At 38.9% G+C, this 72,089-nt stretch overlaps 1 protein-coding gene across 1 annotated transcript; it reads right to left on the reverse strand.

Annotated features, from left to right (window-relative positions):
* Window positions 1–618: 618 nt before the first annotated feature.
* UFL1 (UFM1 specific ligase 1) lies at window positions 619–25,071 on the reverse strand. Its single transcript, XM_064447604.1, has 19 exons — window positions 24,934–25,071; window positions 24,007–24,152; window positions 23,132–23,160; window positions 22,273–22,370; window positions 21,297–21,411; window positions 19,957–20,087; window positions 18,998–19,056; window positions 14,766–14,912; window positions 13,467–13,642; window positions 12,580–12,759; window positions 12,089–12,209; window positions 9,199–9,321; window positions 7,327–7,447; window positions 6,219–6,382; window positions 4,954–5,084; window positions 4,731–4,811; window positions 3,885–3,970; window positions 3,275–3,455; window positions 619–2,570 (listed from the first exon to the last, which is right to left on the reverse strand). Exons 1-19 carry the CDS (start codon window positions 25,008–25,010, stop codon window positions 2,358–2,360), a joined length of 2,379 nt encoding a protein of 792 aa, XP_064303674.1. The 5' UTR covers window positions 25,011–25,071; the 3' UTR covers window positions 619–2,357.
* Between the last annotated feature and the right edge of the window lie 47,018 nt (window positions 25,072–72,089).

Genomic DNA, 72,089 nt, shown 5'->3' on the forward strand with positions numbered 1-72,089 from the left:
GCAATGAGAGGCTAACACTAAATAATTAAAACCAAAGTAAAAGCATTAATTTGTATACTTTGCACTGCCTGTCATTTTCCTAGATGTTTCGAAGGGCAGTTTTGTTCTGTGAACTGAGCCTCTGATTTCCAAGACAAGATTACTCTTCCTCCTGCATACATTCCTCCTAGGGAAAGGAAAAAAACCCACCAACTAGGAAAATAGGAAACTGTGAATATTCCTTTTCTTTCTCTTTCAAAATACTTTTATATCATAAAATAAAGACTGACTTTCCATGTCTAAGATACAACAAAAATATCTGGGAAGGTTTTCCAACCTATGTCTCCTTGAATTCTGTTAGTAGCCAGAAGGTATCTCTGAATTTTAGTCCTTCCCTCTACTTCAAAGAATATATATTTTTTATCATTCTTATAACATTGGCTACAATATATCAAGTCTAACACATGATGTAGTAAATTTTATAAGTAGTTCATTCACTATTATTCCAGCATAAAATAGTATCAAACAAAAACACAGGGACACTCAGAACGGCACGTTAAATCAAATGGTGCGCATTACCAACTGCTGTTTGAAAGCTGCAGTTGCAAGATGATCAACCACTGGTTAAGTCAACAGAAGGCATTTTAAATTCATCATTTAATGTTATTAAAATAATTTCATATTTGGATACAGAATGTCATACGGCATATTATTTACAAACCAGGTCAATGTCATATAAAATTGTTTACATTCAGTACAGGAACCTAATTATTCTTCTGGCTAAATAACAAGAAATCAAACCTATTCCCTGTATGCAAACTCCATTTCTTAAAGTTAAACAGCCTGAGTATTTTTCATCTCTTACTCCTCATTGTCCTTTACTGTTAGCTACAGTAGCTTCTGGCCAAGGAAAGAGAAACAACTACCTTTTCTTCTGCCGTACAACTGGGAAGTTGTGTTGCCTTACAGTTGGTAAAAGACCAGCATCCATGTGAGCTTTCTTAAACTACATATACATAAAATTCAATTTTTACCTCACCAAAATGAACCTAACCTTGGTTAATCTGTTACCAAGCTTCCATACTTGCCCTCTTCAACTTTCATTTGTTGCAAATTTGGGCTGAATGGCATTTTTCATGAAAAGAACTCTATTTCTTGTCTTACCACTCAAACTTGATTTCATGCAAAAACCTGAAATTAGATGCATGAAATCAACGGGCATTACTGAAGCATTGCAACTAGAATATTTCTGGTTTGAAAATTATCTTCTCTTAAAAATAAGTTAGAAGCACATTTCTTTTGACATAAAAGAATTATGTCATTAATAGTGGTAGAAATCTATTTTGCACATTTTCCACTTTCCTGAAGACATAAAGTACCACTCATGTAAAAATAAGGCTGGTAAAAAACTTGAGGGAAAGACTTTAGCCAGTATTTCGGTCTATAAAGTTTATCATAAACTAAATTCTTTTCAAGAAACTCAGGATAAACAGAATACCACAAGTTCTCTCAAGGAGCCAACAGAACACAAGCAAGCTCTTCTAACTGCTATGGGTACTGGACTAAGAACCTCAACAAGTCCACTGAGTGAACATGTAGCATGTAAAATATGGCAGGCGTAACAGTATTTATCCACTCCCAAAACACCAGTGCAAAAGGGTACCACCTCCTCCGTCCAAATTACAAGTTTCAAATTAACTGCTATTGTGGACATTAACAGAATACATAAATAGCACGAGTGCACTGATTTGCATAAGCTTTCAGAATATTTAGAAACTCACATTGGTACTGGGCCACTTCTCTTAGGTTTAGCAATATACGCTTGTACTCAGTGGTTTTACTTTTGTGGCCCAGTGAACAGAGGCTGAAAACATCCCCTAAGGATATCAAAAAGTAAAGATGGCCTTTTGTTGGTATTAGGTATCAGGATATGTTTCAAAATTAGTATTTGAAATTAAGATATACAGGCTTATATACACTTACATGCAATAGTTAGATCACTATAAATCCAAATCAGAGAAATAAAACTGTAAGCCTGTGTGTGTATGGAACAGAATACACTGTTATTTGTAGAATAACCATTTCTTGAGGCCTCACATGAAGATGCCAATTAAAAACCACTAGTTTCATACCCAAGGTGTCCACAACTGTGCTCCGTCACATCTACATTTAATGTGTGTTACACATACACTGTAGTAGTACATAACAAAACTCCATTTGCCACCATCACCCAGTAACTGTTCCCTGGCTGTGATCTGCAATTGTTAGAAGTCAAATTTTAAAGTTTGTCAAGCATTTTCTGCTATCCCCCTCTTCAGGATTAAAAAAAAAAATAAAATTTGACTGTATCATGGATGTGGATGCACTGAATAATAATTTTATTCCTCTGTTACAGAAGATTTCCTAGGTCTGAGAACAAGATCTTTGATAGAGGCAGTGATTTCCTGGAGCTCTTTTCGAATGGTATCTGCTCCTTCCTCCTCTTCCAGGTTATCTTTTGTGTCACCGTCTCCATGTTCAGTTTTCTTAGTCTGGCTGATCAACTGTTTCACTACTAATCCCTGGTATTTGACTAACAGAGAATGCTGATCCTGAGGGGAAAAAGCAGGACAAAACAAAGGAACGTCAATGTTACGGAGAAGGTACACAGACCTTTAATGAAAGATTAAATTTTGGAAAAGTGTTCTCCCATTCTTGCCTAAAGAGGGTTAGTGATACATAAATATATTTCCATCATGGTATTTTGCAACCTAATTTCTGTGAAACATTCAGAGAGGCAGAAAAATGAAAGTGCATCCATGCTGCAAGAACAGGACAATTAACCACTGAAGCAGGAAAGCAAAGCAGTTAGTAAACATCACTAGTTTTGACAGTTTAGAATACAAATTTCAGTATTTTTACTTTTGAAGAGGTAAATCTTTCTTTAAAATGGAATTAGAAAAGTTTAAAAAGCAACCATGCTCTAGCTGGGAGGAAGCAGTGTGAAAATTTTCAGTTGTAAGAATTACAACATCCCCCAATACATAGCTGTCTCTGTGGATAAAGGCAAAAGCTACAGTACTAATAAGAGATTGATATATAATTTTATTAAAAAATATTGAAGATGGTTCCTTGAAATGGTAGATTTGAAATACAATACAGATCAGAGAAGTTGTATATCCTGCACATAAGGTAATGATTAGACATGAAACACAAAGGTGCCTCTCTTATGAAGCAGAAATAGTATAAGGCACAACTGTTATGTTCTGTCATAGAAAAAAAGGTACTTTTCCCTTAAAAAGCTAGAAAGGAATACCTCTGGGATCTTGCCACTCAGGAAATTAATGATCTGTGGTACTGATCTTCCTGGTGCATGAAGCATACAGTGGGTTGAAAACTGAAATAACAGTACTGATGTCAGGTGCAGAACAAGAGCTGGGTCTTCAGTGACTTTTAGCTGTTCAATCAGAGCTTGTCTATGCTGAAACAGGACTTGCCTAAGGAACAGGAATACATTATATAAAAATATGTTTTTCATTCTGTCTTACAGTAGCTGATAATAGACTCTAAAACGTATCTAACTTCAATTAATTTTAATTTTAATTTTCTCCTCTATTTCTTTATGTGAAATTCCACATTAGGAAAAAAAAGCTAGCACTGGTGTAGCTCAGATTTTGAAAGCCCCCTAAAGAATTTATAAACTATGTTGTAGTAAGCAGCGAGTCAAGCAAATTAGCTACATATGAATTCTCCCCTCCTCCTCGTCCAACGGAATTAGGACTACTTGTTTTTGTACTTTTCAGTTAAACAGTTTGGAAAGAAAGACTGCCTCTTACACATTCTGTGTGACTGCTGCCAAACTAACCATCTAACATTTTGTGCAGCAACAGAGCTACATTTCACATTCTGTGCACAGAACAGGGTACCTTTCCTTCTTTTTGTCTCCTTTTTTCACCATAATACCACAAATATCCACCGCAGAATCAAGGCATGAAAGAAAATCTTCTATACTCTATTAAAAAATGATAGAAATATTTAGTCCGTGTTAGCAGATTATTAGAAAGTTAACTACTGTTCACAATTGATCACACAAAGAGATGACTGTGAATACATTTGGAATAAACTATGGAAAAGAGGAGAAAGTAAAAAGTATTTAATAGGAATTATCTTTATTCATCTTCCAATAGTTCATACAGTTAAATACTTAAACTAACTATAACCCATTAGTCTTAAAAATTGAATTAAAAAAGGAATACATGTTCTACAATTACTTAGATATATATTTTTTTCTTAGGAAACATCAGTATGGCCTTTTGCTTAAATGAATTAATAAATTACCTTCCTTTGCATGTACTTACACTGTCATAATCTGAGGGTGTTTGTTTTTTTTTTTTTTTAAATATCCAGAATTTTATTAGTTAAGAAATACAAGGCAGAACAATCAGGAACAAAATACAAGAAACATCAACCACTGTAAACTGCAGATTCTCTCTCAGCTTTTCTCACCTGCACATAAAAGATACACCGGATTCCATCCGGAAGCAAAGATCTAGGTGACTATCAGTATCAAAATGTAAGATCACCTTTTCTCTTAAAATTCACAGCTATGAAAATGTACGTACTCTCACTGACTTACACAAATTCAGAAGATGCCTTTGCCTTCATCCTTCACAGCAGGAGCAGTTATGTACTACACTGTGTATGTCAGCTGTTTATTAGCATTGTATCATCAGAATGGAAAATCTGAAATCAAAGACTCTGGTTCACTTTACCTTGCCATTCAGAGACGTATGCAGTTTAGTTAAAGGACCTTTGGTGTCTTCTGGCAATTTACCTAAAATCTTGGTCCGGACCTATATGAGACAAGAATGGAAATAATCTGTAATATTAATTACCACTTTAGCTGTAGGCATATTTAAACAAAAGATAATTAAAAATTAAATAAACATCACTGATCTACTTGAGACTGTTAAAAAGAAACTGTTATCTGTGTACCTCACTTGTGATTGTAAAATAATTTTCTGTTGTCATCATTGAATCAGATGCTAGGAAGTTGAAAATAAGATTTGTAATGTCTGTACAGACAGTCTTCAGCAGGTGTTTGGCAAGGTTAGTCTGAGTCTCATCTGTTAAAAGAAATAAGCGATTAAAAGTAACTTTTTATAGTTATCTGATTCATACGACAGTTATCACAGCACTTGCTACAACACAGACTCCATCAACCCTGAGTGGGACGAGAAAGTTATCTGGATGCATAAAGCCAACATCCCTCATTTGTTGTTGCTTACGGAACATTCGTCAGTGAAAAATGCGAGATTTCAGGTCTGTAAGTGCATTTTAATGCATTTTTAATATTTCAAAGGTGTACCTGTATAAGCAGTAACTGGTGCCTGTACAATCCTCCTGAACCACTAATGAACAACCACTGCTATTCATCAACAGGTAAAAAGTATGTAAAGGAGAAGTCGACAGGACAAGCAGTTAAACAGAAGAGCAGGCACATGACTTAAGACTGAAACAGTAGAATTTTAGAAAAAGAGGCTACAGAACACATGTACAAGAACAGAGGCTAATGGGAAATAATTCCATTTATTCTTAAACATAGCAATATCGGGGGGTGGGGGGGGTTGCTAGTGTTTCCTTTTGTTTTAAGTTTTCCACAGAGAAAATTCTAGAAGAAAGCTGAATACAGCAGAGAATCTTGGAAATATCTACAATAATTTTCCTAATGCTACTTTTCTGTCACAAAATACAGATAGCTAGAGACGACACCTTACAAAGTAACCTACTGCAAAATGAATCTACACCTTTTTGAAAAACAGCCCTCAGGGAGCAGCTACTTTCAGTATCAAACCTAAAAGAGGTTTTAACGGGGGCTTCTTAGAATCAGGCAGTATTAAATCATTTCATTAGTGGCACAGGTGACAGAATGAAGTAAGCTTACTATTTCCCCCTCCCCCTCCTCCCCCGACAATAAAAACTGGGTAGGGATGCAAACACTTTGGAAGGAAGGACAGGAACTCACAATTATCTTGACAGAAGACACAACAGACTATGGATATGAAATAAAGATAATATGTTTCAGTAAGCATGCAAAGCAATGCATTCTAGCGTAAGGTCAGTGTTGGGCAGTGTAAACACATCTCTAAGTTTCTCCTTTTTAAACTGTTGCTCTTCTTTGTCCTTGAATGTAGATTCTGGAATAAATTCAACATCCTTGAAGGAGCATATTAATTTTTTAAAGAATGTATTTATTGTACCTGTGAAATGCTTTGTTCCCTTTTCAAATAACCGAATGTTGTTGTACAAGTTTGAGAATTCCTCCTGCAAGTCCTTCATAGTCTGTCTTCTGCTAGCTCCAGAGGAAGACGTTGAAGACGTAAAAACAGAACGTACAACTTCCTGGTAAGTTTTTGTTAAAGGTCTTAGAAGAGGGAAGAGGAAAGCAGAAAAAGGGAACATTAAGCGAAGTGTAAAACTGTAGAAGGTTTTTCCAAATATATCAGCAATAGAGAAAGCTACCTCGTTACACAGTAAATGAATGGGATGTGAATGCCACAGAATGGTAAGATAAATAGTAAGCAAATAATTGAAATCAGAAAAAAAGCAGTAGGAAATTAAAATGTACTTTTGTAATTGCAGAAGTACTATGAGTTACAGTATGCATGGTATGTAAATGCTTGCAAAGGTTTTAACTCATAACAACTCCTAAATGGGAACAAGATGAAAGACAGAAAAGATTTCCAGAAGCAACGCTATTCACAAACTCTTTCAAGGGTTTGTGGAAAAATTTCAGATCAATAAGAGCTGTAAGAGGGGAAGACTTAAGCTGCATTAAAATAACACAGGCCCTTCTAAAGATGCAGTTACCATTGCACTCCAAGCTTTTACTCCAGGGCTGTTACAGTCCCATCATGTCCTTTTTGCCCTGAACACACATATTCACATCCTGTCTCCTGTACAGAACATCTTTTAGAAGTTCTTTCTCTCTGCTTAGATCAGTTTGCTGACCTAGCGGAGCCACAAAAGACAGGGAACATGAACATATACCAAGGGCTGTACAGAAGATGGGACTGGTGAAACCCCAACATGGATCAGTGTAAGGGGGTGGATATACACCCATGAACCTGAAAATATGCTTGCTGACAAAGGGTGCAGAACCACCTACTGCTAAGCAGAAGCATTATTTCTTATCACCGTGTCAGCATGACATAAGCAAGTATGTAACATGAAGCTGTATAGAAAAAGAATATTGTGGTTCACTTCCCTCAGCAAAATATTTTTTCTAAGCAAGAAAACAGATTGAAGAGAAGATTCATCTGAAGTGAATCACAGACTTTGTAACTCCAGTTGAATTACTGAAATTACCTTATTAGATGTTCAGCAAGTTCTGTAATAAGCTCTTCAGGGCAATCCTGCATGTGGGTCTTCAAAACATCCTGAATTTCCTCTTGTGACATGAAAGGGAACTCCGGCTGCTTGTTCCTACCTGTAGTGGCCATGAGCAACATTAATTGAGAAAATGTTATACTTAGTTTTGCTGCAGTTACTCTGTGGCATGAGACACTGAAATGCCTCAAAGTCCAAACCTCCACAGAAGTAGCGCATTACCAAAAGTGCAAAAAAAGGGATGACTCCACATGATAGTTAACTTCTACACATATGAAAAACTGACAAAATTTCTCTTTTGATCACTTCAAAGTTGTTTTCTGTAATAAGCAACTGAAGTAGTATATGACGACATGCATTTTTGGTGAGGAATTTCAAACTGCCTGGCACATCCATTCGTTTAGAAATGATGATGTCACCAAAACCAAATAGTTCTTTTAAACTGCCCAAACTGAACAGCACATCCCTATTTGAAGGATTTCACGAGGCTGTTGTTTTTGATAACCCCATTTAGTAAGGTACAAAGTCATGTAACGGAGGGTATCCTAAACTTGAGGTTACAGTGTAAAATTTGAGACAGGAAAAAGCAAGAATATTAAACCAGACAAGAACTTCCAATAATAAAATCAACTTACATGCTGCTTGTAAATGCGTATGAATTACTGCATCTGTATTTTGGCTCTGGACAAAATATGAAGTTTGTCTGCATGCTGCAGAATTTAGTTTTTACATATACAGTTGAGATTTAGGATGATGACAGGGAACCAGAAAAGGCCAGGCATTCCATGTTCCAGACGTAACATAAAACAGATTTATTCTGCACATAAGGTAACTGAATGAATGGGAATCAGTGATGTGCCTAGTTGTGCCACAGCAGCAATGAACAACGTACAAGGCTATACAAAAAGGTGAAAAGGGAGCTTAAATCAGGTTTTGGAAGGGTCTTATTTATAGTTGAATGGTTACATCTGAATTTATCTTGGGATTTTGGTTCAATCTATTTATCACTGCAGCAATACAAGCAGGAACAATGTAAAAAATGAAAGGCTACACCGAAAAAAAAAAGGTGATTTAACACTGTTTTACTCAGTAACTGAGGAGTCTGGAAGAATTACTTCCTTTATATGTGAACTACAGTAATCTATGAGAGTAGTATCATACAAAATTAAGATGCTGTACTTCACAACTTCAAACATGACGTTTAAAAGTATTTTTCAGTCATCACTGAAAATCTAGATACTATATATAAAATGGAAGTACACATAATTAGGACTGTTTCATTTGCAACCACTGTTTGCTAGAAGTCTAACAATGCAGGCGTTTACTTCGGAGGAAGCCATCCACGCTCCTTCTCCAAACAGTAAAGGTAGAGAAATGGGCACCAATAGGGAGCGATTCAAACTCATCATGTAATACACATCTAAAACAAGCGAAACAGACAAGGCCTTCCAGGTACCTACTTTGTTAATTTAAGCTAATTAAGCTTTGGAACTGGATGAGAAGCTCTCCATTTATCATACACTATGCAGCAGGCGTTAAGAAACCAAGTATAACATTCATCTTGAAATCTAAGGCATTTCCTACATAAAATCAAATTAAAAAATCTAATGCTCTCATGCCCTTTACTTAAATTTCTAAGACTAAGTTTTAGTTTTCAGTGAATAAGATATGTCCATTTCATTTAAATAGCAACATCATATCCACTGACACAATTCTAAATAAACAGTATTCTCATCATCTTTGATATTTTCCTGACCATATCAATACAGTGGGGAAAAAGAGGGATGTGGAAAAGAAAGTGACACAAACATGTCACTATGAATAGGTAGTGCCCAAAATAAAACGACAAACCTGTGCTAGTTGCTTGCAACTCTTCATCGCTGTCAGCATCCTTTCTTCCCTTCTTCTTGGTTTTCTTAATCTTGATCTCTCTAGCATTACCGCCTCCTCCTCCTCTCACGCTTCCACTGCCCTCTGGTGGAGTACACAGCACTCTCTCTTAGTACACAGTGAAGTTGCAGCACTTTAAAAAGTTTACAACATTGTAGTAATTTATCTGCGTTACTTGTTAATGCTAAATTTTAAAAAACACCACCTTATTCTAAATATAACCCACAATACATGTTCCAGAATCTTAGGGACGTAAGTTTCATTCTTAAGAAAAAAAACCAGCTGAATCAAACCTTTGTTTAAGCTGACGTCATTAATAAACACAAATACTAATCGTATCAAATGTACATATTATTTAAAAAAAAAAGAGCAATGTATTTTTCCAGCTGAATACAGATGAGATATGAGAGTTCATAACGTAATGGGAGATTTTCTGTTGGCTGAAAAGAGCATTTAGCATTTTTATTCAGCGATGCTGAATAACTGAGCTACTCAAAAATATTTCAGATAATGTAATTTGTTAACTTTCAGAGAAAGAATCCTATGTAATACACATTCATCCAAAATATCCTTGGAAGCGTGCATTCAATTAACTAAAACACTAATTCTTTTTCGACTATTCCTAGATGACTATAAAGCAATGAGATGTTCCAGTTCTGACAAACATAACGATTTACTTAGTTCATTGGTCCCATAATCCATGTATTCACACTGCAGAGAGGATCTCAATTTGTAATGCAGTCCTTCTCCACTAGGTAGATGTTGTGCTGTTTGTTTCCCTATTTTCAGAGCTTGTCCCCTTCTTTTTTTCACTTGCAAGAAATTATCTATACGTGCATTAAGTCTTGAGAAACTAGTTATTTTCCATTTAAATATAAGGTCCAGGATTTCAAGTAACTACATTATGTAACAGTACAATCATTTAGGAGAAGTTAACACAAAGACAAGATGGTACTACTCTCAAAGCTAACTGCATCTGTTACGTGCTATAGATGGATTTTTAAGCATTACTTTGCAGGAACAGCAAACCAGTTGCAGCTAGCAGCGGAGCGTGTACTTGTGAGACTCTCTGAGTTGGTGATTTTCACAAGCTTATCTGAAATGTGACTGCATTCAGCTGAGCAGATACAAACTGTTCGTCAACTGTGCAATATACTAGTTATTTTGGAAAGAAGCTCCCTTCATTCTGTATTCCACTTTAATAGCCATACAGAAAAAGCCGCAATCTGCAGTCAAGATCTTTTCCAGAGAGAGAAGAAGCAAAAGAGACTACTGCCAGAAAAGCCATATTTTATGTCAACAGGCTACATGGCTGTAACCTACAGAAAGAATGTCAAGAGTATATGCCTCTACAGGTACTTGCCTGTAACACTGTTGCAAATGGTGTTATAAATAGACAGCACAGAATTTATCTTGAAAATTTCCATGAATCCAATACATGGCAGAATCCATATCTGCATGAACTGCATTAACACTACACCACATCAGGTTACACTTAAACAACGGATATTGATTTAGTCGTGCACAGACCTTAAGACAGGCAATGTGATAGTGGGCACATTCTGCCGATATGCAGTTAGCAACATCTAATCCTTGAACGGTGATGTTGATTGTTTTGAGGTAATACACCTAACAGTCCATTAAAAAAACACTTCAGGGTAGTGCTTGCTGACGGTGCAGCATGTTACCTGCAGGTATGAATGTGTCTAGACATGTAGTACCTGCTCAGTAGAGACTCACTCCTCAGGGGGCTGCAAACTGATGGCATTCTATTTATGACAGTTCCATTAAAGTTCAAGCTTCTCTGCCTCAACTATGGTCTAGAAAAATCTGCTGTCTCTGGTGGCAAGAGTAAGTTTAGTTTCCATGTCAGCTCAATCATGGCTTTTTTAAGAGTAAAATGTAATGTTTTATTTACAGATATGTATATTCAATTAAGCTAGATGCATCAGTGCTCTAATCCCAGTACTTTCAGTAGTGCATGAAACTCTGCATGTGAGTTCAACAGATTGCTCAGCTGTGCTGTAGCAACACAAGAACCACATAGTTTTTGAGACTGAAAATCCAGTCTTTAGTCTGAATAATGTTTTAAAAACCAGAAAGATTTGAAAGGGTTAAACCCACACATTTTGATTCTATAATTAAAAATCTGTAATTAAAATCTGTACTAAACAGCCACCACACAAACGGGGTGAGGCTTGGGATTAATTTAACTCAGAATATACCTTAAAGTAAGCTGTGTGAATCTCCAAATAACTGCTACGTGTGCAAACAACAGAAAATTGTCTGGCATGGGATTTGCAGAAAAGATGTACAATATTCTCCAAAAAACCCCATTTTAATACCTCACTTCTCAATTTAGACAGAGTGATTTTGGAACTAACTTCTCGAGACTATTATTTTAATTTTCCTGGATCCCTGAAAAGTGGAGAATGAGAGTGTATCTACACTGTGTAATAAAAAAATGGTACAGAGGTCCCTGAGCCAATACTGGTTTGGTCAGTCCTCGTTGCACAACTCAATCTTATGTGACCACACCATACACACTAATAAATGAACATGGATTCCTTGCTTCTAAAGCCATCTGCCTCGTGTTGGGCTAACTCAGGATATCTTTATGGTACTCCCTCCGCAATTCTAAATCTGAAATTAGCTCTCATGGACACAGCTCAGCTATATCTACACCTACAGTATAATGACGAGAATTGGTTGGACTACTTCTTAAATATCTTCAGCAAGAGACTGGAGGCAACTAATGGAATACAAAATACAGTAACTTTATAGTTGAATATCTGCAAGGATAAAGAAGCCTTTTTTTTTTTTTGGCTTAAGCTAAATATTGACGCCTCACCTGTTGCTTTCTTTCTTCTTTCATCCTTTTTGTCCTTTTTATTAGCATATGAATTCTCTAAACCAGAAGCCTGTTTTAAATCTTCTTCAGTGATTAAATTGACAGGGTTATTTTTCATTTCCTAGAACAAAGAACAGGCACTTAATAGGAAAAAGATATACACAGCAGCAAAACATACATACGGAAACATTTAAGCCACTGGCCGTTTTTAAGTATATTAATCTAATACCATGTTTTCCAACTGCAACACATGCAAAGATATTTATTCTTCTCTTCAAAATTCAGCATCTGATCATACTGTTAGCGTGATGGTGTTCCCCGAGTGCAACTGCATATATATTAAATTACACTGATTACATATAAAAACCTTCTCTTCATTTTTGCCCTTCTTCTCAAGCTGTGTTTCAGATGAGAAGCAAATAGAAGGTCACATAAACTATTCTCTAACACTCAATGTATAATGCATCTTGACCAATAAAAAAAACCTGTACCTTTTCAGCTTTCTGTTGCATCATATCAGAAAACAGATCAGCACAGCTGCTTAGAAATTTCTCACTGACCACAATGGTGTCACTGAAGACTAAACCTGAAGAATTTTTGTTTAAAGATCTCATCACTTGCTGAAGCAAAATCCCAACATCTTCAACTGACAATGAGCTGGGCAGAAGAGTCTAGGGCAAAGAAAATCAAAATCATTTACATACAATAATCTGTTCTAGAATGGACAGACATATTTGTACGTGGATAAACAGAATCCGCAAACACCATCTGATGTCCGCTAACTATTTAGAACATATTGCGCTTTTAAAATTAAACTAGTAATTTAAGAGTAAACAGTAGTTTAAATCTTCTGATCTCCCAAATCAATATTGCTCTAGAATATGTGTTAGCTCTGGGAAAACGCCTGGCAATTTCTTAAAAATGCAGCTCAACAGACACAGAGTAACACCAAACACAAAACAACAGCAGGCCTCCTTACAAGTGACAAAGCAGTGCTGTAAAGGCCTGAAATCAGGATTTAGCTAGGACAAAATGGCTAATATCCCTCTGCTTACCAAAACTGTCCTAAGAGTTAAGTTTATACTTTTTTCAAAAACACCCCTCACAGAAATATATTGCTCTTTAGCAGAATATATTAGCACTAATTTTGAAATGAAAGTTAGTTCTAGGTATCTATCAACCGAACACTAATCTATCCCGTTTTTGCTCAGACCAACTTAAAGGCAAATAATGCCTTTTTACTTATTTTACTTAAACTGAATATTCTTTGACAACATGGAATTTTCATTATGTGTACATGTAGTTTCAATAAAGTATCACCTGACACAAAAATAAGACTAAATAAATAAATCCAAGAACAACCGAAAGGATTGCTTACTGCTACATCTATCCAGTTTCCAGAGCTGATGGCTTCTTCTACAGAGGCTTCAACTTGATCCACAATTTCTTGACCAACACAAGCTGCTCTCAGAAATAAGAGTTGTGTGGACTTGTATCTTTTTTTAACGTAGCCTGCTGGGTCAGGGATGCCAAGTCTGTACAACGCATCGAATTCTAGAAAATAGTTAGATGTCTGTTACATTTAAGTGCCTTCATGTACATACAGGATCTTATGTGGTAATTTTTTTTTGAAAGCAGGAAAAAAATAATTACATATAGTTTTTATACAAGTAAATAAAGTCTCAAGCTGATGCTGACCTAAAACTTAGTTCAGTACAAGCTACACCTAAATATACTTAATATAAATATGAAGACTAAATCATGGACATTGAGTTTTGGAAAAAAACATTTTTTTTTTCAGATTCCTGTATCATTAAGTTTATCTTTGCAATTATATCTTTCCAAAGTATTCTAATACAACATGAACAATATTTACAATATATACAATGTCAAAATGTTTTCTTTCCAAAAGTTACTCCAATATACTCGTAGAATTGCACAATGCCTCACAAGCAAAGCATTTCAACTATTTGGCAGTTTATACTTAGATGTTCTGAAAACATTCAAAGATTTTGACAGATACTCTATCAGTCAAGCAATATTACAGAAACACTTACTACTACTACAGTAAATTATGCTGAACCTTTTCAAAATGCAAGACTAACTGTTAGTTAGGGACTGGCCCTTTGGGACCATATGGGCACATTCCTCTGCTTATTCAGGTCCACGTTTTCCCATAGATCCTGTTTTAAAACGCCATCATCCAGCATCATCCAGCTTTAAGTTAGATAGACTTGTTTGGATTCAAATCAGGACACTAGTGCTACCCACTCCAGTTCTACAAATCTTATTTTGGGAAAGGTTCTTCCTGTGCACTGCACACTTGGCTATCTGGACTATTAGCAGCCAAAGTTCCGTTGTAATCTGGACACCTGGACTGAAACTCCAACTGTGTGGGTCAAACATGATCATTGAATGGTCTAAGAAGTGTTTTCAGAACAGCAATAGAAGTATCACTTGTAACTGCTTGTGAGAACTAAAGTTACTCTTTAGCAGTATGGTTGTCTCTGCTGAAATATGGTTCTTTGTGATAAAGTAACACATATAAGCAAGATGGTCTTTTATCAACTACTATATTGATTTCCACTTATTGTGGAGAAGTCATTCTAGGGTAAAGACCAATTACCTAAACTAGTTTTAGAAAGATATTTTATCTATGAGAATATAGATTAATTACCTAAGTAACCATTCTGCTTGAAAAAGGAATCCACCCAGTTGCTCTGCGTTCTGGCATAGATATCTGGAACAAACACAGCCTTATCCTGCCTCCCACCAACCACAGTGCCTTTTAGACGACCAGTGTTAACAAGTTCTTCCAGCACAGCTACAAGAAAATAAATGAAGCGATATTTTCCACTTTGATATATCCATTAATCAAAATATAGCAATTATTTTTGTTTCTTTTTTCCCCACCCATTAGTTGTTTGTGCTTGTTCTAGTGAAACATTTCCAAGTTCTATCAATTATTTTTAATGCTTATGAGAATGTCTTGATAAAAGATCTAGAAATCATATGTTTCAAAAGAGCGAGCCACAATGACAGGATCAAAATGCTTTTTATTGAACATATACCTGGACAGTTTCAGCTTTTAATTTCGAAAATGCAGTCATAAAAGAATCTTTCTCTGGGCAGACAATAAAATATATGAGCATTTTACTAATAATGTTCTCTTGGAATTCACTGTTTTTATGTTAACCAACATGGAAAAGAGATCTGAACACACTAAAATGACATCAAAAATTGCTACCTAAACTGCACAGATGTGACAACCGCCTACTGCTGACCATCTTCATGGTTTATAATGTTCGCACTGTTGCCAATCACAGATCATAGAATAGTTTGGGTTGGAAGGGACCTTTAAAGGTCATCTAGTCCAACTCCCCTGAGATGAGCAGGGACATCTTCAACTAGATCAGGTTGCTCCAAGCCCTGTCCAACCTGGCCTTCAACGTTTCCAGGGATGGAGCATCAACCACCTCTCTGGGCAACCTGTTCCAGTGTTTCACCACCCTCAGTATAAAAAATTTATTCCTTATATCTAGTCTAAACTACCCTTTTTTAGTTTAAAACCATCACCCCTTGTCCTATTTCAACAGGCCCTACTAAAAAGTCTGTCCCCATCTTTTATAAGGCCCCTTTAAGTACTGAAAGGCTGCAATAAGGTCTCCCCGCAGCCTTCTCCAGGCTGAACAACCCCAACTGTCTCAGCCTGTCCTCACAGGAGAGGTGCTCCAGCCCTTTGATCATTTTTGTGGCCCTTCTCTGGACCTGCTCCAACAGGTCCTTGTCTTTCATGTGTTGAGGACTCCAGAGCTGGACACAGCACTCTGGGTGGGGTCTCTCCAGAGCAGAGTAGAGCGGCAAAATCACCTCCTTCGACCTGCTGGCCACGCTTCTTTTGATGCAGCCCAGGATATGGTTGGCCTTCTGGGCTGCAAGTGCACATTGTTGGCTCATGTCCAGCTCTTTGTCCACCAGTACCCCCAAGTCCTTCTCTGCAGGGTGGATCTCAATCTGTTCATCCCCCAGCCTGTACTGATACCGGAGGTTGCCCCGACTCAGGTGTAGGACCCTGCACTTGGCCTTGCTCACACAGGGCCATCTTGGTCATGATGTTCACATGGGCCCATTTCTTGAGCTTGTCCAGGTCCCTCTGGGTGGCACCCTGTCTCTCAGGCATGTCAACCGCACCACTCAGCTTGGTGTTGTCTGCAAACTTGCTGAGGGTGTACTCAATCCCACTATGTCACTGATGAAGATATTAAACAGCACTGGTCCGAATATGGACCCCTGAGGGACACCATTGTCACTGATCTCCATGTGGACACTGAGCTATTGATCACTAGCCTCTGGATGTGACTATCCAACCAATCCCTCATCCACCGAACAGTCCATCCATCAAATCCATATCTCTCCAATTTAGAGAGAAGGATGTTGTGGGGGATCATGTCAAAGGCCTTACAGAAGCCCAGATAGATGACATCTGTAGCTCTTCCCTTGTCCACTGATGGTAGTCACTCCATCGCAGAAAGCCACGAGGTTGGTCAGGCAGGACTTGCCCTTGGTGAAACCATGCTGGCTGCCTCAAATCACTTCCCTGTCCTCCATGTGCCTTAGCATAGCTTCTAGGAGGATCTGTTCCATGATCTTCCCAGGCACAGAGGTGAGGCTGACAGGTCAGTAGTTCCCAGGGTCCTCCTTTGTACCCTTTTTAAAAATGGGAGCAATGTTTCCCTTTTTCTAGTTCCCAGGGACTTCACCTGACTGCCGTGATTTTTCAAATATCACGGAGCATGGCTTGGCAATGCTAGAAAACAGAGTCAACTTGGCTATTCTACTTAAGCCACTGTCAGCCAGTTTGGTTCTCTGTTTGCAGTCTCAACTTGTTTTTATTCAAAATTTTTGGGAAAAGAGTAAAACTTTAATAGATTTTCAAACAATTTTGTGAAGCACTAGCAATGAACTGGATTCTTTAGAGAAGGGGAGAAATAAAGATGGCAATTAATTTTTTTTATTATTTCAAGTGCCAGGTCTAAAACTCCAGGGCAGAGAAGGTGCTTTCATAGGAGATTTCACAGCCCCTACTAAAATAATGCCTAGGTAGTCTTTTGTTTTAAAACAAAACAACAGGATCTCTGCAGAACTATTGTAATCTCACACGTATTTTTCAAGGTGATTGAGTAGTTTGCAGTGTCCTAGCAGGCCTCTGTCAAAGTCTGGCAAAGATGATAAGTGTCCCTCCAAGTTTGTCCTACATCAGCAACACAATATCCAGAAATGAAGAACATCTGTGCTTTCATTATGCTTTGTAATTACTGTTTTAACTTAAATGGTTTCTCATTTCTAAAATTATTTTCTATCATAACTTCATGCCAGCTTAAATAAATAGTAGCACAGATACATGCACTATCGTTTATCTTGGCTAACACTCAGTATTGACTAAATAATTAGCTGTTTGTAAATTATACAAACAGTACACTGATTATTTTTTTTCCTGGAAGAGACATAAAACTGACAAAGACCACTTTAAAATGCATTGCTAATAATGACAAACATAAAAAGTGAAGCAAAGAGTATACACAACATCATTAAGAGATATTTTTCAAGTTTCCAGCATTTGTGAAATTGAAATGGTATCTCAGCTAATGGATAGAATAAAATCAGATGTGTGCTGTCAGTGAGTAAAAAGCTCTTTGAAACTTATGAAACTGCAGAGTAAATGAAATACAGTTAGAAAAACTAAACGAAAAGATGCACAAATTCACTAAAAAAAACCCCAAGAAAGTACTAGAAATACACTCAGCCATCGTGATGATTACTGGTGACAGGAAAACACTAGAACTCCAGTTCACATTAACACTGTACATGAGCAAAACATGATCATGTACTTGCAGGACCTGTTTGAAAAAGACTGTAACTGCATACTGAAACTTGTTGGGTACTGTAACATTACTATAATGCAGCTGAACAGATTTGCCTTTAATCTATGAGTACCTGGATGGCACATTCAAAAAAAAAAAAAATAAATGATTATATGAGAGTGCTTATATGATCATATTTAAATGCTAAGATTTTAGTTTTTAATGAATAAGCTTGTTGCAAAGAACAAGAAGGAAAGCAGTTATAGTTGAGTTAAAGTGTGCAATGCCCTGAAGGCAGAAAGACCCAATCAAAAAAATGAGAAGTATTAACTTTCATGAGAACAGATGGAAAACCATTAAAGTATTTTAAAGACCAGTAGCACTTGGTCAGCCAGCATACAAGACTAATGATGCTTGAAGCAGCATTTTGGACAGACAGGAAGGGGTAGTCAAAGAAAAGCTGCGACATTAGAAGTGAGAAACAATTATGTACCACCTAAAAGTTTCAGCATTTGGATACAAAATCTTTATGCATTTCTATTTAAAAAAGGAACTTGCAGAAAATAAAAGCAAACTGTTTAAGGATATGCTTTATCTCTTAGCATATAAAGACATTTAACTAAGAGCATAACAAAAGCTCTGCCTCTGCTATCACAGGGGAAAGTCAATAAATAAAATCCAGAGCAGTTAATGCCATTTGGCTACATAAAATCTGTCCCTTTTTGTGTGCTTCACTGATAAAACTGCCAGGAGCAATGGGCAAATAACGAAGCAGATGACAAAATGAGTACTGTACTTCTTGCATCATTCTTCCCCCAGAGGCATTTCGCCAACATATGCTTTCATTGCTTTAGATACAGAGAACATCTCTTCAGTTATGGATAGCACAAAAGGTTTAACACTTTTTACACTGAACAGAAGAAACATATTGCTCTTTATTCCAGAATTAAGGCTATATACTAAAATGCTTCTTTGAAAGCATACTTCTAGTAATGAAGAATCTATAAATTAACTAATAAAAATATAAAACAGTCTGAATAGAACTCACAGTAAAGTAAATGTTCTTGAAATCCATACCGACTGATCAAGTTACTTACAGATGTAGGCCTTGGAAAAAAGAGAAAAACAAACCAACATAAGTTAATGACCTGAAATTGATGTGGAGAATCTGGAAATAAGAGAGGTTACTCCAGACAGACAAAACTACATAATATCTTAGCTCCAGGATGCTACACTGATGTTTAACACAGCTTACAAGGTTTTAATTTTGAATTACTATGAAGTTATATCTTATAACAAAGCTGCAATAATTACTGTAAGGAAACTTTTGCTTTCCCAAGTTTTTCTCTTCATATAAATCGACACAGAAGGTTATTGATTTAATAAGAAAAAATTATCTATAATCACACGTAGTGGGTAGGCATCGGTACATAATTGACTGGGGAGCAGTGCAATGACAATGAAGATAGATACTCTCCACATAAAAGAAAGAACTACTGAATAACATTTTCTTCAGCCAAAAAACTTAAGCATATTGTATATTGTTATACTTTCCTTGTTCTCCTTTCAAAAAGAGGTCCCCATTTCAAAAAAGTGCGTCTAATACAACTAAATATTTCACAACAGGAACTGAACTACGCTTAAAAGAAATCTATCTGTAGGTCTTTATTTTCTTTTCTTTTGCAATTGCAAGTGGATTTGGTCCACGTAGACCTATGGTAAAAATATTTTAATATCACAGAATCACAGGTTGGAAGGGACCTCAGGGATCATCTAGTCCAACCTTTCTAGGAAGAGCACAGTCTAGACAAGACGGCCTAGCACCCTGTCCAGCTCAGTCTTAAAAGTGTCCAATGTCGTGGAGTCAAGCACTTTCATGGGGAGATTATTCCAATGGCTGACTGTCCTCACTGTGAAAAATTTCCCTCTCGTGTCCAGTTGGAATCTCCCCAAGAGCAACTTGTACCCATTCCCCCTTGTCCTCATATAACAGGTGTTGCAATTTACCGAGTGATTGCAGTGAAGAGACCACGAATGCGTGCTCGATGCCGGGACACAAAGGCTTCTGTAAAAATCACCCCACGGTTTTCCTGGTCTAGTTGTCCACGAATAATTCTACCCAAACGCCTGGATAATGCCTGTAAATAGAAACTGGGATGAGTGCTAAAATTGCATATTGATGATGTTAAACAAAAATTAATTAAAAAATCTGTTTTAACAGATCAGTAAATTAGTTTTGCTAAGACAGACAAAATATTCAGAAATGAGGACTGCAAGTGGAAATTATTATGTAGGTATAATGAGAATATGTCTTACTTGGCCCATACTCCAAACTTCAGGGAATTCAGTTTTCCTAACAATGCCCTCTTCTATCAGATATATGTGTATCTAATTATGAAAGAAAACTTTGCAAAAGAAATAAGTATGGTTTGGAGATGCATAATGAAAACTAAGATCTAACTTTGTATTAACTTTGTATGAACAAGTGGGGCACGAATTCACTATCCATTTTTTCAAACAGTCAAGATAAAAATTAGCAACAATAAACACAGAAGAAAGAGGTGCAAAGAGTTTATAAGCGTGCATCCTTGCAAAGTGAACTAAACCCAGGAAATACTGCTGAGGAAACAAAGAGAAACCATGTAATAACTTTTGTATGTTAGAAATGTTTTTGTAGAAAAGCTGACCATGCGACAAATACTAGAGGAAATCTGCTCATAAATTGAGAGTCAACAAGGTTGGATGTGGTACCTAATATGACTGTTCAACTAACACATGCCACAGGATTACCCTTTGAAAAAAGTATCTTCCAAACAAAATCCAAACTTGACTGAAAGTCAACAGTGGTGAGAGAATTCTCTCTAATCCTTTTAAACACCACAAAAGACACAGAGGTAAACAGTTTGTTGTTTCTACTCTGAATGACTAGTTTCAGCTTCTAGAAAAGAATGTTTATTTTATCTTTTGTGTATAAACTGAAAGGTCTCTACCATTGTATTTCTGCTTCCTGCGTAGCTCATGAGACTGACGAAATTACCCCTACATCTTTAAAATTTCAAACATAAATTTTCAGATCTTACACTAATCTAACCTCTTTCTAACATTACTAATCCTAATATTTTCATAACAGTCATAAAGATTCTGAAGAAGTTTTGCCCAGTAGTGAAAACGCAAACATCAACCTCTATCTGTGAACAGCTGTTACACTGCAGCCTTTATGTATCTAATGCCTTCCTGCTTAGAATGACAAGCAGCTCATCCAAATGAAAGCCATGGATACGGCAAAGATAACAAAAGAAGGCGAACACAATCAATTCTACATTTGCTAGGTTGGTGGCTTGCATCACCTGTATCAGGAAGTCTCCTGGAAGGTCATACGTCTTGCAGAGTTCCGATATTGTCACCTGGCCAGTTTCCTGTAGTTTATCATTTATTTCTTCTGCTAATTGATCGAGGTAACTCCTTATTTAAAAACAAGAGGAAAACCCCCAACACATTAAGTGTGAAATTCAAGATCAACCTGGTAGCCACATGCTGAATTATTAATTGACCTGGCACTATACCTCTACCTTTTACAACTTTGCAAAAATAAACTAGAAGTTATTTTCAATGAATAAAGGAGAACAACTTCAGCGAAAATGTGTTTGTTTTTGTTTTTTTAAAAAAGCGTTAACCAGGTGGCTAGTATTAAAATTGGCCATTTATCTGCTGTATAAAACTGTCGAAAAGCAGGAACAGAAAAACATCATATGTCAATGGGACTTAGAAAAGAGCTTTAGTGAGCACGATAGGTCTTAATTATTTCAAGAGAGCCAGGAACTTCACGTTCTTTGCCAAGAATAAATCCTGCAGCACAATCAATAATAGAGACAACCCCAGAAGTGTATTACTTCAGTGGTTATTAGTGTGCCGAATGCCATGAAATAACTTGCTTATACATCTTAGGGTTGTGAGGTAAAGCAAGAGGTGGGAAAGAATGAGAGGGTTTGTCAACAGCAGAGGCAGCCAGCAAAGCCACAGAGCAAAATGAGATCTGGCTGCTGTACGCAAAGACACTGGGTAAGAAATTAAGCCTCTCTAGTGAAGGATACTGGGCAGAGACCTTCAGTAAGGCCTTTGCTCCATGGATTCACTGGGTGCTCTGCTGAGTCAGGCCTCGCTTGCCATTTGGAAAAGAAGCACTGATCACCACCAAGTAGCCCTAGTAGCAGTCAAGAAAAATGTATTTCACTTCAGAAGCAACAAAGGCTGATCATCTTTTAGCCTGAATTTTAAAAAATAACAGAGATGTGAATTATACATATTGCTCCTGAAAGTACTCACTCATTTATAAGCTGTCCCAGTACAAGCTGAATAGTTTTTTCAGATTTAACAATGTCATTTGCTCTGTTTTCAATGTGCAGAAGGTCCACATTTATTACCTAAAAAAAAATCCCAACAAAACATCTTATCAGAACTTTAAAATGAAATTATTTCTCAAACACTGAGACATTATACTTACTTATTTCTATGTCTTGAGTAAAGCTGCTCTTATTTTTCTCTACTACTGCGCACATACGCAGTTCATCTGTGATTTGGAATAAAGCAGCAATGCTTTAGGAGGAAAAAGCTCTCTTTGCAACTGTGACAAGGTTAAAAGAAACCTATATAATAAAAAATTCCAGAAAGTTATGAACAGAAAGTACTAAATTGCCTGTCAGAAAGGTATTCTGATTCCAAGTAATTTTACTCAAGCCAGAAGGGAAAATTAGTCACAGAGAGAGACTACTGGCAGATAAAGATCAGTGGAGACAAGAGATTAATGAAGGAAGAGGGATCCAGAGAGGCATGCAAAGTTAATTATGCATGCTCCTGAAGCTTTAAATTTAAATGGGAAACATATTTCTTTTCTGTATGCCCCCCTTAGTTTACAAAGGAAGAGTTCATAAAGAAAATCTCTATATTTTAGTGGTGATTTCAGAGGTCCTAGATTATCATTAAGCAGACAGGAGCTTTCGATAAAGCACTAAATGGATTGATTGACTAATCTGCAGTGCGCTGACATGAGCTACCAGCTCTTCATAAAGTTTGTTCTCTTTTAAAAAAATAATTTAGCTGGAGTATAATTGACGAACTCCATATTTACAATATACATGGTGAAGAAAAGAAAGAAGTACATAGGTTTTTATTACTAAAAAGTTACCTGTTGTAAGTCAACAATGTTTACTCGACCTTCAAAAGAAAGTACAAATATACTTTTAGTATATAAAGCATCTGAACAGATTTAGAATATAACATAGTCCATCTTGTACAAAGTATTTCTTCATTGCTTTTTTGTAGGAAAAGTAAACCAACTTCAACTTTATATATTGCCAAATCACAGAGACTACAGGTGGTCAGTGCTAGATATCCCATAATGTTCTACCCTACCGCCTTGCTGACAATCCAATACAGAAATTCCAGAAGTAAAAATCACTAATCAATCTCCCTCCCAATTAGTTTTTGCCTTGATGCTGATCTAAATTTGACCACTGGTCCATGAGTATCAAGCCAGAGATTACCAAAACTTTCTACCTTTGCATGCTGCTACTAACAAAACCCAGCAACTTTAAATTTAATTCAAGCTGTCACACTGATATGATACACCATGTCATAACACAAACTGAGGCACACTCGTGGTAATCATAAGAAAATGACTTATCTGTATGAACATAATAAGGGAGTTAATTTTCACTCTTAAATATAACAAGTACAATACACTCTCTTCTCATGAAACCCGCTGACAAAAAGCAGTTTGAAGCCTATTTGCTTCCTTATATATTTAAGTCAGAACTTACAAAGCAGATGGTTCTTCATACTGATAAAATAAAATACCTGACAATGACAGTTTAAAAATAATATTATTACTATAAAATGAAAATAAAGCAATAGTAGGTGAATGAATGTGTAGATGATGCAATAGGAAGCAAGCTCACTTTTTTGCAAGGTTAAGGGTACTGGAGAAAACTTTCAAATTCTTTCTGTAGCGTTCAAAATTAACTTCCAAATCCAGAGGAAGAAAGCAAATGCTACACTTACCACCACAAACGTGAAGCTCATCCCGGATCTCCCTACTAATCTGTGCTGGAGTGACATACTCTTTTCCATCGAGTGTGTGCACTACTTCCAACTGCTTTTCCGCAATCAGTTTAGTGACAATTTCTATACAGTTCCGTTCTGACAATCTATCAGCAGCATAAGGAATAATCAGTTACTCTAAGTAAGCACTTGCTAAAGTCATCTTTATATCGATGTTTCAAAAATGCTAATCACAGGGAGTACAATGACGATTACTTTGCTTTTCTGTGTGAATACTTTTTAAAACAAAAAACTGATTTCAGTATCTTACTTATCGTCCCCGCAAATGATCCATATGGCTTCACTTATGTGGTTCACCTCTCTAAAACAACTTTTATTCTTCTCCCAAGCAGCTGCCAGCCCCTCTTGCTGTAAGAACGCACCCGCCCGTGAAAGTGGGAACGGTTGTGCTGACAGAATTTGTGTCTTTGATCCTTCCGTCCTTTTGGTTTTAGGCTTTTTTTGCTCCTTGGGGATTTTTTTTTTTCTTTATTACAAACAAGTTTTGGGCAACAGCTCAACTACTCAACACCACATAAGGCAGGAACAGAGCACTGGAGCCGTGACGACGTTCGGCAGCTCGAGCCCAACGGCGATCGCACGCCGGGGCAACTTCGCGGCCCTGCACGTGCCCCCTGGGGCCCCCGACGCCCCTTCGGCGCCCGCAGGCACTGACACGCGGGGCGGCGGAGGGGCAATGCCGGGCTGAGCCCCACCCGCACCCCGCTGCCTGCCTGCCTGTCTGTCTGTCTGTCAGGACCGGGGCGGAGTGGGGGAGAGAGGGCCGCCTCGCGGATGGGAAGGGAGGGGTCGCGGACAGGCGGCCCGCAGCGGCAGACGGCGGGCCCCACGGGCCGCGGCGGTTACCGGCGCCTCCCCGCTGCTCACCTGTGGGCCACCTCGGCAAACTGCGCCCGCTGGAAATCGGCGGCCAGGCGCCGGATCTCCTCCCAGGCGGCCGCCATCGCCGCCCCGCCGCGACACGTCAGCCCCCGCCGGGCCTGCTACGGGCAGCGAGCGGGGACAGGCCTCCTCGCCGCGGCCGCCGCCCACAGCGCCGCCTGCCGGGAGGGAGCCGCCCCGGCGCTTGCCCCGATCATTTGAAAAAAAAAAAACCAAACCAAACCAAAAACGAAGGAAAAAGGAAAAAAGCGGTTTCCCCTCGCGGGCCTTACCCCAGCAGCTGGAGCACGGTGGAGGCAGCCGCGAGAGAAGGCCCACCGTGTTGTGAGCAGCGAGGCCTGGCACGAAGCCATCATGGCTGACAGGGATGCAGGCGGGACGCATCCTGCCAGTGCAGGCCTGGGCAGCGTGCCTCGCCTGCTGCCGCCACGCTGTCTGCTTCAGGGCAGGGGCTAAAGCTTGGTCTGAAATTTAAGCTGAGTTTTCAGCGTATTTGTGGAAACATGAGCAACATTAGAAACTGACGTTACTGAAAACCGAAATGAAATTTAGACTAGAAGTGTGGTACTTAAAGGCACTGCTATCATGCAGTGAGGGGTGGGCTGAATTTATTTAGCTGTCAGAGCAGAGGTCAGCCACACAGTTTTAACGATGTTTTCAGCTGTTCGATGAAGTTGGCTTCAAATCATAGAATCATTAAGGTTGGAAGAGACCTCCAGGTTCATCAAGTCCAACCATCAACCCAACACCATCATGCCTCCTAAACCATTCCCTGAAGTGCCACATCTACACGTTTTTTGAACACCTCCAGGGATGGTGACTCCAACACCTCTCTGGGCAGCCTGTTCCAGTGCCTGACCACTCTTTCAATAAAGAAATTTTTCCTAACAGCCAATCTAAACCTCCAGTGATGCAGCTTGACACCATTTCCTCTCATCCTATCGCTAGTAACCTGGGAGAAAAGACCAACACCCACCTTGCTACAACCTCCTTTCAGGTAGTTGTAGAGAGCAATAAGGTCTCCCGTCAGCCTCCTCTTCTCCAGACTAAACAACCCCAGTTCCCTCAGCCACTCCTCAGAAGGCTTGCTCTCCAGACCCTTCACCAGTTTTGTTGCCCTTCTCTGGAAATGCTCCAGCACCTCGATGTCCTTCTTGTAGTGAGGGACCCAAAACTGAACACAGTACGAGAGGTGCAGCCTCACCAGTGCTGAGTACAGGGGCAGAAGGCACAATCACTGCCCTGCTCCTGCTGGCCACACTATCCCCGATAAAAGCCAGGATGCTTTTGGCCTTCTTGCCCACCTGGGCATGCTGGCTCATGTTCAGGCGCCTGTCAACCAACACCCCCAGGTCCTTTTCCACCAGGCAGCTCTCCAGCCACTCTTGCCCAAGCCTGTAGCATTGCATGGGGTTTTTGTGACCCAAGTGCAGGACCCAGCACTTGGCCTTGTTAAAACTCATACAATTGGCCTCGGCCCATGGATCCAAACTTGTCTGTGGTAATGACAGAGTGCTGCACAGGGGAGCGCAACTGCCCCAGGGCCTGCAGGGAAGCACCAGCCATCAAAGCCCAACACATCCTACCTGAAATAGCAGCAAGAGACTGTCAGCTGCCCCATGCCAGGAAAGCTGTCCACACTGCTGAGGCTGTGTCATTGTCCTTCCCTATTTCTTGTTGGCAAAATTCCCTCTGTGGATACAGATCCTGCATAGCCACTGTTTTCACTGACATTTTTTTCTCTGCCTTCCAAAAGTTACAGGAAAATGTCTCTGGCATAGTTTGTATCGTGCTGGGTGCAGTTTAAATAGTGTGAGCAAACACTTTGCGAGATACTGGCATAGTAAATTATAACAGCATGTTTATAGTGGGATAAGTATGTTTAGGAAGAGTTGAATTACAATTTGAGGAGCCTGTCCCACTGTCTATGAAGGCTCCAAGGCTAGACCTCAGCAGCTAACTTCAGATGCCTAAGCTAAACAAATCCTGCCCCTAGTTTCTCAGCACAAATAACCTGCAAAAAGATTTTATAAGAAGGTAGGTACACGTTCACAACATGTGGATTAATATTTTTTGTGCCTAATTGTTATTCAGGTACAATTCAGGTTTTCTTTATGTAGAAATTGGTTTCTTTCGACAGTTTATAAATTAAATCTTCTGTTAAAAATACAGCAACTGATTCATTTTACTATAGAGGCACAAACCTCTTGCAGTTAACTGAACCCTAACATCATTAGCATCTATTTTATGCAATACGTATGTTGCTTAAAAATAAAGTTGATGCCATTTATTTTACTACAGTATTCCAAAGTTTACCACAGTAACCGAAATGGTTTTCTTTCATTGTTGCAGGTATATAAATTAATTGTGGATGGTTTTGTAGCTTTAATGATAGCAAAGGTTTATTTAAACCTTTACATAACAATTATAATATGGATTGATGGCCATATTTCATTGACACAAAACAAAGCAAATAATTTCTTATGAATGCCATATACAATATTGCATTGATTCACTTTGGGAGTGTCAGTTACCTTGCCTTAATTGAGGCCAATAAGAGCAAATGGTGAGGTTATTAATCCTGTCAAAATGAAGCAATGCTGTCTGTATGGCATAAAATACATTATAAAAGTTCATATTGTAATATTCATGTTTGTTCATATGCTCTGTTCTGAACTCTGTCCTCAGGGAGCTTGGAATTTCTACCAGTCCAATGAATGAGTGTGAGTTAAAGGAACAGGTTTTCAATTCTGTTGTTGCTCCTAGTTGCTGATGCAGTGCATTAACCACCAAAAGAGCAAAACTTGAAGAACTGGACTGACTCACAACTGGCTGCCAAGTGTTACAGAAAGTTATAACTAATAGGTCCCCATTCCAGTCAGCTGAAGATATTGTCTTCTAGCTAAAAGACCAGTAAAGGTTCATACAGTCATCACAACATTTAGAGCAGGAGACAAACATGACACTCAAGTACGCAAACATATATTATTATTTGTGTAGAAACACCTAGCTCTGTTTCAGAATTCCATGTCCAAAGACTCCAGGGAAGTATATTTCCATACTCTGGAGCATTGGCTTCTAAGGACAAATAGGAATGTCATTTAGTTTTTTAAGAACTCAGTTTTCAACTCCAGAAGTCTTCCTGGAAGAAGGCAAGAGCTCTGAAAAATCTGCAGTTTTCTATTTTCCATTGTGATCTTTGTGTAAACAGACAATTTGGTTGCATATTTTATAGTATCTGTCTGTTGTTCGATAGCAATTATCCTGAAAAAGAGATTAATTAATAAAAAAATAATTGAAAGAAGGTGTTGATGCAATGCCTGTTTGAAGTAATTAGTGATCCAGCAAAAATGTCCCTGGTGCACGCTCCTTTACTGCAGAGCAGACTCTTCAAACATTGATGATCTTGTCTGAAATTGTTAGCATTTTTTTTAGGAAATAGGAGAATGTAAATGTGTAGTCAGGCCTCCCATATTAAACCTGTCACAAAAAAATATTGTTATTAATGCTACTGAAACCTGAATAGCTAGGGATAATATCTTAAATGACTTCTCTGTCACTTGATGTAGCTCCTGTTCATCTCAAGATAGATTAGGAAATTAATCTATTGATAAGGGAAAATCCACAGGATGACAGGACAATACAACATGTTAAATTACTATGCAAAGGATATATTAAATGTAATGTATAAACAAATTAAACTGATAGCATAGTAGGTGGGGGTTTTTTTGACCACATAAAATATTTTTAGCAGTATATAGGATATGCATAGAAAGCACAAGGAATGCAAAAGAGAGAACAAAGTTCCTAAGAAGTGTGGTTTATCAGAAAACTTTTTACTTGGCATAAAAAATGAATTAGAGAAATTTTAATACGCTTAGTATATTTTCCTTTCCCTCAGAAAGAGCAGTGCCATACCTTGTTCATCTGGGAATGTAACTGACCTGATATTAACAGGAATAAAGCATAAAGATATGATTATTTGGTGGACTGGACTGTGTGCAGACTGCATGTTTTGATATGGGTCATTTTGTTAAGGTACCTGCAAAGACAGGAAATTGCAGTGTAGCCACTGTAATGATGAAAAAGTAGAAATGATGCAAGTGGAAATGAGTAAATAATTGTCCAACAGAATGTCTGGAAATAGTTTGTAAACTGGATGAAATGGAGTATAAATTAGAGTTTTATTAAATGGTTCTTTCATTGTGTGTGTGTCATGGTATTATCTTCATCACTTTTCCCGCTAAATAGCTGAGCTTGTGAATTTAAAAGGTTTAGCTATCAGGTTTCTCTCATTAATGTGCTTACTTTGATTTTAGCAATTGAAAATGTTACTTCATGTCTTGTTTGGTTTTTATTGTGCTGGTATATAAAATTTAGGTAACAATTTTGATGTGGTGATTCAGAGGGATTATTCTGAAGAAGGAAGAGGGGTCTAACAAGGTCTTCCTTTATCAGAGAGAGCTGGCAAGATAAAGCACAAGTTTTTTTGAAATGACTACTGGATGTATGCTGGAAGGACAGAGTTTTCACCCTGGCTGTACGCGCCATGGGTAGCTTTGGCTTTTTTAATTTTCACATTCCCTGTTTAATGCAGTTATAAATAACATAATGTTTTGCTTTTCACCATACTCTTTTCCTGTCCTTTTGCACAGTGGCTGTGCTTTATGCTAACGAGAGGGTGCTTAGTTCAACCTCAGGCAGCCTTTTCTACATAATTGGTTTAGTTATGAATCACCATACTTTCAATTAATTAGTGTGATTACTTACAGAACCGTAGATAGGAGAAATTTGGTATTCATTTGGTCCTTCCTTTACAGTGAATGTTCATATCAATAATAAAGCCTTCCCTGAGTGAAATATTTATAGCTGTACAGGGCATGAAACAGCACATGCATGTGGAAAATCTCACAAGTAAAACTGAACACTAAATGCATCAGCAGCTGCCTTTATCATACACTTTATGCATGTGGTTCAGAGGTATTCAGAAAATTATATTCATACAGATACTGGTTTTTCTTTACTGTTTTAAGTAACTCTTTTCCTTTTGTTAGTATATGCGTAGAGCTAATGAAATTTTCTCGGCTTCCAGTTGTTAAGTCCAGTTTATATCCTTGTTTGGCAAGGTTGTTTCCTCTATTTGGATTAGAAGACTAAATGTACTGAAGAGTTGAAATGAGCAAATTCCCACATTGTGTTTGACAAAACCCCCTTTGAACTCTTTTGAGGAATGGCTATGCATAATATACAGAATTTAGAGTAACCATTTGTTTCACCTGATCTTCAAACATAATACAGAATATTTAGGGGAGGAGAGACGTATTTCTGCAGGTTTCAGCCATATGCCCAGTTAAAAATCAAGTGTACTGCTGTATATGTAGAACAAATTGAACAGAACAAAAGGCAGTGTAAATACCCATATTTTGCCATTCAACTGAATGCTTTGATTAATGCTAAATAGAAGACCAATTTGTCAGTAATAGCGTAGCATGTCCTAGTGAGATACTGCAAACATCAAGTATATCTTGCTCTGATATACTGAGCTGTCATGGGACAGAGCATTAAAGTAGTATATAAAATTTTTATTCATAGTAAACCAGAAGCACTTGTGAAGTATTACAAACAATATAAAATATATGCTGTTGCATAAATAAACAAGTGTTTGTAGTATCAAAGGCAACAGGGAAACTTTTAAGGGGTCTGTCAGCAGAAATTCTCAAAACCCAATGCCAAGCAAAAAATAAAATAAAAGCACCTAAAGGTAGAAGGGAAGTACAGATTTATTTTTAATATAATTTCAAAATGCAATATTAACAAACCTGCAAATAGAAAGAAAAAGAGATATTTTTATCCCCAGAATACTTTTTTCACAATGATATATTTACAAATGACTTTTTGTAATGCTTCCTCTGTATTGGGCTTACGTTGCAGTTGAGGTGTCGTTGATCCCATCATAAAGCAGCAATGAACTGAGGTTTTGCATATTCTTGACAGGCACTGAAGCATCAGCAGATGTGCCCGCTCAGGGCAGTGTGACTTCAAGTATTAAAGGTGCTGAAAGTCCATTGCCATAAAATGGAAGAGTACTTCATTCAAGTATAGCATTCTGTATTTCACATGAGGGAGGGAGTTTTAATGGGAAGGAAGGAACCAGGTTTCAAGCCTGCCTGCCTCTCTGCCACCTCTTGACCTCTGAAATTGCCCCTTTGAACCATGTGGTTTCCATCACTTTACAAGGTAGCAGGCTTTTACTGCATGTTCTCTTTCTCTCTCGTTCTCCTTGGGCTGCTTTCAGCCCTGAATGAGAATAGAGACTTTGGATCACTGGTTTGCCTTCTCTCATATCACTTCACAAGTGACCACATTATGTTTCTCATTTCAAAGTACGAATAGTAATTGGGTTGTTCCCTCATGCTCTCTCCTCTCTGGAGTCAGTCTATCTAGATGATTAGAAATAATCTAATTTCCACATGGAATTAATTAATGAGCATTAGTGTTTGTGTCACTGTAGTGCTTTAGTTGAATTAGTCATCACAGAATCAGTGTGGCCTAAAAACGTGTAATATTTGTGAAAAGGATCAGTATGATGCGAGGGTGCTTGGGGTAAGATATTGCTGATAAAGATGGGATTGTTAATGCTGCAGTGAAAGACACTGGTTGTCAGAATCAGGTACAATTCTAGGTGTCCAAGTTAAAAAGAAAAAAAACCCTGTAAGGTCTGTAGGTACAATTTATGAGGACAGGGGAATACAGGGTCTGTTTTACAGGTAGGGTCTGCCTTGTCTGATTTAAAAAAAGCTGAAATATGATTCAGCCTTTACTCAGAAGGTAAACAAGTGATATATAGGGAAAAGCTGTAATTAAGTTAAATTGGTGCAAAACCCCAGAATAATGAGGTTCTGGCACTACCTCAAGTTGTGAGTTATGAGGCGAAAAACTTAACTGGTTTTCAATTGGAATTTTCTAAGGGAGAATTATAAGACTTGGTTGTCTAAAATATCCAGGGTCTGGAGCTCTGTTGGAGGTCTCTCTCTTACATGTGGTCTTATGCACAGTTAAGTGGTTTTGTAGGAAAAATGAATCACAAATGATTCAGAGCTCTCACGATTCTGATCATTTTGTAAATGTGAGTAAAGGGAATGGAAGGTGATCAACACATTTCAAGATCTGATCCGATTATTTGATGTATTGTGACTCTGAATTCCCTAGTATCTAATGATATTAATAAGTTACACAGCTTCATGCTATATTTAAATCAGATTTTGTGAGTGGAGACACAGTCAAAAAGCATGGTCATATCTGGGGATAAATGTGGTCCAACCTTCTCCAACTGAAAGTAAAGTCGGGTTGGAGCAACTTTATCTTATGTTGCAACTGGTACAGGCTAGGAGCTTGCAGTGGTCAATCATCACATCTCAGCTCATGTGTGGTAAGTTGCCAAGTTGCAGTAGCCCAAATGCTTCTGGTTGAGTTCTTGCATACTATTCGCTAATACATCTCCTGATTGCTCTTATCAAAATTTATTTACATTTGTAAGTTAAATAAACAATCCTACACTTTGGTTTTTCTTCTATGAACTGAACAACAAAATTATTTGAAAAAGTTCATTTTAATGTCTTTTCAGAAAACTAATTAAACAGACTCAAAGAAGTAAAAGTATTTGTGGAGAAAGCATTCAAAGGGTTAACGTGAAATTTGTATGGGGTTTTTTGTTTCAACTCGTTCCTGCACCAAGCCTTTGAAATTACAGGCATGCTTGAGCAGAACAACTGTGTTCTATTTTAGCTGAACACATGAATCCATTGCATTCTGTGTCATTTTTTTAGAGGGTGCCTTCATGTTGCATGCACTGCAAACAACACAGATGCACTAGGATAAAAATCCTCCAGTATCTTTCAGGTGGATCTTTATGAAATGCCAATGCATTCTGAGAAGCAAATTCATCCTTCTATCAGAAACAAACACAGCAAAAAAAAAAAAAAAAAAAGAAAAAAAAATCCAAACCTGCTAAATTTGCATCTGCAAATATTAGATTTGAGAAAAAAATTCTTCCTAAGTGCTCAAATGATAACCACTGAAGATAAAGATCAGATATTTAGGTAGGAAAATAACCCTTATATTTTGGTCCTCTGCACAATATATTTATTCTTGCACTGCCTTTTTTCAAGAGTGTTATAAAATTCCTATCTCAGAAAATTAATTTGTAGAGATTTCCTCTTCTGTTTTCTCCACATGTCCCATCCTTTTGGTATTTTGGATATTACATGGTTAACTCTTTCCTTACAGAAGTCACTTGCTTTTAATATAGTGTCAGTCTAATGAAAGAGCACAGAGGAAACTACTGGTGGAGAGTGGTAGGAAGATTAAAAGCCTTACACCCCCACCCCTCCCCCCCCCCCAAAGAAAAAAAAAGAAGGGAAAAAACAACTTAGAATTCATGAACTCATCTTACTTATCCCTTTATTCTGGAGTGGGAAATCATGTCAAGAGTAGTGGGTTTTCTGGTACAATCTAGGTACAATCTAAAATTCTTTTCAAAAAACCTGTTTAATTCTGTGTCTTTGTTTCTGAAGTAGGTTTTTTAAAAATTTTCTTTAAGATAAGGAAAAAGCTTTTAGATCAGTTTAGGAACTAAGAACTTACAGAAATTATGTTTTCTTATAGAACTTAACAGTTAGATTGCCATTACGCACTTGATGTCATGAAGCTGTGTTGTGGTTTTACTGTGCTTCCTCTATGTGCCAACCAGTCTCCATCTGCTATTTCCTGTCTTATTATTAGGTTGCAAGTTCCTAGGACAGAGGGTTGTCCTTTTGTTGGCTATATATATCACATAATAAAATAGAAGCTCTGTTTGGGAAAAGAGTACCTAATAGCTGTGACAGTGCAAAGTGACAAAACAATGTTACTCATTTTTAGAAATGGAGGAATGTGCTGTTGTCTAAGGAAGAGCAAAAATTACATCGATGTGCAACTGAAGCTCTGTGCATAACATTGGCTCCCATAACACTAGTACAAATTTTACTCTTCTTACTAGTAACAACATAGTTGTTATTCAACAATTCAACATTGTTGAATAATGCCCTCAACTGAAATACCCTGAGCACTTCATGCTTTTTTTTCTCCTCTTCTAACAGCCTTTGAGTTAGTTAATTTTAAGTATTAGATAAGGAATCTTGAACGTGTGAGATTAACATACCTAAATTTGTCATCTTTGTAGGTACCTGTAGGCATACTAGATGTACCTACAGAGGTACCTCTGTAGTCAATGGAGATCTAGGGCTTGATTCAGTTACCTAAGTAAGGGGAAGAGGAGACTTTTGAGATGCTATAAAGTATCCAGAATATTTGCGTGTATCTGGTAAGTATGACAAAAGGCCTAAGGGAGACCTTAGTTTTTCTGGAAGTCACATGGAAGACCTTTAAACATCTCAAATAGTATTAGGTTCTTATGCTTAGGTAATTAAAATGAGCGTCTAGTCAACACAGTCAGTGGAGCCCAGAGCAAGCTTCAGGTGACCAGCTTTGAGGTGTGGTTGCAGATATTTAGTGCTATTTATGATGCTAAAGACCTACACTGCTGGCCTCCAGCCATCATTCCAGAAGGATAATGGTCTTCCTCAAGTCCTGTGTCATGTTTGGCAGCCATTAGTCTTAAACACCTCATGACATCTGAGATAATACTAGGTGTCTATAGATGGGCAACTAAATCAAGCTGTCAATATCCACTCAGTGAGATAGTGCTTGTTAGGCTCCTTTGATTGTGCTGATTAGATCTTTTCTGGTTGTAATGAGAGCTTAAGGAAGCAGCATGCTTGTTGGCACCTACCTTTTGGAAGGATTCAATTGCATATATGTAGATCATTTAGGCTCTGTGGGATATTACCTCTGCTCTCTCGCTGCCACTGTAGAAGCCATGTCTTCCTCAAGCGTTGCGTCATGTTTACCAACCCTCTGCAGATGTTTGAAGAGCTGAAAACATTGTATGTGCACTAGATGTCTGCACTTGGGCAACTGAATTACCCTGCAGCTTTCTTAACTTCAAGAAACCCCAGCCATTATCTCCATTTTATATGTGGGGACAAGAAAAAACATTTCCTAAGATGGCCCCAAATTGTTGCGATCAGTAGTCAAATTTCCAATTCCTGCCAGTGAACAGTGACAAAACAACTGTGGGGGAGGTCAACCTTTTAATAGAAAGGGTAACACCAGTTGATTTAACATGAGAAGTTAACGACTCCAGTCTGAGGTATTCATGAGCCAACTCCCTAACTATTTCCATAATACCTCTGTGCTCTTTTGTTTTGTTATGTGCTTATTCCCTCTCTCATCACACATACATATGGTATCAGTACTTTTGGCATCTGCTGTATAAGAAAATGGGAGAAATACCTTGTCTTATCTTGTAATTGCAGAATTTCAAGCATGATGATACTAAAATGAAGAAAACATTTTAAATAGTAAAACCACAAATAAAATGGGTGCTTTGAATTTAGAGTTTGTGCTTTGTTTAGTTTTTCTAACTACTGCAGCCTTGTCAACAGCTCCTTTCCTTGGAAATTTATGTTTGCTCATGTTGCAGTGTCTGAGACAGGATATTTGAAAAGTCCATCTGCAAAACTGTGTTTTTTTACTGAAGGCTCATAGGTATTATATAGCACTATATAATGTCTCCAGATACTAGTAACTACTGGCTGTATAATAACTGTGCTGGATTCTGAAAGATTTGCACCCAGAACCTGCCTGTCATTATGGAATCTGCTTTTCGACTAATTTCTCGATACATATTCCCAATGAAAATGTCTATGTAGATGTCTGATAACAGAGTTCAGATAATAGATGTTTTATGCAACCTTTATCTTATGTATAAGCTACAGTAGGTAGCTACAGTGTAGGCTGTCTGTTACCTACTTTACCTGACTTATAATCTTGGAAGTTTTCTAAGTTGAAACTCTGAGCTCTGTAGTCAGTGAGATGAATCAAGTGTCTGCAGGGAGAGATTCATCTTGTCTAAAGCACCAGATTTAGGATGAGATGAATTACCCTCTGGAGGTGCCTCATTCATTCCCTTGATACATATAGGGCTTAAGGTTACTCACTTGAAGTAGTCAACTAACTTTCAGGTGACTGAAGTTGATATTAATCTTCCTTTTTGTAATTGGAGTGTGCACAGCTGAGAATGTGCTAACAAGCTCTCAGGCTTTTTATCAAAGCTGCACTGAGTGCTCAGATTTAGCTTACAGATGGTAGATGTTTCTATGGGTCTTTTGGTATTGCCTCCAAAGCAGTATCACAGGAGATCGTTTAAGTTTGTCCATTACTCAGCCATGAGAATCCATAACAAAGCTGCTTAGCACAGCTTAAATGCATTCTGGAAAAACAAAATATGTGTTGCGTTTGATAATGCAGCACTCGCTGAGACTATCACATGAGGTAAAACTGAGAAGTGTCTGTTTATTTTGAACTGATATCTCTGTTCCTTTGAAATTCCTTGTTATTTTACTTGAGTTTGCTGTGAGGTCAGCATGGGCAGAAGGAGCATGTGGTGGTAATGGTGTTCATGAACTAAGTGAGCTGCGGCCAGGAGGCACATTGAGGGCACGTTTAGCTTTACAGGAAGGAACCTCCTGAGGGGAGGTCTCGCACAAGAGTGGGAGATGCCTGTGCCTGGCTTCTGCTTGCTATTTAACTGGCATTTCAGGAGTGCGGTGACCTGCAGCGCTGCAAACAGGAGCCACAAACTGAGACTTGGCAGTTAACTTTCTTGGCAAGTAGGTGACCAATAGTGGCCCCTACTGTTCAGCAAAACCTGAGCTTAGCCCCAAAATTATAAGCTTTAGCTTTCTACCTATATTTTCCTCTTTTTTATTAAAGGAATTTTTTTGGTGTATTATTCATTTGCCTTCTTGATTTACAGTTGTCTTGGTTCACTCAAGTTTTCTCAGAAACTATGGAGGTTGGAGCTATGGAGGTTGATATTCTTCCAAGAATAAAAATTTAAACTCATGCAATTAAGGTCTAAGTAAGATGCCAGATTTCATGCAATTCGTAGTTCTGGACTCTAAAACCAGAAGCAGCTGAGAAACTCGAGACTGCTTTTTAAAGACAGCTTCCTACATCTCAGTGGCAGGTGTCTTCACAGAATCACAGAATGATTGAGGTTGGAAGAGATCTCTTGAGATCTTCTAGTTTGACCATTCTCAGAGTAAAAAGATTTTTCTTCTGTTTAAATGGAATCCCTTGTATTCCAGTTTATCTTGTCAGTGGGCACCACTAAGCAGAGCCTGGCTTCTGCTTCTTTATTCCCTCCCTTCAGGTATACATTGATTAGATCCTCTTTGAGCCATCTCCAGGCTGAACAACCTCAGCTCTTCAAGTATCTCCTCATATATCAGGTGGTCCAGTCTCTTCGTCATCTTCATGGCTCTTCACTTGACTCACTCCAATAGGTCCATATCTTTTGTACTGGGGAGCCCAGAACTGGACACAGGAATTCAGGTGGGGCCTCACCAAGGTTGTGTAGAGGGGACATCCATCAGCCTGTTGGTAGCACTCTTCCTAATGCAGTCAAGAATGCTTGGCCTTTTTTGCCGTGAGGGTGCTGGCTCATGTGCAATTTGTTGTCCACCAGCACTCCAAAATCCTTCTTTGCAGAGGTGTTTTCCAGCTGTCTTCCTGACACTCTTCTCAGACCCGTTTTCCAGCCTGTCAAGGTCCCTCTGCGTGGCAGCACACCCATCTGGTGTAGCAGCCACTCCTCCCATTTTTGTGTCATTTGCAAACTTGCTGCAATGCACTCTGTCCCATCATCCATGTCATTAATGAAGGTGTTGAACAGTACTGGCCCCAGTATCAACCCCTAGGGTGCACCACTAGCGATGTGCTTCCAACTGCAGTTTGTGCTCTGATCACAACCCTTTGGATCTAGGTGTTCAGCCAGTGTCCAGTCCACCTCACTGTCTACTTATCTAATCTGTAATTCATCAGTTTGTCTATAAGGATGTTATGGGAGACTTAAGTAACGATAAGCAAGACCCACTGCTCTCTCCTTGTCCACCAAGCCAGTCACTTCATTCTAGAAGGTTACCAGGTTAGTTAAGCATGATATCACCTTTGTAAATCTGTGCCGACGGCTCCTGAACGCCTTTGTGTCCTTCATGTGTTTGGAATTGTTTTCCGGGATTAGTTGCTTCACCACCTACCCAGGGATTAAGGTGAAGTTGACTAGCCTGTAATTCCTCAGATCTTCCTTTTTGCATCTCATTTTACAGTTGTCTGACACAAGTCAAATCTGGAATAGGCCATCTTGGGTGGAGAGAGGGAGCAAGGTCCTCCCTGTTTCTTTTTTCTATTCTATTCTAGTCTTTATCCTCAGCTGTCTCACCATGTAGTAATAGGAAAAGCTTGTCAAGAAAGCACAAGATTCCCTGTAGTGTTGGTAGCAACTTTTCCTCTAGGAAAAGGAAATATATGAGGAGGCAATAACCATCTTGTGGCAGAACTCTTAGGGAATGGAATTAAAAAAAATGGAAGAAAAAGTGAAGTGGATTTCACAGAAGCCTAATTGTAGAGGCAAAGTCTGATATTTCAATTCAAATGCCCTATAACAAATCCAGATCTGTTTGCTGCTGCTTTGAAATTTCAGATATCAGCTGGGACTTATTTAAAACTTTTTTCATTTCCTTGTAACAAAGTTTAATGAATTCAGGGACCCAAACATTTTTTAAGGCAGGCACTCTTCTTCCATATAGTAAAAAAATTCATGGCATGAAGTATGAAATACCTAATGAAGCAAAATATGTGTGCCAGTGGATTAAATATGCTTTTATAAAACTCTGATTATTCTGCAGTGGGCTATGAGATGTGTAGGTTATATGACAAGAATGCAGCTTACAGGTAGCTGAGGCAATAATCTTTTAAAAGACTGGAAAGCATAGTGCAAAGAAATCAAAGGCATGGTTTATAACCACCCAACCGACAGCAGGCTGGATGGTTTATAAATAAGTTCCACTATTTTACTTGTGGATTTTGCACAGAAGAAAGCTGTAATGTAAATGCCAGGGAATTTGTGTAGCTGCAGCTCAACAGTGATAGTACAGCTTTTCACCCCCAAACCTTTCAGAAACTCAAACATCTGTATTATTGAAAATAAAATCACAACAGAGAAGACTGCTTAAAAATAGAGGAAAATTGACACCATTTATAAATTTATAAGTTAATTCTGAAATCAAGAGAGTCATCCACCTAAACACGTTTGCTTTCCTGCATGAAGTAATATCTGCACATTGGAGTCAAAGCTTGGATTCTCACATTCTATGAATCTAAATTGCATTGTTTATTTATATAAAATGAAAGATCCCTGATGTAGTGAGCATATTCCTTTCTGGGTTTGCTGTTTTCATTTTTCTTATGTTTTCCATGGCCAACCAGCCATAGTAGAATGACTTTGGAAGTGAGTAGTATGACTGCCAAATCAAATGGACTGACATTGTATAAAAGGAATAGAAAGGGAAATCTGAGACCACAGACATTGGGCAAAATCATACTTTAATGATGGAAAGATTTACATCCCCAGACAACAGATGAAAATTTTCTTAAATCTTTTAAAATATGAGCTCTGTCATAGAAGTTCCTTTGGATCAAAAGGCAGAATTTGTAATTCCTGCAACAGTGTATTTTGTCCATGCTTCCCAGACAGAGTGAACTCATCTGGATCATGCAGTCTACAGTTACCCAAGATGTATAAGAGATGCTCTGCATGTAAGTGCCAGTTGTTTCCTGTTCGTACTGCAGTCAGGAGTAGTAAAGCTGTGAGTGTTGAAGGAGTGCAGCTGGCCTAGAGCAGAAAGTTGGTCATCCTTTTTTATATATTTCAGTTCTTTACAGAGTGCTTATCAGTAATGTTATGCTGATCATCTCAGTTCCCCTTATGGCAAGCCCAAAAGGTACTAACATTGATCTGCTCTTCTCCAGTTCTCCACTGAATAAAGAATCATAACAAAGATGAATATGAAGGAAGAATATCTGTGCTAAAATACTGCAACCTTTGCAAGTAGCTGGCATATGAGGTAAAGAGCAATTGAAATGGTTTAATAAGGACAGCCCTGTTTGTGGTTAGTTTAACTACGCACATGCATGCTCACATTAAGCACAGTCTTAGGTGTAGACTTACTGGGAAGCTAATGGCTCTGTAAAGCCAGAGTAGGATTTGCCTCTGCTTTTCTAGCCATGTGGGCTGTGAAGCCCTTTCCTTGAGGGTAGGGTGCAGGAGGAGTGTACGTCCATGAAACCTCCTTACTCACATATCCTAATCATTATCTTCCCAATGAAAACACAGCAATGTTTTCTTTTGTATGCCTGCAATCCTGCTGAAATTGCATTCCAATCCCATGACAAATGCTCTCTGCCTCACCCTATTAACTAAAAATCAGACATCTTTCATCTTCATGGAATCAAGGGTAAGTTCCAACGGCTCACTACTAAAAAACCCCAGCCATGCATCCAGGCAAATACGCCACAGTGGCTGTTGGTTTAGCAGATTTCAGCTGCTGGTGAAAAATATGAGAACAGCAACAGCTTTTAACCACACAGGGAATTATACATCAAAACCGTTATCTGGAACAGCACTAAAAAATGAGGCACTGAAATAAATATGGGCCATCTGAGTTTCTAAAGAACTTCATTATACTGCCACATGAAATACAGCAGCCCTGGCGTTGCACAGTGGAAGCAGAGAAGAGTTACTGGGAACACAGACCTGATACTCTCTTCTCTGATCCTGTAAGATGAAGGGAAATGAATATTCCTTCCAGTATGCAATCTTAGACATAACTTCTATTTTCTCTAAACAAACAAACAAACAAACAAAAAACCCAAACTCCCCAAAGACCCCCACACCCCTCACCTAAAACTTGGATGTACTTCAATTTAAAACGTTAAAGCTTGTCTGCCTGTTGTGAAAAGAATTTACCACTGGTCATGACTGCTGGCATTTAATTTTCCTAGGCAGCTACCTTTTGGATTTTACATATTAATCCTACCACTGCATGAACCCCATCATACTTATACTTCCCTGTGTCTTAGTTTTAACTCTGGAAAAAAAGATTGAATATGGAGCATCTGTTATAAACTCTATGCAAGAGCATCTGTTATAAACAGTATTGCAATATAAATTAAAATCTTAGGAAATATGAGTTTAGGGGGGTGGTGGGGCTGACCAGAGGATGAAGAGGAAGGGGAGTGTAAGAGTAGTCCCTTTCAAAACTGTTCCATTGGCTCCACTGCCTCTCATCTTTCCCTGATGGTATGTAAGTGCTAAGTCCGCCAGCTTAGCTTAAATTGAATGGAAGCATCACACAGGCCATTAAAGGCATTCTGTATCAGTCTGCTGGTTGCTTGAGTTGCTCTGAACTTATTGGCCAAACAACATATCAGACACTCAAGCTTGCCTCTGATCTATGAGTCTTTGACATCCTTTTCTTGGAGGGTTTCCATGAGTGGTCAGCAGGATGCAGAGAAGGCTAGAGGGAGGTTAGGACATTAGGCAGAACGGAGGATCTGCAGGTCAGGTTTCAGTTTCAGACATAAGGAAAATACCCTCTGAGGGAAATGCCTTCAGTGATATTGTCTGGTCTAATAACCCTATATTGAACTAAAACTTGTTTTGCTTATGGCCCCTGACAATTGTATCTAAAGTACCTCTAACATGTGCTTTGTGTTCCTGGAAAACAGCATACAGGTGGGTGCTTTTCAGAAACATACCCATTAACTTTAAAATTTATTTCCCCTATGGACTGGTTTTCAGGATGAGTAAATCTTACGTCACTGCAACTCATCAGCCCTTTGTCCTTTCATTCTCCCATTTGCTGAAGTAATCAGAGAGGTCTCTGGCATATAGTTAGTTCCCTCCTGCCACAGTTAATAATTCCTCATATGAACCTGTTGTGAGGCTTTGGAAATGTTACCTATGTGTCTCACTGTCTCTTGTCCTTCTTTCCTCAGTTGATGTTTTTCTGTACATTTCAAAGAATGAAATGCACACTCAGAGTAGGACTCCATCAAATGAAAGATTAGCAAGAGACTAGGGGATCTGTCCAGGCTAAGCAACGGCATATTTTATGCTGTTCTTGTAGAACAGGGGTTTGACCTTAGTAGTCTGCTCAGTTCCATGGTTTGGTAATAGCTATCCAGAACACTGGTGCAAAGAGGCACCAGATCTTCCCTTACTGTACAGGATATAAATAAAATAGTGATGAACATACTGTAACTAGTGAACAGAAATATGTGAATGAATGAATGGGCAGAATTTGTCATATTTCATTTTAAATTCATCTGGTCTAGAAGGCTGTTTGCTTTCCTTTGCAGAAGAGAAAGCTGGCCTGAACATTATGGCAGATGCAATAAAATTGCCAATCCATTGCCCCATTTGGCAAAAATATAACTAGTGCATTGCCTGTGAGTCATTTCCATACTGTTTGTGCCAGTGTATTGGCAGTGTATGCAAACGGAGTATTCCAGTATGGTGCAAACAGATGCAGACTGGTTCTGTAGGATAGAATAGAACATGAGCATGTGCAATCCATCGACTGATTATGCCGTGAACAGACCAGATGTCTATATAATAATAAATGCCACAAACCACCACAATGATAGATGAGGGGAAAAGATAAGTCTGCCCAGATGTGTGCATTAATCATTGCCCAGTCAAGCTTCTTTTTATTCAGTTTGTCTCCTCTCTGTTCTCTGGGGTGCCTATTATTTAGAATGAAGAGTCTGCTAAAGTAGGACTCTTTGCCGTGTCCTTTAAAGTTCCTTGTGGGCATTTATACACTTTGTAAGGAAGTGCATTATACAGTTAGCTGCTCACCAACAGGCAGTGAGTAGAACAGTGCTTCAGGTAAGTGACATAACTGAGCAGACACAACTGTTTGTGTCAGGGTTTATATACCCCTCAAACTGGGATGTGACTGAAATGGCAGTGTCATACCAGTTTTGTCAGGAGTATAAGTATATATATGTATTTTTATATATCAGCCTGTATGATTTATTACATTTAGTACTCTTAAGGAGCTTAATTTTTTAAGAGATTAGGAGGAATGGAGAAAGATAAAGGAACAGCTGCTATCTCTGACATCCCATCTTACTCAGTTCCCCCAAGGCAAGTATCAGGTAAATTGTTGACAGTTTATTAACAGTTTTAAACACCTACCCTCCTTGTCCCAATTCTTGCAACACCTGGAGGATATTGTATGGGACTGAATGGATTTTCTGACAGCACACCTGTAAAACACATTAGAAGCTTACTCTCTTGCCTGTCACAAGTGATTATTATTTGTACCAGTAATTGTTATTTACAAAGCCCCTAGAAGGAAACAGGCAGAATAAGATGCTTTGCCTCATTCTCACCTTCTCCATTCAGCATTTGTTTTTTTTCACAGGAGGAATCAGGGCACTTAAACCACAGTTAACAAATGACATTACTTACCAAAGGACCAGCATCCTATTCAGAATCCATTACATACCTACTTTCACCACTGTCTTAAGTTCCTGATCTCTGAGGACACAAAACTACTCAAGACCAGGGGACAGACCCAAGCAAAGTCCAGCACTGTTAACACTCTTTCTAGCACGATTCTGGCTCATGTCAGGTAACAGCTTCTCAGACTTCCTGGTCTGGACACGGTCTGGAGAGCAGTAGAGCCAGGGAGTGTTTCCATTTTGAATGAGGCCATTCTGTTTGTTGGAAAGAACATTTAACTGCATGGTTGCAAGTTGTACTTTGGTACACGTCTCTGTGATGGTAGTCTCTCTCTACTGCAGGCAACAGAGATTTGAGTCCACTCATTAGAAAAGAGATGACCACAACCCATGCTGTAAACCCTCAATTAAGGGGCCAAACCAAAGCTCTAGAGCTTCCTGGAGAAGAGAGAATCCTAGTGTGTGTGGTTCTGCAAAATGACTCTTTTAGATGCAGTCTGACAGAGTAGGTGTAAGTGAGGCTTAATCACCTATTGAGCAGGAAGTATTGGGAGTTGGCTCTTCTTCAGCTACCACCAGCTGTGAGGATCATGGGGCTCAGTGAACGGACATTGTCTTCTCAAGCCTGCTCTCCACCATGCAGCGTAGACACAAGCCAAAGTAAGGGAGTGGTGGCTAGTTTAGTCAAGCAGTACCCCTACCAACAGCATGGAAACAATTGGCTTAACACTCCTGGCTCAGCAATCAAATATAGTAAAGATCTATTCATGGTCATTCACTAGCAGGCAGAAGAGTGCAGATCAGCCTGTTACTGGGAGCATGTCCGTGTTTAGAGCTCAGTGGAACTAGAAGCCATTGCTTTGACAACAGGGCAGCAAAGAGAAAGGAAAGAACGATACAGTTAAGTTGGAAAAAACCCCAGTACTTGGGCATGAAGAAGCAGTAACAATGTTGTAGAGGGGAGAAAGTAATGGAAGACTTTTCCATCTTATTCCTATTTCTTGCCCCAATCCAATGTGTTAAAACATGCTTGAAAAAGTATTACCTTGTAATGATTGTTGCTTACTGCTAATTGAAATCTATAATCCCATTACAAATTCATCTGGACACATTTAATCAAACCAAATCCTGTTGTGCAAATTGAGATCCAAGTTCATAGCTCATTCCTAAACAAATTACACACAGTGTGAGAGTCGAGGCACTGAATTAGGCATCTTGTAGCAAATGCTGCCAGCAGCTTCAGGTTAGATGAGAAACTGGGTTGCTGCTGTTTGCAATTTCTAAAGCATAGCAGGATAGCTCATTTTCCAGGCTGCCTTGGATTTCCAGTTAGGCTACCTCATGGGGATATTTTGTCTTCTGCAATATTCTACTGGTGTGGAGAGAGAAGCTTAAATATACTTTCTTTAAGACTTCCTTGAAAGCTGGCAGGCTTTTTCATCAAAACTGAATGCAAAGCTGCTCAGCTAGAACATCTCTTAGTCTGCTGACCATTATTTGAAATTGAACTGGAAAAAAAATATGTTTTTAAAGTAATTTGATAAAGGTACAGGACAGCAGCCCTAACTTTCTTTCCCATTCTAAGTTCCACCATTCTACCTTTCAGTGTAAGATCTGCTGTTTTCCATTACAGATGTAGTAAGGAAGACAAAATTCAAGTTTAAGACTACCTGCAGCTTGCTTGTCTGCTCTTTGACCTTTTCCTACCACATACTCTCCTGAATACCAATACCTCCACCTTCCTCTACTTCTTAAAATAACCATACAGATACAATAATTTTACCTGGAAGTAATTCTATTATCCTTGTTTTCGTAGTGTCATGATGTTGGACTCTAGGTGGCAGCATCTGTGAGTGAATATTGGATGTTTGTGCTAAACTACTGATTTCAAACATGTCTCAGTCAAGAAGTGTTGTAGACTAGTCTTCCTTAAAAGCAGTTATTTTTTGCTCTTCTTACTCTTTATTTTCATCCTATAAAACCTAGTAATGTACTTAATGTACAAGTGTTGAAAGGGTTCATATCAGCATGTTAACAGAGCTTTCACAATGGTTCAGAGCAGACTCCTGTTCTTTACTGTAGCTTGAGGCACAGATGAGGGAGAGCAGCACAGGGCACTCAGCCACCCTCACCTGAAACAGAATGGACAACGCTTCGGTAAAAATGTGCATTTTTACTGCTGTCATAGAAGGTACGGTGCATCTCTGTGCCTTGGCTCTTCAGCAGCTGCTTACGCTATAACAGACCATACCTTGTCAGGTTTCTAAAAGACTGGGGGCATACTTATGCAAGTCTTTTCCACCTAATTTCCACCTTTTCCCACCAAAAGCTAATACTCAGGAGCTTTTCTAGGGCTTTCCTAGCTTCTCCTGTTTAAGTGTACCGGAAGTGAAGGAGGGTTGGAGAATGTCTGTGAACTATTTTTTGCACAATATAAGCCACAGTCACATCCCGGTGTCAGATTGGGCAGGTGGATATTGATTTCTTCTAAGAAAGAGCCATAGGGAATATGTAAAGGATTAAGCTGATTAGCACTACAAAACCAGGGATCTCATTTCGTGCTTTCTTTCCTCCCAGTATGCAAAGCTTTTTCTAGGATGGGAGGGAAGTCTCAATTTCTTCATAGCTCTCACCAAGTAAGTATCTGGCTAATCCGATGTAGAACCAGGTCTGACTAGTGAAAAGTGTACTCGGGTATCAGCCACTAACAAACAAAGCCACAAACATTTTTAAAGACACACAGTGAAACTAGGACAGTAGCAATGTATTGTGCTTGGGGTACATGACATTCCCTTTATGCCTGTGGTGGGCTGACCCCAGCCAGAAGCTGAGCACTCATCCAGTCACTCAGTCCTCTCCTCTAGGATCTGGGATAACATCAGAAGGGTGATAATAACAGCAGAGAAAAGGGTTAGATACTAGAAATTTATTTTGTCTAAAATAATTTTAGGTCTGTTATGAAAAAGACTGATATAGAACAGCCAGGAAATAACAAGAGTGGGGCTGCTCCACCCAAGAAAACAAGCCAAGAACAACAGTGTGAAGAAGGGCAGCATCCATTCTGATGGATGCATAGCCCTGAAAAGTGTAGGGATGGTGATAATTAGAAGACCCATTTGCAGCCTAGTGATGATCTGAGATACACAAAACAACAGGCCCAAACAATCCAGGAACAGAACTGAGCACAAACATACCTACAGCACAGTTCAGGCAAGGAGTTTAACCGCAGTTCCTGGACCAATGGGTATGGGTGGAGGTCAAAGCAATTAAAACCTGTTGATGCACTGAGGGCCGTGACAATTTGTTATCTAATTCAGACTGTTAGACTACTAAAACATTAATTGGAATAAAAATACATTCTTAGCTTCATTTATATGGTATATTCTCTTTTGCCCATAACAAGAGTTTGAGTGTAACAGCGTCTCTTTTAACCTGGCAGCTACAGCTCTAATTATAGCCCTGTTGCCGTAGGGCAAATACACAGACAAGCCTGTGCCCTGATATAGTATAAACATGACGATTCTCACTACCTGGGTAAATCTCTTTTGGGCTGTTTCCAGTGATACCACGTAGTGATTAAATTGCTTCTTTAGAGCGTTTGTACAGATATTGCCTTAGGCCTGGACAGCTGGATCCCTGGGTGCAATGAGCACAGCCCCAAAATAGTTTTTCTGTATCAATCTGGTATTACAATACTACACAACACTAGTGGCCCTCGGGGGGAAAAAAAAAGAAAAAAAGGGTAGATAGGAAGCCAGTCCAAACCCTTACACACATGTGTACACACATACATACAGTCAAATAAGTTAAAACAGAGTATTAAATTTACCTGCTTGATGTTCCAGAATGGGCACTGAGCAGGGAATAAGTTTGACATGTGAACAAAATCTGTTAAACTTTAATTACCCTCAGCTAATACTCCTGCTCACCTCCCTCCACATCTATGTAAATAGAAAGTTACTCTCTGTAACGTATAAAATATGAAATATAGCATCTGCTAAAATTCACATTTATCCTTAAAAACTTCATTATCTCAGGAGATATCTCTACTTCTCATTAATACCAAGCACACAAGGACTTGAAAATGACATAGATATTCTTTTTCCAGCTGTTAACATCTATTTAGACTCTCCATTGTGATACTCTTGCCTCTGTGATTACCACATGGCTGGGTATGTATAGATTTACAGACTGGAATCCTCAGGATTCCTGTGCAAGAAGAACAATAAAATATACTGGCTACCTACGTTTGCCTCAGTCTTATGCTCTAGGTAATCAACAAACAATCCGAGGAACTTTTCAATATCATCTAGCTGAATGCTGCAGTATCACATTTTCTTGTTCTGTAATATCTTCATTGTAATCATTAAAGATACGTCCAGTAATAATGTGCAATTTTATAGCATTTAAATCGTACATGGAGCACAGTGCATATACATTATGCTTTCATTTTAATATAAACAGTATTGAATATAAGGATGTTAAATATTTTCTATACATATCCATATGTATTTAAATAATAGTGAAAAGAGGGTAAATGGGGAAATTAACAACAGTCATTTCTTGAGAAGTAATGAACTCATATACTTTACTCAAAATACTGCTTTAAGGCTGTAAGGATTGTCATGCGGAAGGTGGAAGAGGGTTCCAAGTGATGCCTGATGCAGAATGCAAAACAGTGATCTGAATTCTGACTTGATAAATGGATGCTATGCTCAAGGAAGCAGTAAGCAACATGGGCATAAAATGGGTCAGCTTCATGAGAAGGAGTTAGTCCAAAGAAGCAAAGCAAATATGAGCTGTCAGTGCAATACTGTTAGGATTATTCCCATAACCGTTACTGCCATAAGCATCCTTATTTATGTCAGAGCCTTTTAGAGAGGCTCCTTATTTCACTTACACTGATTTGCCTATACCTCGACAAGAAGGTGAGATAGGTCTCAATCAAGTCTTCGTATGAATGCGCTAACCTGTTTGGTCTCTGTTGCCTTTAATGAACTAAACTAAAAACCAGAATCTGAGCTCCCTCAAGTTATGAAAATTAGATTCTGGTTCTTACTGAGAAGAGCCTAAGGCATAAGCCTGTCCCTGAGAAAGGCAGTTTTTATTACAAAAGACCTCCTAAATAGACACGCTCAGGCTAACATTGTTCAGTCATCCTCAATTTGTTTATGGAAGATTATCCATGCAGCCAGAAGCAACAAAAAAGTTACATTTATGTTCTCTCAAATATAGTCTATGTCATGGGCGCTAGATTTACAGTCCTAAAGTTGTTGGTTTGATGCTTTGCTGTAACATGTAGCACACATAAACACATAGATATTGTGATGATGAGCATAAATTAAATTATACAATTAAACAATTATGTAGAATAATTATGTAGAAATTATTTATTTCCTTGAAAGTCACTGAAAACACATTCAGTTGCTTCTAACCACCAGTGGTGATTCTAAGGCTTTTTAGTTGTTACAGATCTCAACAGAATATTCTGGAGCAGACTTGTGGGTGTTTGAGCATGCCTATAATGCAACAGAGGGTCAAGAAAACACTATCATACCAAACAAGAACCTGTAGGTTTTTCATTGTCAAAATAATAATAACAAGATGAAAGATTTTGCTGCTGTATGTTGAAAGATGGAAAACCAAAGTCCATTCCTTTTCAAAGGACCTTGTAATTTTCTCCTCCACCCTTTTTGCACTTAGTCTAAGCGAATATATGCCTACTGTGCAAGTTTGTAGTTAGCACATGGAGTCCTTGCTGATGGTACCATGCAAACACATGAATGCATCATTACTCTGCAAGTTATTTAAGGCTAGTAAAAATGTATGCATGGAAACATCTTACATATTCAAACAAATAATGTTTCTTTCAACACAGAACCTAATGCAAGGTGAACCTCAGGAAAAAACATGCCACTCCAGTCATGACAAAAAGTTCCTCACGGGAGAATTTCAGTTTCTTTTGGCAGTCCATGCCCAGTCCTGCTGCAAGTGTAGTTCTGAAATGTCTTTCTCTCAGCCTTAGCCTTAGGCAATAACTCCTATTTGGTCTATAGGACAGGGCTAATACTCCAACCGAAAATAATATTCCTAAGAAAAGAATTTTCACATTAGTATTTACTTATCTTCAAAAGATGCCCCCAAAGTGTCATTCCAGGACTTTTTCTTACAACAGTAACCAAAGCCCTAATACCAAATCCTACACCTTAGCTGAATGTCACAAAAGGCCACATGGACCTTATCTGTACTGAAAATTGCTCAAAAGAATTCTTTTTTGGAACTCCCGATTCCCTTTGGCAACGCCTTTCTAGACCTCATCCCCCTGAAGCTCTGGGCTGCTTCTTTTCTTCAAGAAACCTAACCTTAACTGTGTAACCTAAGCCTAGCCTGGGCCACAGGAGAGGAAACCCTCTCCATTCAGAAATATGTTTAGATAAATATGATGCAATTCTCCAGTTGTAGCATCAGCTCTGACTTAACAGGGGAGAGCACATTGCAGCCCTGCTACAACTTTGTCTCTAGTTTCCCTTTGTCTCTAAACCTCCACTAGCTCTAACACAAATGCTAGGCTGATGCATATGCCAAAGACAGTGCTCCATGCAAGGATTCAGTGTTCTTCTGAGGAGAATATTAGAGTCTGCCCATGGGTTTCTTTGTCAGCTGCTGTCCAGATGTGATCAAACTTAGCTGTGGACTTTCAGTCAAAAATAACCTTAACACAAACCCTAAAATGAACCTTAGAAAAAACATGCCAGTGAAGATGAAAAATTCCTAAGGAAACAATTATTTTTGCACCACTCAGTTCCTTTAACAGCTCTCTAATGATTGAGAGAAAAAGCCTAGAGCCAAAGCTTGAGTGGTGCAGGAGAAGAGCTGTCTGAAAAAAACCCCGTAGGCTAGATCTGCCCCTTGAGTAAATCCTTTTCTGAGTAAGATGAAGGAGGGCTGTGTCTAGGCTTTTTTAATGTTTGGGATTATATTTAGGAATAAAATTACAGTTAAGAGTAAAAGAGATACAGTGGTATAACTGTGTTTAAGAGTCTGGAAAATCCTCTATGAAAAGGAACAGCTGGTACTTGAATTTTCTTCTCAGGCATGTGGAGCCTCTGATAGGAGCAGGAACCAAGGCCAGGGTGGTCAGCCTATCAGTTTGGATCCTTAGGGTTCAATAAAAGATAACCACAGAAATCCAGTCGGAGTGCAGCTGCAAAGGGACTGCCACAAGAAAGATGTAGTCTGCAGAAAGACTTGTACTCAGGAAAACTTTTTCCTCTGGGCTGTGGCACTGGTTCCTGGGGTGGGGCTCAGCCAAGACAAAAGCCAAAGCCAAGGGTTCTGAAAGGGAGAAAGCTGCAGTTGGAGTGCAGCTGCAAAGGGACTGCCCAAGGAAGGCGTAGGCTGCAAACAGAATTGTCCTCTGGGAACCTCTTCACCTGGACCCTGGCTTGGTGTGTTGGGATAGGGCCCAGGCAAAACCAATGTCAAGATTTAACCTTAGGGTTATGGTTAAGAAAGAGAGAAAGCCTGGTGCTGTGGTTGGAGTGGTGCAAAGGGGCTGCCAAAGGAAGGTGTGGGCTGGCAAAAGTGTCTCAGAGAAGTTTTTCATCTGGCAAATCTTCGGCAAAGGCTCAGCTGATAGTAGAATTAGGGCTAGGAAAGAGATAAACTGTAAAACTAAACCATCCAAGTTAAGATGAACCCTATTCCAAGACCCAGTGCCATGACCCAGCTAAACCAGTTCTCTAGTTAGAATTTTTTATGCAGCATACACCTTTCACTGGCAGTGGCTCTGCAGACCTACTGCAAGTGTAGCTCAAGGCTTTGCCTCTTTTCTAGCACTCTTTGCCTCTTTTCTAGCACTAACCCTAGGCCTTGGCTTCATCTGCAGCCTATAAATTCCTGGGAAGCCCCCTGTAACCTCATTCCAGCTCCAGCTGCAGGACTTATCTGTCTCCTGACCTTTTCCTAGGCCTTGTCCTTGGCTGAACCCTAGCTCAACACCCAGTGCTATGGCAGTGATCAGCAAGTCCTGAGGGGACAACTCTTGGCAGACTTGTTTCGTCAGCCCTTCTGCAGCCTCTCTCTAAGTGCAGCTGTAGGCTTTGTCCCTTTCCTAACCAACACCCTAAGCCCTGACACTGGTCTTGGCCTCAGCTGAGCTTTTGTCCAAGATGCAGTGCCCTGGCCCAGATGAATGAGTTCTCAGGGGACCATTCTTTTTACAGCTTTCCCCTCACTTTTTTAGCCTGTTTGCAGCCCTTGTCCAACTGGAGCTCTAGGCTTTCTCTTTCGTCTTATCCTAAGCGAATCCTAATTAAAATCCTAACCTATACAGCACATGCTGTGCTTTATACCTATATTCACAAACAAAGGCAAGTTGAGGAAATTTTCAGGGGATTTACTTTTTCTTTTCTTTCTTTTGCACCTCCCTCCCTTTAGTTTGGCTTTCCCTTTGTAGCCCTATTACAACCAGAGCTCTAGGTTTTCTCTTTCTTAGACCTAACTCCTCACTATTACAGTTGGTGGTGGTATCAGCTTTCTCACAAGTCGTAACCTTACCATGTTCTGACCTTTTTGCCACCTTTTCCACTCCCATACCAGACTCAACTATTTTCATACCAGGATTCTTGCATCAACCTGTTCTCTTTAGTTTGCTGGAACTTTTCCAGAGCCCTCAAAGCTGTGCCTCTGGGGTTTCCATTTCTCTCTTTCCATACTCTTAACAGACAGAGACATAAGTCTGATCACAGGTGCTGTATTCATCTGTGGACCGTTCCGTCCATTCAGCCTCAACTTTTTCCGTTGTAGGATCTTTTTCTTGCCGACGTAGCTTTGAGTTTTCTCTTTGTCTCTACTCCAATCATAACCCTAAGAATGGAGGGAGCTTGTGACAAATCAATGCAATCCTTGTCCAGACAAAATTTTCTCAGTACAGAGATCTTTTTGCAGATCACACTTTTCTTTAGCAGCCCCTTTCTAGCCCCCTTCCACTGGAACTCTGTATTTTATATTTTTCTTCTATGTGTACCAATTTGTTAACCTACTTTACCAACTAGGCAGTGTGTGTGCTCTGTCCCCGTGTGCTGTGTTCATAGGTGTGATTTCTGTGTGTTCATAATTTCTTTTGCCAGCCCTATGATCCTACAGTTCTATCTCTAGGTGTTATTTCTTTCTTCTAAAGTTACTTCCATTTTAAACGTTACTGCTGTTGCACTATGACAGCACTGTATGTCATTAATAAAACTCAGTGTTAAAGAAACATTTACAAGAAAAGCATAGATTTCTGTTTGGGTATGGCATCTTTGCCCCTAAAGAAAAACTGTCTTTGAATTCCACTATAGGATGCACTCTGTAAGAAAGACGATCATGCGTGTGGGGTTTTTGGGAGCCCTCAACAGCTCCAGCCAGGTCCTTAAATCAGTCAGCTGTGAGGCCAGCATGCTGCAGTACTCAGTTATAAGGACCATCTTTGAGATGTGGAAAGTGATGCTGGTTTTTGGGTGGTATTAATACTACTTGCTGCCTTGAGGTACGGGTAGAGAAGTATGCAAAATATTTTTTCTTACAATAAAAAACTTGTTCTTTTCTTTTTCTTCTTTTGTTATCTGCTGATGAGTGGTTTTCCATTGCAAAATTATTTTTTAACACCACTTTTCATTTAACTCCTAGCAAGTTACATTCACATCTGTAGAAAAGTTCAGACGTGTAGGGCTGTCAGTACAGAACCAAATTAAGTATCCATAAAATTGAGTCTATGATATTTTCAATTTGACTTGAGGGAATGAGTTTTTGATGGAGTAAAGAACCACACAAATATTTTTTTTCCTTCTGCGTTGCATAGAAATAATGTTATACAATGGACTTTTTTTCTGGTTAAGCACCTCATTTATAATATTTGCATTTTATTTTTATTCTTTTGCTATGGAACTAGCTAGAATGTAATATTTTGTTTAAATGGCTTGTCTATTTTAAAGCTTATGAAAGAATTACGTGTTGGACTGTGACTGTGGCAATGCTAGATGGCATATCTGAAGAAAGTTTCTTTTTAACCATTAGAAAAAATCAGTGGCAAGAATAAAATTCTGTTAGAATTTTACTGAATGAAGGGTATTGTTTTATCTCTGAATATTCTTTTGTTCAAAACTCTTAAGAGAAACAGCTAATTAAAACAAAGAATATTTTTCTTTTTCCTGCCCCCCTTTCCTATTCCTTCAGATTCCTTCAAAATATAATCTTCCTATCTAGAAGTGCAATAGTCCACTGCCACTGTTGTAGGAAAGTCAGCATTTCAGCAGCAGTGAGTTGACTTCTAAATTAACTGTCATTTCAACCATGCCTAAGCTTTCATAACTTGTTTGGATGCTTGCATATTTTTGTCCATGTTATTCCTCCCAGGTGGTGTTAGCTTTCTGGCAGAGGTTATTCTGAGCAAGCAGGTGGTTTTTTTTGAATTATGTAGGTCCTTGCAGACACTGTACATTGTGTGTAATTTCTCAGCTGTGATGAGACAGGGTTGATTTTTCCTTGTTAGCAGGTACAGGAAAATACAGAAAAATATTTCAACGTTTATTTGAAGAAAGCTAGTTCAGAGAATACAGAAGGTCTGTAATTGGAAACTGGGAATGTTTTGTATTTTTCCCTCATGTTACATTTCCAAATCATCTTATTTAAGGATTCTCAAATTAAAATAAAACCTAACAACATAAACCACATATCTGTCCCCTTTATTGTCTCAGAGATTATTTATAAACTGGAATGAGCACTTGAGAAACAAGTAGGACAACCTGAAGCTTTCACCAAAATAACTTCTTCTTCTGTGGTACTTTTAATATTAGTTGTGATTTCATGACAAAACAGATATAACTCAATGAAAACTTGCTGTGTATTGAATAATTGTTCAGGGACGCAAACTACAACTGCATATTGTTTCCCATTATAAAATGTTTCAACATTTTAATGCAAGTTCCATATCACTGTGGCACATTCCTTCGCTTGACATTGAAGGTTTACTCTATGAATTTCATGCAGTGTCTGGAGACAAAAACTTAAGCTGCTTTTGATTAGCAAGGGCTTCACTCAGGAAAACTTGCTTCTTCAATTTATTAGAGAATATTTTTGAAATGTTTTTACACAGATTACTATTATAATTTTAAGTAGCATGGCAAAAGGAGATTTCAGCCTTCTCTACATTCCATTTTGATCCACAACATTTCCCAAAGATCAGTACAGCTTTATACATTTGAATTACCTATATTCTGCATTTTTTGTTAACAAAAAAGGGTTAGTAATCAAAATTAATGTAGATTCTTAATTTCTAGCATAATATGGAGAATGATTATTGCACTAATTATGTTTGTATAGTAATATATATTATGCTATTAATTTCTCATGGCCTGAAATATTAATTAGATCTTATTTGTAGAATTACAGTTCACAGGTAAAATGACTCGAATTCCTAAATGGCTTCAGATAATAGATGTCCAACAAAACTTTTGTATCTATTAAAAAGATACTTCCCCTTCAAAGGCTCTATTTGCAAAGAGTGTGTATAGAGAACTTTTTGTCACAAGGCTTTGGCATAAATTCATATCTCCTGTTATACAAGAAGTATGTATTGTATGTCTGTATAATGTACACATATGAACATGCATAAATTCCAGCAACAATAATGGTTTTTTTGTTACTTATTGGGTTATTTCACAGGAAGAGTTGATGAATTACTTCTGTTAGTAAAATTGACTGGAGAGCTGTCATAAAAAAGGACCTTACATGAACATGTGGGAGCACTGTCTCCTACTGGTGCCAAGTTCTGCACATAATTCTCTGAGGTTGTTGCCTCTCCTTAAATATGAAAGAATGGCCACTGCAGCCCTTTAAACCCAAACCTGTCAAAGGACTTTACAGTTTTCTGTTTCCACAGCAACATACTTTATGCTCTTTAAATCTTTAATTTCAAATGCTCCTACTTTTCTATGAACTCCTTCAAGTTTGTCAGCATCTCTTTTAGTAAAACCCTGAGAGATAAGCATGGAATGTACCATGTGCTATCAAAATCCTGTGCCCTGTTGTTCCATAATGTGCTGCAGTTGTGAATACAACCCTAAATTGCATAAATTGGTTTTGCAGCCGTATCACATTGCCAACCCCGTCTCATTCATTTTCAGCTTTCACCCTTGGGACTCCTCTATCATTAATCTTACCGAGACCTCTCCACCAGACTGAGTAGTTTTGTATCCATTTTTAATTGGATTTCCCCAGGTATATTAGGTTGCATTTTGTCAAAAGAGGAAACTAATTTTGCTCCTTTTGGCACATATTTCTAATCTCTCTAGGTCTCCTTATGTCATCTAACTCATTGCTTTTCACAGCTCCATTCAACAGGACTATTTTCAAATTTCTGTCCTGTTCACTCCATCTACCTGATCATTCCTGAAGAGCTAACTGAAACCAGCAGTAACTGATCTCCAAAGCCAATCAGTAGTCCATTACCCTTCACGCTGGTTTAGGCTCTGTTAAGCCACATGATAACCATTTTTACGCTACCCAATTTGAATGATTCCTCAAAGCAATTTTTGTCTTCATATTCTTTCTCATTTCCAAGTATGAATGAAGCCATTCCATACCAGTCTGCTGAAATCAGCTGCATGCCTCTAAGTCAGTCTTCCAATATGGGCTGTGGACAGTATAGAGTACATTTCAGTTTCATCTCTGAGAGCTTTACATGTGCTCCGGCTTCCATACCTGATTTGCACATATGTATCTGAAGGACAGTAAGATGAGTACAATAATGGAAACCAACAATGGAAGTTTGCAATCCTGAATTTATTATCTTCATTATGACCGCAAGTGATGATGAAATTGCTGTGTTTTGCAGTACTAAAATGTCTTCTATGTCCAGAGTGTCCAGTACACTATACGTTTGTAGTTATTCCTGGATGAATAAAATATAAATGGGGAGGAAATAATCTGATTTGTATAATAACATGAATGACTGATTGTTGTTTTTTGTATATCTGTGAATGGGAATGGTTTTTTATTTATTGTTAAAAAAATCTTTTTTTCCTGTCTTTTAAGTGAGACAAATGTTGAATGCAAAATTATTCTTATGCTCTTCAGCTAGAACACCTACAATATAAAGAACTTATTAGAAGGAGGAAGAATGTGGAAGATTTATTTGATTGAATAATTCAAATCTATTACCTCATTAATATTAATTGCTCATATTATTTTAATTGGATACATACAAGGAGGTGAACAAAATCAGGTGAGATTTTAACTAATAAAAGGTATCTGTCCTGTAAAGTCAAATTTTAGTTAATCTGTTAGTGTACCAACCTTTTCATGATAGTATTCTGCAGCTTCAGCTTTATTCATTTTATCCAAAAGCCATACAGGCTGTTTTTCATCTGTAAGTGCTCCAAATCTGCAACACATCACATTCTCCAGTTTAATTCCTGTGATGGAATGAAAAGCCACAAAATACCCCATTGTGCTATACAATAATGTGGAAATGATATCAGATGCTATAAGCAATTTTTTTTTGGTTTTTTTTTTTTTTCCCCCTCATGTTTAGAGGCATGGTGTGGGTTCTGACCTGCTGCAAGGCTGTGTGATGCCTTGTTGCCATGCAGACAGTGATTATAGTGAAGATGGGTTGCAATTACATTGAACTAGACTGCCCATATTCACTTTTTGTTATTATCTGCATGTGGAGTGTTTTCATTAGCGGCACACTGGAAACATTCTGACTGAAATAAGCATCTTCTGCTATTTGATTTGTGCCTATGTATGCAAGTGTGTGCAATGATTACTGCAGCACTTAGAGGAATGCCAGAATAGCATGTAGTCAAATGTGAAATTCACCTCAGGGAAATTCTATGCTGTCAAAGAAATCAGTTTCTACAAAACCTTTTAATTGCCAAATAGTCCGAAATAAACCATCAAAACATCCATAGCAACCACTGTCAGGGTGGCTGACCAAGTGAAAAAGTCTGCTGTGAGCTCTGTTACTATGGATATATGTGAAATACATGCAGGAGTTCCTAGTTAAGTTTAGTTTCTTATAAATTCCAGACCTTTGGCATATTGCTTATAGCCAAAGTGGAGAGCCAGATCTTTGATTGCTGCATCTGTCTTATCCATCAGCTGCACAAAGCCAACAAAAGGGCTCCAAAAAGGACCAGGTGACAATTCCCAGGGCGGGGGGAATTCTCCATTAGGATAGGTTATGGAAATATGGAAGGGAATAGGAAGAAAATCAAAAGTGTGTAATAGACAGAAGCAGAGTGAGACCTCAGATGAAAGTAAGAAATGGATAGCTCCTTGGCATTGCTGGAGGATTGAGACGTGTCCCCCTTCAGCGCAGTATAATTTTACTCTTCACACCTGTGTGGTACCACACCTGAGAATGCTTCTAGTGAATACTTCTCAGGTTCATACCATGTATGGAGGAGCAAACTGGTGTGCTTTTGATGGCAGGTGGCTTATGAACTCTGAAGAACTGTCCTTTGGGAACTGAAGTTACTAAGAAATTCATTACTCATGAAAATTCAACAAGAGCAAGTTCAAGGTCCTGCAGCTGGGGAGGAACAACCCCATGCACCAGTACAGGCTGGAAAGCGGTCCTGTTGAGAAGGACCTGGGAGTGCTGGTAGAAAACAAGTGTCCGTGAGCCAGCAATGTGCCCTTGTGGCCAAGAAGGCCAACAATATCCTGGGCAGCATTAAAAAGAGCGTGGCGAGCATTTTGACAGAGGCAATCCTCCCCCTCTACTCTCCCCTAGTGAGACCACATTTGGAGTACTGTGTGCAGTTTTGGGTCCCCCAGTTTAAGAAGGACAGGGAACTGCTTGGGCAAATCCAGCGGAGAGCTACCAAGATGACCAGGGGACTGGAGTATCTCCCTTATGAAGAAAGGCTGAGAGACCTGGGTTTGTTCAGCCTGGAGAAGAGAAGACTGAGGAGGGATCTCATCAATGCTTCTAAATATCTGAAGGGTGGGTGTCAGGAGGATGGGGCCAGACTCTATTCAGTGGTGCCCAAGGACAGGACAAGGGGAAATGGGCACAAGTTGGAACACAGGAAGTTCCACCTGAGCATGAGAAAAAACTTTCCTGTGAGGGTGCCCAGAGAGGTTGTGGAGTCTCCTTCCCTGGAGATGTCCAAAACCCGCCTGGACATGGTCCTGTGCCCCCTGCTCTAGGTGTGCCTGCTCAAGAAGAGGGCTTGGACAAGATGATGTCTAGAGGTCCCTTCCAACCCCTACCATTCTGTGATTCTGTGAAATCCTCTTACAACCAGATGCTTGCTGCAAATACCCTTACATAGGTCTCTCAGCTCTGTAGGACAGGGAGAGTCTAACAATTTTTACAAGGTGCTGTGTGGATACATCAGGCTTTTGTGTTATGAGGTGGCTGGAAAATGCTGGATGTATTAATGATTTATATTTTCTTGTCTCCGAGTTCAATGTGTGAAACGCTAATGCGTCAGCAATATTTATGGATGGTAATAAAGAAGATTAATTCACTTGTAACGACCACTGATGAGCTGTTTTTCCTTAATGCTTCCTTTTTTATAAGAAGAAGATTTAAGTACCTAACACTTTGTATTCCGTGGAGAAAACACAAGGACTTTATTCCATTCTTGTATTATTCAATATGGGCATGAAAGAAGGCCAATGGCATCCTGTGCTGCAGTAGGCAGAGCACCGCCAGCAGGTCAAGGGAGGTGATTCTTCCCCTCTACTCAGCCCTAGTGAGGCCACATCTAGAGTGCTGTGTCCAGTTCTGGGCTCCCCATTACAAGAGAGACATGGACGTACTGTAGAGAGTCCAGTGACAGGCTACAAAGATGATTACAGGACAGGAGTGTCTCTCCTGAGGAAAGGCTGAGAGCTGGGACTGTTCAGCCTGGAGCAGAGAAGGCTTAGAGGAATCTTAACAATGTTTTCAGTGGTGCCCAGTGACAGGACCAGAAGCAAAGGGCACAAACTGAAACACAGGAGGTTTCCTCTGAACACCAGGAAACACTATACTGTAAGGGTAACTGATCTCTGATGCAGGTTGCCCAGAGAGGTTGTGGAGTCTCCATCCTTGCCAATATTCAAAAGCATTTGGATGTGGTCCTGGGCAACTGGCCCTACGTGTCCCTGCTTGAGTGGAGGGTCCCCTCCAACATCAGCTATTCTGTGATTCTGTGGTTAAGCTAAAGTATGCCTGGTGAGCATGGGATTTTGGAAGAGTTACAACATATTTCTACCCAGAAATTCTAAACGTGTATGCTGAAATTCCTCCAATGGGACATGGTAGATGGCTTCTGCTCCTCTAAAAAGAAAATCACAAATATTTCAAAGAATAAAATGTTAGGTGTGGCTATATATATTAATTATTTGCAAGAAATTAGGAATTTCCAGTATGCGTGAGAAGTCTTGCAGATCCCACTAATTTCGTGAATTTTACCACAAGTATTAAGTTATGTATGTGTCAATAGCCAAGGAATGAAAAGTAAAAATCCTCACAACAGGTCACCTGCTTTCTATTAATAATAGATTCAATGCCTCACTGTGTTCAGCTCATAAAAGTGGCACGCTTCTATGAAGATTTGCCCTTGTTTCTCTTCCTTCATAAATCCTGCTCAAAACATTCATACAGTAGTCAGTAACCCGAAAAAATCAGTTCATACCAGACTAGTTTGATCACTGTTCATGCACTGAAAGATTTAAGAAGCTGAAAGAATGTCCAAGTGTAGAGGTAGCTCACAATAGGAACACACACAGTGGCCAAAACAAAGGACCAGCTGGCTGGAGTCATGTTCCTGCTATCCAGTAGTGTAAGACCAAATGAAAAAATGATTAAAGACTGTTCCTTCATCATACCTTCTCTCAGTCAGTAGAGTTGCAGCTTCCTGAGCTGCAAATTCAATCCAATTCAGTGACTTTAAGAGCGACAGTGAGTCTAATATCCTTTAAATGCAGTATGTTGTAAAAGAAGGTGGTTTGCTGAGAACCCTTAAGGAAAATGACGTGTTCTACTCTAGGAAAGATTTGATAACCAATAATATGGCTGGATTATTGTTCTTCTTTGCATATTTGGAGTAATTCTAATCAGGAGCACAAGACTAGAAAATAAGAATTCATACTTCCTGCTTTACTTGCACCTAATTTATATTTTACATTTCTAAAAGAATGCATGAAAAATGATTGATTGTAAAGGTTCAGCACGCTCCACACAGGTGTATACTGTGGTTTAGCCCCAGTCAGCAACCAAGCACCACTCAGCCGCTTGCTCACTCCCCTGTGGTGGGATGGGGAGAGAATTGGAAGAGTAAAAGTGAGGTAACTCATGGGTTGAGATAAGGACAGTTTTCTAGGTAAAGCAAAATCTGGACATGGAAGCAAAGCAAAACAAGGAATTCATTCACTCCTTCCCATGGGCAGGCAGGTGTTCAGGCATCTCCAGGAAAGCAGGGCTCCATCACGCCTAATGGTTACTTGGGAAGACAAACACCATCACGCTGAATGTCCCCCCTCTTCCTTCTTCTTCCATCAGCTTTATATATGGAGCATGGCATCATATGGTGTGGGATATCCCTTTGGTCAGTTGGGGTCAGCTGTCCTGGCTGTGTCCCCTCCCAGCTTCTTGTGCACCAGGCACAGCACGGGGAGCTGAAAAAGTCCTTGACTAGTGTAAGTGCTACTTAGCAACAACTAAAACATCTCTGCATTATCACCACTGTTTCCAGCACAAATCCAAAACATAGCCCCATACTAGCTACTATGAAGAAATTTAACTCTATCCCAGCTGAAATCAGGACAGTGGTAGTAGTGGAACTAGCCTTTGATCAGTTACTGATGTTACGGAAGGCAGCCAACTGTCTACTACTCCTTGTTAATCTGCCCTGAGAAAGCTGAAAAGACATGTAATTTAATAAAGGTTACTAACTCATTTAAAGATAACTCTAGATCTGAAGGGTGCTACCTATTGTATCTTGGTACAAAGCCCTCTCAATTCAGACAGAAGACAGAATCTCCTTGAGACTTCAGGTTTATAAGGATAAAGATGCAGGTTCTGGTCTCATTGTATAGTGCTGCCTATTAGCCACTCATCTCTGAGGACCTATCAGCAGGGAACAGAAAACGCTGGCCAGAAGAATAGGAATGTAAATTAACACCACCAGAATTTGTGCTCATGCAAGAGTCCTATTGCCTACTGTCAGCTTTCAGAAGTCCTAAAAGACATAAAAACCAAAGTCAACAAACTAGAAAAACAGTCAGGAGAGAAGTGCATGAAAGGATAAAAATATCTCAGAATAAATTCATTCCATACTTGTTAAAATATCATTTATCTTGGAGAGAGAATATCAGACAAAAAGTTTACTTCTGAGGGGAAGAAGGTAAGACAGAAACATCATTAGCAATCTATGTTTGTGATTGTGGGTTGCTGGAGGCAAAAAGCAGTATTTTTGATGAAAGACATATGATGTGAAAATTTTATGATAAAAAACGGAGTGAAGAGAAACAGAACAAACAATACATCTTGATTTTTTTTTCTAAAACCTCTATCGCAGACTCTGTTTCTCTCACCAGTGCTAATAAGTTTGGTGGTCATTGCTGAACAGGGGCCATTGTTGTGGTTTAATTTACAGAACGAAAAATATCATTGCTGAGCAAAACTAAAGGGAAGAGAGACAGAAAGAAAAGAGATAGGGCAAGGTCTTGCCACTCCCTCTCCCTCTGCTCTGCCCATCTTCAAGCAGGGAAGTGTGTAAAGTTGAGGTATGGAGAAGAAGCCCAATATTTTTAACTTCTGAACATTGAAGAGTTTCAGGGCTTCCAGCCACTAGTTTGAAAACAGGATCTCAGAGAAGGATCATCAGTGCCTCATACCAGCCAAGGAGCTGACTTGCTGCATCACTATTTTCAAAGTCCAATGTACAATTTAAAGATGTGAATTTCTGTCTCACATCTGTACACCTGAATGGGTGGCATCAGCTTGAGAGAGCGTACCAGAGAGGTACCAGAGCCAGAAGGAGCGATTTGCACATATGACTGTTTGTTGCATGCAAGGAAACATATTTTGCTAATGGGAGCTCCACATTCCTCCAAACTGAGAGTACAATTTTATGAGATCAGATTAGATCCTACCTTTGAAAAAACCAACACTGTTCCTGGGCAATTCTTAGATGCTCACTATTTTACCTTCTTCCACTCCCCTCTGGTGCTATTGTGGTTTTATACAACTAATCATTAGTGCTTACTGTTTATTTTCTTCAAGTATCTGAGATATGCTTTTTTTTTGTCAGTTTGAGACAGAGACTGAGAAAGTACTGAAGATGCTTTGCACTTTTTTATTGTACCTTGAGGTATTTTGCAATTATTAGTTAACACTACAAATAGTAAAGGTTCAAAGTGTTGGCAGTTTCAAACAGTGGTACAGGTTTCAAACACTCATACAATAATTAATTACTTTACACATAACAATCTCAAAAGTGTTTGCTGTAATCATAAATCATTGTATTCTCATGTCTTCTGCTAGTTTTGCAGTTTAGAGCTGTTTTATGAATCAGTCTGTAATATCTGTGTTCCAAGTACAGAGGTAGGAAGAGAAACTGTAGATCCACTAAATGATATTGAGAGGCTGATTTGCGGTAGACCCTCAAATCATAAATTTCATGGATGTCTTATTTTGGAGATTCACAGTTCCAAATGAGTTTGTGGCATTTTCAGGAAGCTTCAATGAAATTTTTCCTATTGGCTGCTGCTATTCAGCTGCTACTACAGGGGGGAGGTCATGTACTGGTAGTGTGCAGGGGATTATTAAATTATTGGTCCATAAGGAGAACCAAAGCTACTGAACATTGGCAACACTGCTGCTTTCTTCATTACACCCTAGTAAACTTTGCATAAATTAAAATTCTGGAAAATTCTTAAAGAAAGAAACAGTCCAGCTTGCAGAAGAAAGCTGTTGAAAGGGAGACTAAAAGCCAAAGTGTGGCTGTATTGCTGGCTACAACTGCAGAATACCTTTAAGTCTTAATAAGTGACAATGGGCCATCAGAAAAAAAGAATCTTCTTATACATTGCTTAACATGTGGTGCAAGAAAAACAGTAGCAATAGTCAGTTTTGTTTTATTTGTGCTGAGAAAGAGACTGCGATTAACAGCTGAACACTACGGTCCTGAGAAAAAATCAAACAGCTTCAGGCTGAACCACCAAATATCTATGCATAAAAGCAATGGATGCAAGAGTTGAGTCTGTATACAGAGGTATCTGTGATAAAGATTTAAAAAAATGGAGATAATGCCTTTTCAATATTTTGACGAGAGAAAAAAGGAAGAAAATAAATGGGACAGTGTTTTTAGAAATGGTGTCTGAACACAGGAGAGAGCAATTTGGCGAGTTCTGAGGCAAAAACTGCAGATCAAAAGATGTTCCAAAAACTTGCACAGTTAAGAATTTTTCCATTCCCTTATGTTTTTAGAGAAAGGAAACCCTAATCAAAGGCTGAATCTTTTATGGAGTGTTTGAATCCAGATTACTAGGGAGATTTATGAGAGGAGCAGCTTTATCTCTGGAAAGATGTCTCCCATTGAATTTCAGGGAGAGCACTGAAGTAAAATAGCCATCAGTTTGGAACAAGTGTATCAAGCTAAAGGAAGGCAAGAAATAAGATAAAGACAGAATAATGCAGAAAGTAACCCTCATAGGCTAGAATGCTGGAAAGAGCAACACAAAATTCAGAAAGAAAAGGACTATCCTTTGGGCTATCACACAGAGGGAGGGAAAGAAATCCAAGTAAAACCCTAAACTGCAGGTAGCCTGAGGATAAAAAATTCTCTATGTCCACTAACTGAAAACGTGGAGCTTTATAACGCACTGAAGTGCATGTCTAGCAGATCTATATATTCTCTGTGCACAGACTTTGCTGCCAGCAATTCTACTGATGTATTTAAGACCAGTCCAGTGATCAGTTAGATTCTTGCTAGATAGTTCAGCCAGCTGTAACATCATCTCAGCAATAATGGTAAATGGTAATGTTGGCTTATAAAAATGTGATGAAGTGGCATTGATATTTATAAAGCACTTGATACAAATAAAGATGTCAATAAGAATCTTACAGAATAAAAAAAAATTGCTAGGCTTTGGGAAAATATGGATATCAGGTACCTTAAAATATGCTGACACTTTTAGAGATAAAATTAAAGAGAAATTAAAAATCAAACATTTTATGTTCAATCTGCTTTCTATTGAAAAAGACTGGGAATCATAGAATACATACACATTTGTGTGCTAATACACTTTTGGGGGTTCTACTCTTCTCTGATAATTTTTTAAACAGTTGATGATGACTAGTGCTCAGAGTCAAGTCGCCTCAACTGAAGGCTCATAATGTGTTTCTCTTTTCACTCCTAACAAAGAAGTGCTCTTAAGGCAGCTGGCTAAATTCCCAGTAGAGTTAAGGCAGAGGAGCAGGTGCCTTTTGAGATGTCTGTGAGGAGAGATCCTAATGACCATAGTTTAGGCATGAAAGTTAGTTGGACAATAAGTGTTTCTAAAACCACTTCTTTCCATTCAGTGATTATTGTGCTCAAGCACTTAAACAGCATCACTAAGTACCTAAAACTGAGATAGAAATGACAGGCTTGAATTTGCTTGATTAGACTGGCTAGAACTTGGCTAGTTCTCAAGTTTAATGAAAATAGGTGGATAAGTGAAGGAAAAGCACTTTGCATATGCAATACCTGAGGTGAAAGCACCTCTGGGAGCTCACCCAGTGGAGCCTCTGGACACACTGTGTGGGAAGGAGACTGAATTTCCAGCTGGAGTTAGCATTTTTTAAAATACCAAAGTCTATGATATAGGTTAAAAGTTCATGGGAAGCCAGGCTTCCTCAGTGCTGGAGTCTGTGGAGCTACATGCTTGTTCGGAGTGATTTTTACTTTTTCATAAGACTGTAGCTGACACCAATGATGGAGTATGGCAGAATTACACATATCAGTAATGGGAAAGTACCTATCCTGTGGAGCAACTTGAGGTGCTACATTTGTCACTAAAACTGTCTGCTGAAGCACATGATATCCTTGAAATGTCTGACACCCTTCAAAGAATTGAACCTCATCAAACCTGCTGTGTTTTGCAAACTGATACATTTCAATTTGCTGGAAATGTTGAAGGCTAATAACTTACTTATAACTATGTCTGTGGTTCCCAGGCTACAGCATTGCAATCCAAGATGAGATCATGAATGCAGAAGCAATGTTACCTAAGAAAACTATGGAAATTTTGGACTGAAACATTATTTCTCTTGAAGACGTTAAGTCTTTACTTGAAGAGACTGAGGGAAGGTGAATTCACCGTTTCACTGGTGTTTAGATTTTTACAAATGTAAGACTTTCTCCAATTTAAATATGACTGTCTTTTTCTGTTAGATTTGAGAGATCTTTAGTATTCGGTATCATTCAGAAACACGCATACAGCCTGAAATGGTCACCTGCCATCTGAACAGCATCTGCATCTACCCTCTACTGCAGTAGTTGACTCAGACAGTGGGAATCTAAGCCCTGGTTCACAACTGCTTTTCTCACAAAATATTCTTTTCTTCTGTACTATATGTATTGCACCTTCTACTCATTTTAATGTAATGTATTCTGCCTGAATGGACTCAGTTTACTGAACAATTTACTAAGCGTGATGGTATTTCTTCATCATTATTTAGCATTCCACTTATCTTTGCATCATTTAATGTGATTTTATCAGCAGTGGCTTTATGTTCTTTCCATACACCTGAAGAAGATACTGATTAATGTCAGCTGTATTGTCAGCCCCTGCTGAATTGCCATAGAAAATAGGCTTCAACGGGTATTTTTAAAGTTTGGGGTGGTTTTGTTTGTTTGTTGTTTGGTGTGTCGTGTCCCCCCCTCCCCTCCCCCAAATTATATCAATATGTAGGAATTAATAATCTTTCATAGGATTGTACTGGTTTTGATGAGAATTTTACAGAGATTTCTCAGATTCAGGAATGTGTAACGAAAACAAAAGCTAACAGAGTTCCCTTCCGGAATAATAAGAAATACACCTCTTAAGAATCTTGAAATTCCGAGTGCAGATTTCTCTTTTTCTTGATTCATCCTAAGCATTGGATTTCAACCGAGATTACCCACCACCCAAATGAAATCTTTTACTGTAGTCATTCTTAGAAGGTTCTCAATACCTCTTCTTTCTTTATATACGTAGTCAAATATTCACTGGGTGAGAGGGAGAAGGTCCTCTCTGGTGACAAGTTCTGTCTAATTTTGTAACAGTTTCTATGACAGAATGCTAATGCTTTTTACACTGCAGTTGTCAGAAAGAGGAAAGCCTTTCCTGGTCTGTATCAGTAGAAGCACTAAGTGATGGTCTTTGCTGGCTTTTGAGGGTTTGTCTGTTGGATGATCATACAGATGTCTAATTTTTAAATTAGACTTTTAGACATCAATACTTGACTATTCAATTTACCTCTGCAGTTACATTTATCAGTCAAACCTGTAACCTCAGGCAACATGAAATCTTATCTTTTTTACAAGATCTATTTTCCTTCTAGCCACACTGAGTGACATTAAATGTACTCTTAGCCTTTAATTCCTTCTCACCTGCATCTTGTTCCAACCTTTTAATAACAGCAAAAGTGAGGGGCATGATTAAGAAATGATGAGTTACTGTATTATATCAAATAAGAAACATGATGCAATAGAGGGTGAAATTCCTCAGAACAGAATGCATTGTAATAAAAGACATGATTCTTTCATGTTCTCCTCCACATTTTCCAAAACAAAAGCAAAAAAAAAAGAGCAAGAAAGCAAGAAAAATATCCTGTAAAGTAAATCTTTTTTATAATTAGAACATTGCTGAAAGTTCCAGGAATCATCTAATTTTTGAGAAAGCACTCAGATGTTGAAAAAGCAAATGCATAGGAAATGTATCAAAGAGCACAAAAAACCCTCTCATCTCCAATTTTCTTATTGGACTGATTAGAAGATTATCTTTCTTTGCCTTTTTTTTTTTTTAAGTGGAGATAAAGCATAAAGCAATACTTCTGTGACCCTTGGTTCTCAACATGCCCTCAATTTTATTATGCTTTGATATGTAAGACTTCTTTGCTGATGTGATTCTGTATAGCTCAGATAAATTGATTGTTCAGATGAATTATCTGCTTTAAATCAGTCAGTAATCTAGCCTGAAATAGATCATTCTAGTTACAGAGTTATCAAGCATCAAAGTACTCAGCCATGTTGCCTTACATCCTGCCGTCTGTCTTTTTGAAATAGTCAGGCTATGAATGCCCATCCTGCCTTTCTGAGGCCGTGCTTCATGTAGATACTCTACACAATTATTTCCCATGAGAATCAAAGGCAACAAGACCTTTCATTCTTTATCTCCTGTTCTCCTGCATAGTCAAAAATTATCAGCTTGCATCACACCAAGAGATAGCCAGGAAATTTTTGTTTTGTTCCTTTTACGCAGAGAAGACCAATTCCACACCACATAAATTTTCTATAAAACCACGTTTTTATGTTGGTGCTTTAAAAAAAAATCCCTTAGGAATACTTAAACACTCCTTTTTGCCAAATTTGCAATGTTAGCTTCAGTTCAGCATTAACAGGGATCTCCTCCTGCCACTGAAATTTCATAACACCTGTAGATTAGGTGCTTGAAGTCCTGCCTCTAGACTGTCTGTAATCTATGTTCCCCAGATGGATTATAACTCTGATGATGCCATATATTAGCCTTTTGATTGAAACATTTCAAGATTCATAGGTGCCAGTACATTACATAAGATGAAGTCCTGACACTGAGCACTGCTTATGAAGTAGATTATGAGCTGGTGATGATACAGCTCCTGTGAGACCATGTGGGATGGTAGATAATCCAATTTAATGTCAAACTGACTCATAACAAAATATTTAGCTATTTCTGAATCAGAGTTTTTCTGAACTTTTTGATGAGAAAAAAACTCAATATTTTGACATTGATTTAGAATGAGAAGATGCTTTTCCAAAGGATTAGAAATTCAAACTTTTGCTTATATTATTTCTGCAGTATACTGTGATACTCCAAGGGCTACAAAATCCTACTGAAAGGGCAACCTGACTCACAGACTCCCTTAGATCATTTTATTCCCTCCTTCTCCATCATCCCACTAATTTTTTTTCCCCGTTGACTTCCTCCTGCTACTAAAGTGATAAATTTTGCAGGCATCAGGAGTCATGCCTTTCTTCCTGTCCTTCCCTTTACAAAAAAGATTTGGTCAGTGAAAATAACACAACAACATTTGAAACACTTCAATTAGGACTTCTCTTTTGCCTTCTAACCAGTAACTTGTAGTGGGAAATTTGGCTTCTGTGGTAATTCCCAATGGAAACGATAAATGAGTTACTGCAAACAGAAAGAATTTAGTACAGCATAATCACAGAGAAAGGGTCCAAAAAGGTCTGAAGAGCCTTGCTGCAGGATAATGACTGCCAAATTGTGATAACTCTTGCTGTTAACAAATAGCATTAACAACTCCTGTTTAATGAATGGTAACATGAACTGGAGTGCAACAGTGCAGAGATGTGGTGGGTTGACCCTGGCTGGATGCCAGGTGCCCACCAAAGCCGCTCTGTTACTCCCCTCCTCAACTGGACAGGGGAGAGAATATATAACAAAAGTCTTATGGTCATGATAAGGGCAGGGAGAGATCATTCACCAATTACCGTCATGGGGAAAACAGACTTGGCTTGGGAAAATGAGTTTAATTTATTACCAATAAAAATCAGAGTAGGATAATGAGAAATAAAAACCAAACCTTAAACCACCTTCCCCCCACCCCTCCCTTCTTCCCAGGCTCAGCTTTACTCCCAGATTTCTCTCCCTTCTCCTCCTCAGTGGTGCATGGGGATGGGGAACAGGGGCTTCAGTCAGTTCATCACATGTTGTCTCTGCCACTCCCTCCTCAGGGGAAGGGCTCCTCACACGCTTTCCTGGCTCCAGCGTGGGGTCCCTCCCACAGGAGGCAGTTCTCCAACATGGATCCTTCCCATGGGCTGCCATTCTTCACAAATTGCTCTAGCGTGGGTCCCTTCCATAGGGTGCAGTCCTTCAGGAACAGACTGGTCCAGTGTGGGTCCCCCACAGGGTCACAAGTCCTGCCATCAAACCTGCTCCAATGTGAGCTCCTTTCTCCACGAGGTCACAGGTCCTGCCAAGAGACTGCTCCAGCGCAGGCTTCCCATGGGGTCACAGTCCCCTTCAGGCACATCCACTGCTCCGCCGTGGGGTCCTCCATGGGCTGCAGGTCAATATCTGCTCCACCGCTAACCTCCGTGGGCTGCAGGGGGACAGCCTGCCTCACCACCGCCTTTGCCATGGGCTGCAGGGGAATCTCTGCTCCAGCACCTGAAGCACCTCCTCCCCCTGCCTCTTCACTGACCTTGGTGTCTGCAGAGTTGTTCCTCTCACATATTCTCACTCCTCTCTCCAGCTGCAGTTTTGCAGATTTCCCCCCCCCTTCTTAAACATGTTATCCCAGAGGCACTACCACCCTCGCTTATGGGCTTGGCCTTGGCTTGGAGCTGGCTGGCGTTGTCTCTATTTGACACAGGGGAAGCTTCTAGCGGCTTCTCAAAGAAAACACCTCTGTTGCCCCCCTGCCTCCAAAACCTTGCCACTCAAACCCAATACAAGAAATTAAAAAGTTCAACACTTGCGCAGTTTTTGTAACTGAACAACAATTTGCAGTTTTGACTGTTGGATCTGGCCTTAATTAAAAGGATAAAGGTTTCTGACAAGAGTAGCTTTTGATGGTTTGGGTTAAGAAGGGTAAAAGAAAAAACCAAACCTTTAAAATGAACCTACCATTGTGGCTTCACTCAAAAGTTTCAGGCATCAAATAAAATAAATTATATTTTCTTACAGAATTTGGAGCAACATTTTTCTTAATGTAATTTAACAAAGTAGAAAGTAGTTAATTCCCTCATCTAGCATATGTAAAGCTTTAGAATTCCTGAGGTTATTATGTATTTTTAGAGGTTTCTATCCAGATTTCATGCAGAAAATTCTTAACTGTCAGCTGTTCTTGGCCTCCCTCACAAAAAAATTGTAATCTCTGTGGCCAATTTTAACTAAATTTGACAGATAGGTAAAGGTCTGAAAGATATTTGTTTCCTATAACTGTCATAAAATGAAAAGATAAGAATGTGACCCAGATTAGTTCTCCATTGAAGAAAAGGGTGAAGCCACAGATAAATTTTATTAAAGACACTTAAGGATCTGCATGGGAGGCATAGTTAGGAATTAATTGCAGAAAAAGCTTTTACCAGAATTCACATTTTAAATATATGTTGGCTTATCCAAGGACAGGACATAGATTCACGGGAATCCACCGGGCTCAGACCTACCTGTTCTGGCTTCAGGTTGGTCGTGATGTGGAAAAAATTTTACTCAGGCTTTTGGGACAGGTCTTAGAAATCTGTTGTATAAATTTATTTCTGTATAAAGTTATCCTAGTTTGTTTTGCGGTTCTCCAAATCTGAGGAGCAAGGCAGGAAGCACTTTGCAGCATGCCCTGGTGAGTGACCAGGTATTACTGGGGGAAGGAAGGAGGGAAGGAGACAGTTGTGAGGCAAGAGCAACACACTGAAGGAGGACCCCGTGGTTACAAACAACTTTCTCATGCCTTTCACTTTAAAAGGTTGATTAAACCTGAGACCTTTCACACCAGCTGCCCGAGTGAATGACATTTGCTCAGCATCTGCGGTCTCAGACGCCAAGTGTTGAGTTTCCAAGGCTCGTCGTAAAAGCATCGACATAAAAGTGAAAAGTCTTCAAGGTGTTTTATCCTGTCTATAGTATCTTTTGTCTTTGCACACTACGCATCTCTGTGGCACCGAGCTGTGGATATATCATTCCTAAATCAAGCACCACAGATGGAAACAGAGTTGAAATTAGAGCTCCCCTCCAAAAAACCTGCCTGCAGATATCTACAAGAAGTGGGAATGCATAGTCTCATTTTGAAAAGAAAAAGAAACCAAAACAACCCAAACCACATGAATTCCTGTACATCACATTCTTCCAGTCTCCTGTCTGTGCCTTCCCATATGGAAAGCAGGGTGTGTTAAGATTGCCTCTCTGGTGTTTTACGTAAAACAATTAGGACTCCATCTAGTAAGAAGCTCATTTTAGTGGGGGTTGAGAGCACTCATCGTCTCAGTGAATCAGGTCTTTGGTTCTGCTTCTAAATTTTACTCTGGGAAGGTGCAAGAAAAAAATTATTTAGTAGTCTTTTAATTTAGCTCTATTAAAGGGGAAGCCTTGGAAATTGAAATAATCAATAAATAAAAGCTGATTTTTTTTTCAAAAATTGTACCTATTCTCACATTTCTCACCTGTGTAACTAAACTGGGGGTTTGGCACATGGTACTGCTTTTTTTTTCTTCTACCTCAGGTTTATATTAAGCAATAGAGCTCAGACTGGACAGGCAATATTTTACCAGTTTCTTCTGATTTCTTCTGCTTGGCATTTTCTGTAAGACATGAGAAGTATTGACACATTAGCAGACTTAACTGTATACTTATTTAAAAGTATGAAAATTATCTGCATATGGTCAGACAGCATCTCCTCTCTCAAGTACTTAATATTCTGAGATACACAG

This window comes from Phalacrocorax carbo, chromosome 3, assembly GCF_963921805.1.
Source record: "Phalacrocorax carbo chromosome 3, bPhaCar2.1, whole genome shotgun sequence".
In the NCBI taxonomy this organism is placed as follows: domain Eukaryota; kingdom Metazoa; phylum Chordata; class Aves; order Suliformes; family Phalacrocoracidae; genus Phalacrocorax; species Phalacrocorax carbo.

What these genes read in the sequence shown, in the direction of transcription:
- UFL1 (XM_064447604.1), bottom strand. Translation starts at nt 25,010, where the DNA reads ATGGCGGCCGCCTGGGAGGAGATCCGGCGCCTGGCCGCCGATTTCCAG. An exon ending in CTGGGACAGCTTATAAATGA is followed by an intron (nt 21,412 to 22,272) that starts GTGAGTACTTTC and finishes TTTTTAAATAAG; the next exon opens with GAGTTACCTCGATCAATTAG. An exon ending in GTTGCAAGCAACTAGCACAG is followed by an intron (nt 7,448 to 9,198) that starts GTTTGTCGTTTT and finishes TGGCCACTACAG; the next exon opens with GTAGGAACAAGCAGCCGGAG.